Raw genomic sequence first — 72,089 nt, forward strand, 5'->3', positions numbered from 1 at the left:
CCTTCCATGCGGAGGTAAAACAAAAGAATTACTAAAAAGAAAATAAACTAAGAAAACCTTATGAAGCTCTCTCTCTTCTCCTTGATGCTTGTGTCCTTTTTTTATAGGCTTTTCTGCTCCAAGGATCTTGAGAGAATATTGTAGTTTATATTTTGTTAACCGTTTCCAAGTTTCCATCCTTTCAGAATTCTTGTATTTTGTAGAAGATTTGATTCCAATTCTGTTTTTGAGATATTGTAGATTTTATTTTCTCTTTCTTCTCCTCAGAATTTGTTTCCTGTTTTGGTTCAAGAAGCAACTTGGACTTTTGCATATTTGGCCCATTCACAAAGGTAGATGCTTCCTCTGGATAATTTACTCTAAAAACACAAAATTAGCAATAATAATAGTTAAGGCCCAAATAAACCCAATTATAAGAATATTAATTAAAACAATGGATTTATTTATTATTATAGTCCAATAATCTATGAATAAGACTAGTGAGTGTGAATAAATATATGCTCATTGATCCTCCCGGTTGACCAGAACGCAAGATCCTCGCCTCGGCAAAGGTATTCTTCCTCTGGATCGGCTTTGCACCACGCTAGCTTCCGTCCTTCGCACCTCGATTCACCTCAAGAACCTGCAAAAGACAGAGTGGCGCCGCTGCGGCCGATCGCGCTCCGACGCTCAACAGAACCACCAAAACTCTAAGAGAGAAAACTAAGAACTCAAGGAACCGTGCAAAAAATCTCTCTGTCACTCAAGTATTCTCCAGGCGTAAAGAAGTGTTCTAAACGTGCGTACCTCAGAAGTTCGTTAGAATCTCTTATATACCTGTGCACTTTCTCTCTCCTGACGGTTACACATCTGAACACGTGGCTCGCATCCAACTGTACACGTGTCACCATCAGGAGCGTCCTCTGCTTGAGCGTCACTTCTTACTCTTCAGGCTGTTCGACTAAGTTACCCGTGCAAGGAGTAACTCGGTGTATAACTGCCTTGGAGCGCGATCTCTTCTGTATGGCGAGTATGGGGTGTCACCATGCACACCTTCCCTGTGGTCTCGCCGGCCGCCATCATGATCTGCTTCACTTGCTTCACCGTGCATGTCCTGGTAAGCTGTTCCCTGGCCTCAACCTCTAGCTAGCTAGGGAATGATCATCTGATAACTTCATCCTTCGCACTCGTGCCCTTTGAAAGCCTTGAACAAGCTTTCCTGATCTTTCGGCGATGTCCTCCTCTCGGCGATCTCTGATCACTTGGTCGCCTGGGTTCGCATCCGGCAACTACGACACAAACCTGGTGACCGCCGGTTTAGATATGCTAGAGATCGGAGCACGCCAACTTAACGATTGGCGACTACACGAGCTCCCCGACTTCCTTCCCTTCTGTCAGCTAGGTGTTCCGTTCAACACGCCTATATTATCGCTTGCTGCCACGTCATCACTTCCGACTACTTGGGCGGTACACAAGCCCCCCAGTCTTAAGCGAAGACTTGTCCAGCGAAAAGACTAAGAGGTCACATCATTGTCGATCTACGTGGCGTTGGCACGGAATTCCAAACGTTCGTACCCTCTGCTTTTCTGACGCTCCACCAAACCCCTTTTTCCAATTGCTCGACATGTGGCTTCATCAACGGTCATCTTCAGCTGTCGTTTGTGCTTCCGAAAACGTTTCGAAAAACCCCTAAAACCCTCTGCACTTCCTACTGTTCCATCATCTTTCTGCATTCTCAAAAGTTCTAAGTATTTTCTCTACATCCCACGACGCTCCTCAACTCTCTCAATCTCCAACTCTCTTCAACGCTCAACCGATCATCAAAAGGTACCCCTTTTACTTCTTCTGTTGATGTTTGCTGCATTTTAACCGATTCGCATCATCCATTATCTGTCTGGTGCATACGTTGTGGGTTGTTTTCTCCTTTTCTCCCCTCTCGTAACTTAGGGCTTCGTCTTCCATTACGTTCGTCCCAACGAACTCCTGTTCGTTCGTTCTCCTTTCTTCGTCCTCAATCGAGTCGTTCTCTGTAACCTTTGTTCATCCCTTTCATTTTCCTTTGCAGTTTTTGCGATGGCTCATACAAAATCCACCGCGAACCCTCCTTCTTCGTCGCGAAACCCTCCACCCCAACCGCGTAGAGTTGCTCTTGGGGCAAATCCTCCACCAGCGCGTAACCCACCACGAGCATCTGACGCTCCTTCTTCCCAGGCTGAGAGGCCTGCAACTTCTCATGCCAACCCCGCTCAGGCAACTCCACCAGTCACCGGAGGAGCCTCTATTCCTACACAAGACTATAAGAAGCTCTACCCGTGGGCTACCTCAGCTTTGTTGAAAGAAACTTCTTCAATAAACACGGAGTTGGGCGTGCACCGACTAAGGAAAGGGGACCAATCCGAGCTCACATTCCATAAGGAGCACGACAACAAAATGGTTGTGCTGCCCTGCTTCCCGGGTGAATCGATCTGCGCGGACGATAAAGCGAACAACGACGAGCTGTTTTGCTTCATCTACGCGACGTTCTTCAAGAAGGTGAAGCTCAGACTTCCCTTCACTCGCTTCGAGAGAGAGCATTTAACCGATCTCGATATCGCCCCCGCCCAGCTTCATCCCAACAGCTGGGCGTTCGTAAGGGCGTTCCAAATTATGTGCACACATTTGGGACTACCAGCTTCAGTTGACGTTTTCCTCTTCCTGTACGAAGCTAAGAATCCATGAGATCGCCTCTGGATTAGCCTGAATGGGATTTCCGGGAGGTCAATCCTCTCAATCTTCCAGCAATCTTACAAAGATTGGAAAGGGAAATTCGTGAAGGTGTGCGCCAACGACTAAGATCCCTCCCTGCTCGACGGCTTCCCCTTGTACTGGGTACACAGGGGGAACAAAGACGCCAAAGAAAGCTTTAGAAGGCCCAAAAGTCCCGACACCATGGGTGAGCTAGACAAAGATCTCTGCCTTTTCTGGAAGAGTGTAGCAGCCGCCAACATCACCTTCCCCACCTCCTCAATAATCTCCTTCGAGTTCCTCGAGGACCAACTTGAAGCTCATATAGGTTAGCCTTTACCTCGACACCTAGGTTTTCGTTTTGTGTTGGGACTGACTTCGCATTTCTATCATCTATCATTGGGCGTCCTGTTTGTTGCGTACTGGTCTTGGTTTTTAATTCATGTGCCACTTGTTTACGTCATTCGTGCATATACTCGTATATTTTGCCTTTGCTTTTGTGCTTACTCATCTATTTTTTACCCTGTGCAGACCTCATGTTGGGCAAAGGCAAACTAGCTGAATTGAGGGTGATCGTCCGAACCCACAAGTTGGCGACGGGTTCCCAAACCGTGCCCAACTCGGTGATGGAGATCGCCGCTGCTCAGGGCAGATCTCCTCCCCAAGGTCCAATTCCTCCGGAGACACTGCCCGCCCCCCAGTGAAAAAAGCTTGTCTTGAGGAAGCCAAAGAGGAAAACTCCTCAAGTGGTACAAGAGGATGAGGATGACGAGGCGGCTGAGGATGGCCTCGTCACCAAAAGAACAACGGTGGCACCCTCTTCACCACCCGCTCTCCCAACACCAACACCGCCCTCTCCTCCAGCTCCAACACCGCCAGTCCAAGCAACACCCTTGGCGGTCGCGCTCCCTATGGTTGAAGGCAGCGAGCCTAATTTCATAGAGAACCCTCCAAGCGCTTCCACACCGTTCGTATCTGCTGGAGAGGGTCCTCCTTCAACCACCTCTATTGCTGGGGCCGCACCAGGTGGAGATGAAGGTGCCCACAACTCGCCAATACTCATAACCGAATCTCCCCCTTCACCACCACGCCAAGAAGCCCCCCTTGCTCTACAAACTCAAGAGGGTGGTGGTGAAAGTCAGCACCAGGCTCCTCCAGCACCTCCACCAGCAACAACTGCAAGCCTTCCCCCTTCCATCGAAGAGATCTGGGGGCCCTTCACAGCCAAACTGAAAATGATGGCAGAGGATCTCCCCTCAATCATAAAGAAGGCTGTGAAGAACTCGAGCAAGAAGCTTCGAGATGAGAACTCAGCGCTCCAAGAGGAGAACCGCCTGATAAGGATTGAGGCAGAAAAACTGTCTTGCAATCTGATGATGGCAGAAATCGACCACTCAAGGCTGGAGGATGCCATGAGCGCTGAGCTAAGGGGCGCACGCAAGGAGGCCTCCGATCTGCGCCAGAAACTGCACCTCCTAGCTCAAGAGAAAATTGAGCTGGAGAGTAAGCTGGTACCTTACAGGCTCAAGGTGGCCAACTTGGAGGCATCAATAAAAGCAGATGCGGCCAAGGTGGAGAACCTTCAAAAAAGGTCAGCTGATCTGGAGGTCCTCCTCCTCGGGAAGGTCGAGAAGGAGAGGGACGACGCCATAGCTGAGCTCGCCAAAGCTCAAGAGGAAAACAAGAAAACTGCTGCAGAGCTGGCCCAGGCGCGGGACGAAGGCAAAAAGGTTGCTGAAGACCTTGCTCAAGCTCGCGGGGAAACTGAAGAGCTAAAGAAACGAGCTGACGAGCTGAAGCAACAAACCGAAGAGCTCGAGCAAAGCTCCGCCCAAGTCCTTGCCGCCGGGTTCGACGTCGCCCTGGAGCAAGTCGCTTGCCAATACCCCGAGCTTGATCTGACCATGGTGTCCATCTGCAACGAAGTGGTGGATGGGAAGATCGTGCCCTCTGAAGATTAGTTGTCTCCCTCCATCACTTTGCTCTTTGAAAACTTGTTGCTTATTTCTGTTTGTACGAGCTTTACTTGTACTTTTTCTCCTTATGTATTTGAACACTGCTTTTATATAACTTCTTCTGCTTTTTGCACCTCGTCTTTCTGTTTACTTCGCGTTCTTTAACCTTCATCTGCTTTCTTACTCGTGCTTTGAACTTGAGCAAACCATTAATCTCATAACAATTTATCGAACTGTTAACTCGAAGTAAAACTTGAGCGACTCATTAACCTTCAAGCGATGACACTTAACGCAACTTGCAAACTTAAGGCAATTAGTTACTTACTAAGCAGCAGGTTTTAACTTAAACTGGTATCACAATACAGTTTACCTGATCTGCCCGGCAAGGTTAGCCTTTACTCTTGTCATCGCCTGGAATTCTTCTGATCGCCATAGGGTTCTGGCGATATAGGCTTTCTTTGCCTTCATATCTTGGCTATTGTTCCCTCATCTGGGGGTAGAGGCGCCTTTCGGATCCTTCTCTACCTCCCTGAGTTTCAGAACAATAAGCCGGATAACGAGGTGTTCTCTCTGAACCTACCTTAGCTATCCTTTAACTTCTTTCACCCTTCACGCCATACCTGAACTCGTTCAAGACGATAAGGATTTTATTTGCCTTCACACCGCCTACAAGCGTGGAAGTCAATATTGATGTTTCACTTAAGGGGGGAAAGGCGTTTTCCTTCCTTCCCCGCCGTTTAAGGTCACGAACACCCCTGACTTTTCAGTTCATCTTGCCTGAACTCACTCTGAAGTGAGAAGGACTTTTTCTCGCCTGAACTCGCTCGACGGCGAGAAGGACTTTATCTGGCCTGAACTCGCTCGAAGGCGAGAAGGACTTTATCTGGTGCCTCAACTTGCCCAGGGTGTACATCTCCTCCCCCTTGGATGCACTGAGGACTTTTTCTCTTTTCTCGCCTGCACTTGCTCGAGGGCGAGGAGGTCTTTTCTTTTCTCGCCTGCACTCGCTCGAGAGCGCTGAGGTCTTTAGTCGACGCTGGTGCCTCCGATCGCCGAAAGACGATGAGGACTTTAATACTTTAACTGATGCCGCCAGTCGCCGAAAGACGATGGGGACTTTAAAACTTTAACTGATGCCGCCAGTCGCCGAAAGACGATGGTGACTTTAAAACTTTTACTTAGAAAGCATGCAGCATAACTGTAAACTTGCCATGAATCACGTACGAGTGATAAGGTCTTTTTCTAAAACTTTCGAAACAACCAGCATGCAATCTTAGAAACTTTAAACTCTTTGAAAACTCTTCTTTATTGGGTGACCTCATTAAAAACCCTCCTTAGGGAAAAAAGAGTGGCCCCTTCAAATTGTTTTAACAGAAAACTTGCAAATCTCTTCATGTTCGTTTTTACTTACAAAGCTTTAACTGTAATATAACTTGAGGTGTGTGGCGTTCCAAGTGTGAGGAATCACCCCTCCTACCAATGTCTCTAAGCGGTAGGCGCCGTTCCCGAGCGCCTCAGTTATTCTGAACGGTCCTGTCCACTTAGGCGATAACTTGTTTTCCATCTCGTACTGGTGGGCCTTCCTCATCACCAGGTCACCCTCTCTAAACTGCCTTGGAATCACCTTCGAGTTATACCTTCGTTCAATCCTCCTTTTTACTGCCTCAGCCTTTACCCTTGCCTCCTCCCTGACCTCATCCAGTAAATCCAGATTCAACCTTCTTTCTTCGTTCGAGTCTTCCGTCACAAAGTTCTGGAATCTCGGCAAGCTCTCATGGATTTCAACTGGAACCATTGCATCACATCCATAGACCAAACTGAACGGGGTCTCGTGGGTTCCTGACTGCTCGGTGGTGTGGTACGCCCAAACTATGTGGGGTACCTCCTCAGCCCACGATACCTTAGCTTTCTCTAGCCTTCTCTTCAAGCCTCTTAGCAACACCCGATTGGCGGACTCTACTTGGCCATTTGTCTAGGGGTGCTCAACGGATGCAAACACCTGCTGAATTCCCACCTCTTTGCACAGCTTCTTCAGTAGGTGACTTGCAAACTGAGTCCCATTGTCTGACACCAGGCGCTTAGGCACACCAAACTGGCACACGATGTTCTTGCATACAAAACTCTCGATCTTGTGTGCGGTGATCTGGGTTACTGGTTCTGCTTCGATCCACTTGGTGAAGTATTCAATCGCCACCACCAAGTACTTCATCTGCCTGATCGCCAATGGGAAAGGTCCCAGAATGTCAATTCCCCACGTATGAAACGACCAAGGGCTGTAAATCGACTTTAACTCTTCTGGAGGCGCTTTGTGCCAATCGGCGTGCTGTTGACATTGCTTGCAACACTGTGCATACTTCTTGCAGTCCTCCCTCATTGTTGGCCAGTAGTAACCTGCACGGAGAGTTCTTGCAGCCAGAGCTCGACCCCCGACGTGACTTCCACATATCCCTTCATGGAGCTCGGCCATGATTCTTATACATTTTTCTCCGTGCACACATTCCAGGAGTGGGTGTGTGAATCCAAATCTGTACAACTCGCCATCAATCATTGTGAACTTGCTGGAGTTCTTCTTTATCTTCCTAGCCTCTGTCGGATCCAGTGGGAGAAGGCCATCTGCCAGGCAACGCTGGTACTGGGTTATCCACGTGTCTGGCTCATGCGTGGCACAGACTTGCGTCATGTTCACCCTCTCCCCCCGACATGCTCTTATTCGCGGCGACCTCAAGGTCTCCTGAGTCAAGGATCTGTGACTCCTCGCCGTTTTCTCCGTCGACTTGCTTATCTGAAGAACCAGGTGGTCTGCCACAAATGCTCTAGGCGTCTTCAGAGTTTCTTGGATCACTGTTCTCTGCCTACCCCCCTTGCCCGAACTGGCGAGCTTAGCTAGCAAGTCTGCTCGGGCATTCTGCTCTCTGGGCACATGCACCACTTCAAACGAGACAAAGGAACTCTTCAACTCCTGCACATACTCCAAGTAAGCCGCCATTTGTGGATCTTTGGCCTGGAACTCGCCTGTTACTTGTCCCGTGACTAATAACGAGTCACTCTTAGCCATCAACACCCTAGCTCCCATCTCCTTGGCCAGCAAGATTCCGGCGATCAGCGCCTCATACCCTGCTTGATTGTTGCTGGCTTTGAAGGCAAACCTCAGGGACTGTTCTATCAGCACGCCATTGGGCCCTTCTAGAATGACTCCAGCACCGCTACCCTGCTGGTTTGACGATCTGTCTACCGAGAGCACCCAACGAAAATCATCCCCTTCAACTCGTGCTGCTTCTGACGAGAGCTCGACCACAAAATCGGCGAAAATCTGCCCCTTGATCGGACCTCGGGGCTCATACTTGATGTCGAACTCTGACAGCTCCACCGCCCACTTCACCATTCTCCCAGCTACATCAGGCTTCTTCAGGACTTTCTGGATGGGCAAGTCGGTCATCACCAGCACTGTAAAACTGTGAAAATAGTGGCGCAACCTCCTCGCCGAAAATACTATAGCCAGTGCAGCTTTCTCCAAGGCCTGATACCTCACCTCCGGGCCTTGCAACACCTTGCTGACGAAATAAATAGGCTTCTGAGCCTGGTCTTGATCTTGGGCGAGCACCGCGCTCACCGCCCTCTCAGTCACAGCAAAATACAACCTGAGATGGGTTCCTACTAAGGGTTTACACAAAACCGGCGGGCTCGCCAAGTACTCTTTAAGCTTCACGAAGGCTTCTTCACACTCCTTCGACCAGACAAACTTGTTGTTTCGCCTCAAACATTGGAAATACGGATGGCATTTCTCTCCGCTAGCAGATACAAAACGAGATAGGGCGGCCATCCGACCTGTAAGTTGCTGCACCTCCTTCACGGTAGCCGGGCTCCTCATTGCCAATATGGCAACACACTTATCAGGATTTGCCTCTATTCCTCTTTCAGTTAAGAGGAATCCCAAGAACTTCCCCGCCTCCACGCCAAAAATGCACTTCTCGGGGTTCAGCTTTAATCTGAACTTGGCGATTCTGGTGAACAATTCCTCCAGATCCGCAACGTGCTTGCTCTTTTCTGGCGAGGTCACGACCATATCATCCACGTACGCTTGCACATTCCTTCCCAGCATTGGTGCAAGTACCTTATCCATCAATCTTTGGTATGTGGCCCCCGCATTCTTCAGCCCAAAGGGCATCACCTTGTAACAGTAGCACGACCTCTCAGTCATGAAGGCAGTTTTCTCTTCATCCATAGGATGCATCTTTATCTTATTATACCCCGAGAAGGCGTCTAGAAAGCTCAGCAACTTGCACCCTGCTGCACTGTTGACCAGGGCATCTATGCTTGGCAAAGGGTACAAATCCTTTGGGCAAGCCTTGTTCAGGTCAGTGAAGTCGACGCACATGCGCCACTTCCCATTGCTTTTCTTCACCAGCACGACATTAGCCAACCACTCAGGGTACCGGACCTCCCTGATATGGCCTGCGGCGAGGAGCTTCTGGGTTTCGTCCCTGATCGCCTGCCTCCTCTCATCGTTAAACTTCCTTCTTCTCTGCCGCACTGGTCTGACTTGTGTGTCCATTGCCAAATGGTGACACAAGAAATCGGGGTCAATTCCCGGCATGTCTGAAGCAGACCATGCAAAAGCATCCAGATGTCGTTTTATCACCCTGGCGATCTGGTCTTGGAGTTCAGCCTCCAAAGATCTTCCTAGCTTGAAGACCTTTCCCCCGATCTCCCTTTCGAGCCACTCCTCGACGGGTTTGGGTCTGGCTTTCCTAGCGATCACCGCCCTGGCGATTCCTAATTCCCTCGCTTCCTCTGGGTGGTTCCTCGCTTCTTCTTCCCGTCCGGCGCTCTCCCCCTCGACCTCAGCATCCACCATGGTGACGTCGCCTCCGGCGGCCACCTCCATCGCCGCATCAAAAACTCGCCATTCTGTTGGCTTGGGCTTCACACCAGGAGGCAGCGTCGTGGTGATGTAACTTACTGACCTCCTATTCTTAAGGCTATTCTCATAGCATTTTTTCGCCTCCTTCTGGTCAGATCTGATGGTGATCACCACCCCCTCCATCGATGGTAACTTAACCTTCATGTGCCTAGTTGAGGGCACAACGCCTATTCTGTTGAGGGTTGGTCTCCCCAACAGAATGTTATATGCTGAGGGGGCATTCATAACAAGGTATTTGATTTTCTCCGTCCTCGAGGCCACCTCATTCGTGAACGTCGTTCTTAGCTCAATAAACCCCCTGACCTCCACCTGATCGCCAGCGAACCCATACAAGCACCCTCCATAGGGTCTTAGCTGGTCAAGGGGTAGTTGCAACTGTGTGAAAGTCGGCCAGAACATTACATCCGCCGAGCTTCCTTGGTCCACTAGTACCCAGTGGACCTTCCTTCCCGCTGTGACGAGCGAGATAACTATGGGATCGTTGTCGTGAGGCACAACGTCCCTGATATCTTCCTTTGTGAACGTGATTTCCACATCCGGCGAGTGGTCCTCGAACATGTCCACCGACATCACAGACCTTGCATATTTCTTCCTCTGTGATGCAGTGCATCCACCACCCGAGAAACCTCCAGCGATGGTGTGGATCTCACCATGGGTTTGCATCTCATGCTGCTGACCCTCACCATTCGCCGGCTGGGAGCTCGACGCGCCCCCCGTCCTCCTGTCTAGCAGGTAATCATTCTAGAAACCACTCTCGACCAGGTCGTCGAGCTGGTATCCCAGGGCCAAACACGAATCAACGGTGTGACCAAAACTCTGGTGGAACTCGCACCAGGCGTCTGGTTTTGGTCCTAACACCTTGTCGCCCACTTTCTCAGGTGCCTTAAGCCTGGCTGCTATGTTGGGAATGGCGATCAGATCCGCCAACCCCATGACAAACTTGTGCTTTGGTGATCGATTGTACTCCCTGGGGCGTCCTGGCCCCTTCCCTTATTCCTCCTGGGATCATAAGGATGGCGAGTCCTCTGATCCTTCTTGGCCGCCATTGTCTCCAGCACCCTTTGCGGCTGGATTCTAGTCTGGGCACAAACCATTCCAGCGCTGTTCCCTGGAGCGTGCTCACAAACATCTTGCAATATACAACATCCGAGCCTCCTGACAGCATCATCTGCGTGTGGAACGTGGTGAGATGTGCCTCAGGGTCCTCCACGCCGGTGAAAGAAGCTTTCACAGGTACTACGCTCGTAGGGAAAGGCGTGTCTGTGATCGCCTGAGCAAACGGCATAGGGAAAACGCGCGGTGGCGACGATGGCGCGACCTCTTCAACGACTGGGCGTTCTCTCTGCTCTTGAAGAGCTTGACGCAACTCCTCAGTCACTTTGCTGAGCTCTTCATTCCTGGCTTGAGAGGCGACCAGGTCCTCATGCATCTTCGCTTGCTCTATGCGCGAGGCCTCCACATTCGCCTGCAGCGCACGCATGATCTCCATCATCTGCGTCATGGTCATGGCGCCTTCTGTAGCAACTGGCACAACGGGACTTGAACGGTTGCTTCTCATCTTTCTCATGAAAACTCAGCGAACCAAACTCCAGCGAGCGAAACCTTTTCCAGTAAACAATTGATCCAGCAATCAATCGGTCAGAAACTCCCAAACTCCTAAAAACACAGCCACAACAGCACGCAGATAGATTCGGACGTCAAAACCTTCTCAGAAACTTGCACTTTCACCACGAAACTACTGCTCCTCCAGCAAGCTCCCGATTCACCGAATAGAAACGCGAACGAACGGTGAAACTTCGAACCAACCGATTGGAAACCGCGCAAACAGCAAGAAACTTCGGAAAAACCGATCGAAAGCTCGAACGAACGGTGGAAAACTTCAAACGGCCGATTAAAACCCAAACAAACGGCGGAAAACTCGAATTCACCGAACAAAGCTCGAACGAACGGTGGAAAACTTGAAATCACCGAACAAAAGCTTGAATGAACGGTGGAAAATGGTTGCACCAGCACACAACCACACAGAAACTACAGAAGCTTCAAGAACTCACGCTGTGGATGGGGACAGGTTTTACACGGCCCCACGGTGGGCGCCTGATGATCCTGCCGGTTGACCAGAACGCAAGAGCCTCCACTCGTCAAAGGTATTCTTCCTCTGGATCGGCTTTGCACCACGCTAGCTTCCGTCCTTCGCACCTCGATTCACCTCAAGAACCTGCAAAAGACAGAGTGGCGCCGCTGCGGCCGATCGCGCTCCGACGCTCAAGTTAGTGACGGAACCACCAAAACTCTAAGAGAGAAAACTAAGAACTCAAGGAACCGTGCAAAAACTCTCTCTGTCACTCAAGTATTCTCCAGGCGTAAAGAAGTGTTCTAAACGCGCGTACCTCAAAAGTTCGTTAGAATCTCTTATATACATGTGCACTTTCTCTCTCCTGACGGTTACACATCTGAACACGTGGCTCGCATCCAGTTGTACACGTGTCACCATCAGGAGCGTCCTCTGCTTGAGCGTCACTTCTTACTCTTCAAGATGTTCGACTAAGTTACCCGTGCAAGGAGTAACTCAATGTATAGCTATCTTGGAGCGCGTTCTCTTCTGTATGGCGAGTACGGGGTGTCACCATGCACACCTTCCCTGTGGTCTCGCCGGCCGCCATCATGATCTGCTTCACTTGCTTCACCGTGCATGTCCTGGTAAGCTGTTCCCTGGCCTCAACCTCTGGCTAGCTAGGGAATGATCATCTGATAACTTCATCCTTCGCACTCGTGCCCTTTGAAAGCCTTGAACAAGCTTTCCTGATCTTTCGGCGATGTCCTCCTCTCGGCGATCTCTGATCACTTGGTCGCCTGGGTTCGCATCCGGCGACTACGACACAAACCTGGTGACCGCCGGTTTAGATATGCTAGAGATCGGAGCACGCCAACTTAACGATTGGCGACTACACGAGCTCCTCGACTTCCTTCCCTTCTGTCAGCCAGGTGTTCCGTTCAACATGCCTATATTATCGTTTGCTGTCACGTCATCACTTCTGACTACCTGGGCGGTACACTAAGAATTACTAAGAAGAAAATAAACTAAGAAAACCCTATGAAGCTCTCTCTCTTCTCCTTGATGCTTGTGTCCTTTTTTTTTATAGGCTTTTCTGCTCCAAGGATCTTGAGAGAATATTGTAGTTTATATTTTGTTAACCGTTTCCAAGTTTCCATCTTTCCAGAATTCTTGTATTTTGCAGAAGATTTGCTTCCAATTATGTTTTTGAGATATTATAGATTTTATTTTCTCTTTCTTCTCCTCAGAATTTGTTTCCTGTTTTGGTTCAAGAAGCAACTTGGACTTTTGCATATTTGGCCCATTCACAAAGGTAGATGCTTCCTCTGGATAATTTACTCTAAAAACACAAAATTAGCAATAATAATAGTTAAGGCCCAAATAAACCCAATTATAAGAATATTAATTAAAACAATGGTTTTATTTATTATTATAGTCCAATAATCTATGAATAAGACTAGTGAGTGTGAATAAATATATGCTCATCAACGATATCCCCTTAGCTCAGTCTTATCTTACCAAGGTCTCTCTAGAAAACAACTGAAATATACCTTGTCTATTTCTTCACAAAATGAACCAAAAATACTATGAAGAAGCAAAACTCTTTCCTAAGCGGACGAAGGTTATGAAGGAAGAAATAAGAGCACTTGAGACCAACAAGACATGGGAAGTCACAGACCTACCTCCAAACAAAACTGCTATTGACTGCAAGTGGGTGTTTAAGATTAAACGAAGGGCAAATGGAGAGATCGAGAGATACAAAGCGAGGCTTGTGGTAAAGGGGTATAATTACATGGAGACATATTCACCCATGGCAAGGCTCACTACTGTTAGAGTCATTCTTGTTGTTGGTGTTGTTTTTTATTGTCACCTAGAACAACTTGATGTAAACAATGCATTCCTGGATGGAGATTTATAAGAAGAAGTATACATGGAATTGCAACCCGGAATAAACACTGAGAAGCCTCATCAAGTTTGTCGCTTAACCAAATCTTTGTATGGGTTAAAGCAGGCAAGTAAACAATGGTATGACAAACTCACTACCTTTTTCTACACCATTAACTTTACTCAATCAAAGGTTGATAACTCTCTTTTCATTAGAAAAAACAGAAGCATCTTTTATAGCCCTTTTTATATATACATATATGATATTTTGATTGCTGGAAATGACATAAACAATATTAACAAAGTTAAGAGTTCTTTAAACTCAATTTTCAAAATAAAATATCTTTGTCAATTGAAGTTTTTCTTAGGCTTAGAAATTGCTAGGATAAAAAATGGTATCCACATTTCTCAAAGAAAGTATGCTCTCGAGATTTTGTTTGATGTAGGTATGTAGAGCACCAAACTTGCTAGCACACCCATGACCAATAACAATGAGAATCTTTTTATTCAGAACACACCGGTGCATGATAAAACTGCATATTGTAGAATCACTGGAAGACTGTTGTACTTAGTTAACACCATATCGGTATAAGTTTTCATGTGCAGTTCCTTAGCTAATTTTTCGAGGCACCTTCGAAACTACACCATCAAGTGGCTCAGAGAATCCTCATATACATAAAAAGGTTACCTGCACAAGGTATGTTTTATCTAAAAAATAATGATATTCAAATCAAAGCCTTTTCAACTCGCCGCTCAACCACCAAATACTGCATTTTCCTTTTAGACTCACTGATTTCATGGAAAACAAAAAAGCAAAATATTGTTTCAAGATCTTCATCTGAAGCGGAGTATAGAACGCTCGTGAATACATGTTGTGAGGTCCAATGACTCACATACTTGCTTGAAGACCTTAATACACTCATCAACATGACTGCAAGTCTCTTATGTAACCGTCAATCAGCACGCCATATCGCACTAAACCATAACTTTCACGAGAGAACTAAGCACCTTGATATTGATTGCCATGTAGTGAGAGAAAAGCTCCAACAAGGCCTTTTCCACTTGCTTCCTATCAGCACGAAAAATCAGTCGGTTGATCTCCTTACGAAGGCTCTTGACAAGGAAAAATTTCATGGTTTTATCTTCAAGCTTAGTGTTTTATGTATCCACCCACAAGCTTGAAAGAGGTTTAACGTTTGCACCGTTTTAGCTTTTGTTTTTCTCTTATTTTTCTCAAACCCATCAGGTTTGTCCATGTGTATTTAATTGGCATGTATGATACACAATAATAAACATTACAAAGTTTTATTCTTAAAGCAATTACATCTTCATCTCGTTCAACATTGGAGTCCATCATAATGGAAAAATCCATTATTTCATCTTTCATCCTTAATGTTTGCTAAGTTTCCTTCAATTATATCTACACAATTGTCTTTTATCAAAATATTTCTCATTTTCAATTTCAATAAAGATAAATTAATCATGTTAAACTTCTTTATCTCATTTTATTCTCATTATTTTACATCAAAATGTTTAACAAAACCGATTATGCAATTTTAATGAAAAAAAGTATTCACAAAATTTACATAAACACGTAGTTTCATACCACTGCATTTTATATATAGTATTAAGAAAACAAATTATGTGAAAGATCATATTAATTGTAATTACAGAGCACACTCAAAATTTTGTTTATATATTATTCTAATTTTATTTTTGTTTATATATTATTCTTATATGTATGAATAATATAATCAATGTAGGGACTGTGATAATTAATGACAAATTGTTAACTTACAATTAAAATAAGAGATAATAAATGAAAAATAAAATTAATTATAAAAAAGAATACAATTTTCTAAACGGAAGAAATTACAACACTCATAAATTAAAGGAAAAAGATGATAACACCCAAGTTAATGAAAAAAACATTTTGTTAAAAATAAGAAGACACAACTTTTAAGAAAATATTAAAAGAAAATTTAATTTTAGTTCTTAATTTTTCTTTTCTTACTAAAACAATAGAAAAAGGTGCATAAACTAAATTGTGGAAGCATAGAAGAAAGAGATATAAGACTTCCTTAACTTAAATAAGGAGCCATTTGGAGGCAAAGGAGAGAGCACTTCCCATATGTAACTTTCCCTAACATCTTAATTCTTTCTCGTGAAGTTAATGGTTAAATCAATGAATAAAGGTTATTGTTAGTATAATTTTTAATGTGATTATTATAAAATCATTAAACTTGAAATAGATAATAGTTTGTAATTGGATAATTATTATAAAATCGTTTAAGTTTACTTAATGCAATCAGTAAATAGTTTATTTCTTTTATTCCAATATATTAAATTAATATATATCTTTTAACAACCGAAAAAATTATCTAATATAATCATTTTGAAAAATCAATAATTTAATCTTATATGAAAAATTACAAATAAATAACGGTGCAATTTAATTGCACCGTTTACACCTTGACTATTTACTTTATAACGTTCGGGAAAAATCCGAAATCTGGATTTTAAGTCGAGAATTTTAGATTAAGACGTAACAGAAGCACGTCTTACCTTGCTCAGTCGTCGAGAATATGGACCCTACTACTTTTTAATGCAAATTCTTCCAAAACCTCAGTACCTTCTTTGTGACTTGGTAATTTTATATAATTTCAATAATATCCTTGTGAATTAAATAAAAAGTGTGATGTGTTTTGCTAAGTAAAAAATAATAATTATAAAATTAAAAAAAAATTATCGTTGAAGAAAGTTGAATATAATTAATTTTCTTGTAAATGCTGTCACACACATTTAAATAAAAAAACTATTTTTATAAATACTGCGGTTGAAAAAAGAAATGTAGTGTTTAAATTTTTTAAAAAATTAAAACTGATTTTTCAAAAAATATAGATATAAGGAAAAAATTTGGTTTTTTTTTTTATATAAACCAACAACACCAGTAAATGCCGATAAAAAAAAAAAAAAAAAAAAAAAAAAAAAACAACAACAACACCAGTAAAAAAATGAGTAAAAAACATGTTTTTTATGTGCGTTAAGAAACCAATATTGTAGCTGGGCGCATGCTGACTAAAGAATATGATTTTCTTGTTCTCGAAGTAAAAGATGAAGAGAACTGAGAATTCATTCTATAAATATAGTCCTTCAAAGTATTGAGGTCGTCCACGCTTATTCTGGTGTGTTTTGTTCTGTTCTCATTCTGTGATTGTGCTTTTGCTAAGTAAGATGGCAGCATCTGCAGATAATACCCACGATGTTGTGTCCCTCCTCTCTTCACCCCAAAGGGACTTTCTTCTAAGGAACAACGGCGATCAGGTAACACCTTCCAAACTCTTGTTAAAAAATTTCCCTTTTCTGATTGCTCTGGAAAGCACCAGATAGACTTAAGGGGTCCCTCAATTTACTGTTTTTTTAACTTTAATTGTTTCTGCTTTTATTATGGTTTGTTTTGGGGAACCCATTTTTGTCAAGGGATTATTCATGGATTTCATATGAGATTTTGGTGGTGGCATGGCTAACGGATTATATATATATATGATATTGACTTGACTGTGCATATGTTGTTTCTGTTGATGTGAAATGTAATTAAGAGTGAGAGTGATATATGCTGCTGAATCAAACGAAAATGTGATTTGTGTTAAATTAAATTCTGTCTGTTGGGGGAGGGTGTGGGGGCTGAAAGATGGGTTAATTTGATTTGAAAAACGAAGACTGATTTGTTTGGAAGGGTAGTTGCTCATTCCATCCTGATCAAAGGAAATATGATTAAATGAATGGTGATTCCATTTGTTTGAATTTTCTGTCATTTCAACGAACTAAGTGTGACTGGGTTTACCTGTGGTTGGATGCAGTGTTTTATTGTAGAATGCAGCTCATGTCATTTTGAAGTGATAGCTTTATTGAATGAAGAGAAATCATGTTTATTTCGTATTGACTGAAAATTGTGGTTTGATATGCTCTATTTTGGAATTCACAGGTGAAAATTGAGAGCCTGAAGGGAAAGAAACTTGGTGTTTATTTTTCGGCATCCTGGTGTGGTCCGTGTCGAAAATTCACGCCAACTTTGGTGGAGGCATACAATGAGGTTGTGTCAAAAGGTGACTTTGAGGTCGTTTTTGCCTCGGCTGATGAAGATGAAGAGTCTTTTAAAGGTTACTTTTCCGAGATGCCATGGCTTGCAATCCCATTTTCTGATTCGGAGACACGCAGTCGCCTTGATGAATTGTTTCATGTGAGGGGGATTCCCCATCTCGTGATACTTGAGGAAACTGGCAAAGTTGTGACTGAAGATGGAGTTGATATTGTACGTGAATATGGTGTTGAAGCATACCCCTTTACGTCAGCAAGGATCCAAGAGTTGAGAGCTCAGGAAGAGGAAGCTAGGAGGAACCAGTCCGTGAGATCTCTCTTGATCTCTCCATCTCGTGACTTTGTTATATCATCCGATGGAAACAAAGTAAGCTAGCAACTTCACTCTGTTTGTATGAGATAGCAGTTTCCATTAGTTAATGTTTGGTAGTTTGTTTACCTCTAAAGACATTGTTCATTTCCGAATTTGACTTTCCTTTCATGTGCACACACATAGATACTTGTCTCTGAGCTTGAGGGCAAGACAGTTGGTCTGTATTTCTCTCTGAATTCATTCCAACGAAGCAGTGAGTTTACTCCAAAGCTAGTGGATGTTTATGAGAAGCTGAAGGCCAAGGGGGAGAACTTTGAGGTTGTTTTGATACCCTTAGATGAAGATGAAGAATCATTCAAGAAAGTATTAGGAAGTGTCCCTTGGTTATCCTTGCCTTTCAAGGACAAATTCTGCGGGAAGCTGGCTCAGTACTTTGAGCTTTCAACCCTCCCCACTTTGGTTATCATTGGGCCTGATGGGAAAACTCTTAATCCGAATGTTGCTGAGGCTATTGAAGATCATGGGGTTGATGCATACCCATTCACTCCTGAAAAGTTTGTGGAGCTTGATGAAATTTTGAAGGCCAGGGAGGCAGCTCAAACCCTTGAGTCAGTTTTGGTGTCCGAGGATCGTGGTTTTGTCATTGGCAAAGATGGGGTGCAGGTAAAACTTTTTATGACAAAAATTATGTTAAGTTCATACTCTCTTTCCCTTCTTCATTTGTAGCATACTAGCATTTATTATTTCCTTTCATTTCAGATTCCTGTGTCAGAATTAAAGGGGAAGGTTGTCCTGCTATACTTCTCAGCCCACTGGTGTCCTCCATGCCGCGCATTCCTTCCAAAACTTGTTGATGCATATCAAGAGATTAAGGAAAAGGGAAATGCATTAGAAGTTGTTTTCATCTCAAGTGACAAAGATCAAGCCTCCTTTGATGAATTCTTTGGAGGAATGCCATGGTTGGCACTTCCCTTTGGCGACTCTAGGAAGAAATTCTTGAGTCGCAAGTTCAAGGTAACTGGCATCCCCAAGCTTGTGGCCATTGGGTCAAGTGGCCAGACTTCGACAACTGAGGCTCGAGATCTGGTTTTGCAATATGGGGCTCGTGCATACCCTTTCACTGAGGAGAAAATACAGGACATAGAGGCAGAAGAAGAAGAGACTGCAAAGGGGTGGCCAGAGAAGGTGACACATGAAACACATGAGCATGAGCTTGTGTTGACACGCCGCAAGGTGTATTACTGTGATGGTTGCAATGAACAGGGTTACGCATGGTCGTATTACTGTGGAGAGTGTGACTTTGATCTGCATCCAAAATGTGTATTGGAGGAGGATAAAGGAAGCAAAGATGATACTGATGTTAAGGAAGAAGACAAGTCCAAAGATGGATGGGTATGTGAGGGAGAAGTCTGCAAAAAAGTCTGAAATCTGCTTGTCAAGCTTTGGGTGATGATTACTTGTTAAGGTCTTTCCAATATAATATTCATATCTGGTTGTGATGGCAGTGGCTTTTCATGTGAGTTATGCAGAATAATCTGAATAAATTTGGATGTTGTTGTTGTATTGTGTTCTTAGATTATGGTCTTTAATGTATAAGGTATGATAGTTTACTCTAATTCTTCTTTTAAATAATTAGAGTGTTCTAAACTTGGCACTTGCTTCCACATGATTAAAATCTTCAATATTCTAAACATATCATATAAACGCATTATGGGATACATCTGATTACTACAAAATTTACGATGGAGACAGTAGCCTAAATTGTGATTTTATTCATATAAGTGAACACACCCTGATTTGAAGAAATCAAAGCCTTTTCAGTGCAAGGGATCACTTTATTGTTACTTTGATGGTCATCTTTATGCGTTTGTTTGTCATTATTGGGGAAAAGTCATTAGTATGTCATAAATTATACCCATTTATTTTAATCTAGTTTGATGCATATGGGGACAAGTTGCTAATGTTACGTAACTTCCGTAAAAGAATGTTCATACGTTTACAATTCTCCACTAGATTATAATTTGAAAAAAATAATATTTTATTAAAATGAAATAATTCTAAAATTATTAATTAAGTCATCTTTATAAACTCTTATTTTATTAATGTGAGTGCAATTTGGTAAGGACTCCGCGTTACTTGAAGAGTCTTTTTGAAGGTGGACCTCCCTCTCTCATCGGATATCAATTAAAAGCTCGTTCCACGAGGAACACGCAGCTAGAGAGAATCCTTCCTTTAAACTCTTCTAACCTGTAGACAACACTACTCTTCCAACCTCAAGTTCAGGAGATAGCATCATTAGGGTCAATTCTGATAAAGACTTTGAAAGTATATTTTTATCTAGACCATTATTTCATGTAAAAAAAAATTCACGTAAGAAAAATATTTTTTAAAAATAATTAAAATTTTATTAATTATAAAAAAAACTTATTTTCACTATTTGAAAAAAATAAAATTTCACCTTTATTTCAATTAATTCCATTAAAATAAAATTATAAAAAAATTTAAGTATAAAGGTTGTAAAAAGACTTGATTAAAAATAATTAAAGTTTTGTTTTACATTTATTTTTTTCTCTATATGTATGTGAATGTATCCAGGTATCTTACCAAAATTTTTTGTTACAAAGTATTTTAATGAAGATGACTAATTTTTTTGTTACAAAATGTTTTAATGAAGATGACTAATTTTTTGTTACAAAGTGTTTTAATGAAGATGACTAATTTTTTAATAAATCCCTTATTGAAATATTTCTTTTACATTATTTTTTTATTAACAAATTTTAAATATAAAATTTTACTTTAATTTAATCCATTGTCATTTTTAATATTAACTTTATTAGATTATTAAAATAAAATATTTTTTTTAGTATATTAAATTTAAACTTAAAAATAACTTTTTTTTTATTTACGTGGACCAATATACTGTCCCATTCCATTATTGGTCCGTGCAGATTACGGGATTTGCGAACTAGATTACTAAGCTCACCCTCATACATTTTGGTACCTTATACCAGCCATCCCTATTATTTTTTTCCCTCATTGGGTTCTATTTATATAAATAACAGTTTATGGTGTTAACTGAGAATTTCGTTACTGACAAACCAAATTTTGAACGTGAAGGAGGTATTCGTTGGTTGGAAAATCAGCAAGAATTTGATTTCGGAACCGAATTTCGACCTGGTATTTTTTTTTTCTTTTAAAAATAAAAGAGGGAGGAAAAAAAAGTAAAAATAATAGTTTGTAACTTAAATAATTTGAGAAATGAATATTTTGAGTAAAAGAGTAGAAGTATAAATATCTTTTAAATTAAAATTGAGAAAGGTAAAAAATAATTGAGAATTTTTTTTAAAATAATAATATATAAAAGTAATTATTTTAAGAAGTAATTAATAGGAAGTATAAAATGTTGAAGAAATAATTTTTCATAAAAATTGAATATATTTATAAGTAATTATGCAGTGTTATATAGAATTAAAAATGTAATATTAGTACGTGTTTATTTATAAATAAATTTCTGACTAAAACATGTAAAAAGTATAAAATATAACTAATTTAAAAAAAAAATAAGTTAAAAATTTTTCAAACTACGGATGAATGAAATAACTGATTAAATAAATTAAGTAATTGTTTATATTGTGTAATTTTTTTTTCAGATATGGAAATGTGATTAAATAAGATTTTTGTGTAATAAATACGATGGAAGCCATTAGAAGATTATAATATATTTTTTCAAAAAAATTGAAAATATAAAATATTTAAGAATGAAGTTATGATGATTTGAATTTAATTAAAAAAAGTAATATCTATAACAAGTTAAATAGAATTAAATTAAATAACAAATAGAAATTCAATAAAAGTAAATAGATAGATTTTGAATTTAATTAAAGGAAATTGCATAAGCAAATGATATATTGTTTCGTTCATGATAACGACATATTATAGAAATACAACATAATTAACTATATGAAGTTGAGTCTCGAAAAGAAACATAATTAACATAAAGATAAAGATAAAGATCAAGAAGAAAGATGAAGCAAAAAGAGTTTTTCTGAGGGATCAGACTTTCTTTATAAGGATATGTGCTTGAGAGACGAGGCTTGTGGAATGTGAAAGGAAAATTTTTCATAAGAAACGAAGGAGCAAATTAAATGATGGTTAAAGTTTTCCAATTTGAAATATGTCATTTAATCATTAAAGCTCTTAAATTTGTGAGAAAAACTAAATAAAAATTAATTCTTTGCTCTAATTCAGAAGGGTTATACTAAGGCACAATTATCATTTTATTTTTGAGTTTTTCTTATGGTGGATCTTTTCCTTTTGGACACTTTTTAGGTGCTCAACTCTTTAGATGATGATTCTAATATCAACAATGAGAATCACAAGGGATGGTTAACTTGTGGTTTAAATAATTAAAACTTTTTGAAAAAGTACTTTAATTAGAGGAACATAGTTAAAAGCTCATTTTAAGTTTAATTCATTTAACTTAGTAGGACCTAGTCAAACGAAGATTTTACAACTTAGCTAAACCACTTGACTAATAAATATTCATGTTTAACCAATAATTAAAAACATAGTTCAGCTTCTTCTAATTAAAAATCAATATATTTATATCAAGATCTTATCAAAAGGAAAGTTCAATAAAACATTTGAATAGACTCTGACGGATGAACATAATTTTATTCAAACTCAAAAACTTTAATCATATGTTATTGAACTATAATAATAAGTAAATTCATTGTTTTAATTAAGATTCATATAATTGGATTTATTTGGGCCTTAACTACTATTTTTGTTAATTTTGTATTCTTAGAGTAAATGGTCTAAAGGAATTTGTCAATGGGTCAAATATGCAAAAGTCCAAGTTGCTTCTTTAAATCAAAACAGAAGAAAATATTTGAAAGGATTTTATGCAAAGTATGAGAGATTTTCTTCGCCTAAGGAGGAGTTGGATCTTCTCCACCAAAAGTGGTGCCTCTAGCATGGAATGCGGAGGAGGTTGCATGGAGCATGCCTATTTAAAGAGAGCCAAAAAAACACACAGCAGAGACCAATATCTCTAAGTGCAAAGTTGCTTCCTTTGTTTATTTTTCTGCATCTTTTTATCTTTGATTTTTGCCTCCACATGGAAGGCTAAACCTTTTTTTATTGATTCCTTTGTAATACCCCATTAAGTTATGAGGTTTTCATCAATAAAAGTTTCATTTTTCAATTCTTTATAGCAATTGTTTTAATATCCTAATCCCCTGGAAAACTAATTTTTGTGAGAGGTTGTACTTGAATGCATGATTGGAGTCTTCCTTATCTTAAACTCTGGTTTCTTAGTTAGTTCATATTGTTCTAATTAATTTCTTGGGCGCATGATTCAAGAGAGAGGAGATAAGCACTCCTATAGAGTACACATAGAACAAAGTAGACACTGATTAAACCAGTAGACACATGCTTTACTGGTGAACTTCAATTGAATCAGATTGATGCATGTTCAATCTGGTTTAGCTATGGTTGATGATTGGGAAAGGACTAATCTTTAGAGAACTTGTGAAGAATTCAATGGGGGAAGAACTTGGGGATCAACCGTTTTTTATTTGTTGTTTTAATCTCTTTTATATATTATGTTAAGAAAGCTAAACCCTTTTTATCTTTATTGTTATTGCTAACATTTTTTGCTTGCAGATAGATTTTAAACACTGATTTATTGATTTCACTATTGAATTCGTTGAAAGACGAGTTTAGGTCATCTGATCACAATTATATTATCATCTTTCTAGTATTAGTTAGGTCTACGCTGAAATCATTTTATTTTGACAGGAAAACGACAACTATCACTCATACATCAACTTTTTGTCTTGGGTTAGTTTAGACAAGTATAACATGCAATATAACAAGAGATAAGGAACTTAAAAGCCATAAACATTAATTTTTACCCGTTCATTTGTCATAATAGAGTACATCTAGTTCTTGACTAACTCATTCCAGTTTAACTAAGCCGATTGATGTTATGAAGTACAAATAAAGTATTTTTTGGGCTAGTATGGCTAACCCCTTGAGTATTCTTGACACCAACCACTCCTGGCTAAAGTGAGTATTCTTTGATCAAACCACTCTTGGCTAACCTTGAGTATTCTTTACACCTAGCCGCTCCTAGCTAACTCTGAGCATTCTTTACACCCCACCACTCCTAGCTAACCAAGTATCTTTTTTCAGAATGTAGAATTCCTGGCTGACACCGTCACAGAGTATTCTTTACTCAAGCAACTTCTAGCTGAGCTAAAGTATTATTTTCCAAACAACATTTCTTGGCTAAGATCCAAAGGAATAGTCTTTTAATGATCTAATGATCATTGGGTTTAATGACTAAGGAGGATTGTGTCTGATGATGAATACAACGATTAAGCTTTCTCTCCTAGTTCAGATCATCTTACTCTTTAGGGAAGGTATCATTTTTTTATGTATATAATGATTTGAATCACTTTCCTAGGAAGTTGGATGAACATTGTAAGTGTTTTCGGTTAGGTTTCTCAAGAACCTATCACATTAATCTTCTTTCAACTTGAGGATCCTTCTAGTAAGCTATGAGGTTGTGTTATCACCTTATCAAAATATATGTGTGGTGCAACTTATGCTCTATTGGGTTTGAGGAGTCCTCTTCTTGTGAATATCATGTTTGGCATTCCATATCCTCTCCTCTATGTATCTCCCCATCATCGCATATTTCTTCTTGGCAAATTTTCTTTTTATAGGCTTGTTGAAGAATGTAGTCGTTAGATGATCATTTATAGTCATTGAGAATTTTTAGATTCTATATATTGTTCGTTCTGCATTTGAAAAACTTTATCATGATTGGTGCATTTAATGCAACCTTGATCTTCACTCCTTTTTCTTCAAAACTCCTTAGGTAGTGTAACTTTGATTTTCCCCGACAAGTATATTGAATCAATTGTAATATAGTACTATTTAAAGTATGAATGTCGAACCCACAAGGAACAATTTTAATTAAAATGTTCTGATATAAAACTCATTAAGTATAGAAAATAACTGTGAGAACTTGTTCATAATCAAATTAACGATTTTACCAGAAATAACTCAAAGTTTAAGATTCGATTCAACAAGTGATGAAATTAACTTATCAAATATAGATAAAAAGAAATACTTGGGATTGAATTGCTTCTATCTCAGTCATCTATATTTTGGAATAATACAATATATAATACTCAAAACTACTTATTCTTGGTGTTGTAATTTGAAGTCATTCACCTTGATTCCTCACAGATGAAATTCATAAGATAATTTCTCAAACACTGATTCCTTAGATATCTAACAAATCATCTAACTTTATGAACAGAACTATGATGCAATTAATAACCTGAAATTTATTCCTAGCATTACAAGTTATCAAATATTTCCGTCTATCTTAGATCCATAGAAATACTTTCTAGTTAAATTTAAGGATCAAAATTAAGACTCCATTGATCATATAGAATCCAGAAATAAGCATGAAACGAAAATAAAATATTATATATATATATATATATATATCACCAAGAATACATTTGATCAGAGTATATTACATTCAATCCCAAGTTTGAAAGCACTTAGCTGCTCATGATAGCTTCTCAAATCTTCATTCCTTATCTGAATTTCATAAGAAGGGTTAATCTAAGCAAGTTCTTCTCCTAAGAACAAAATTTTCTTCTTTTTCTCTCACTAACTTCTTCTTCTCTCCCCTTCATTGATTTTGTTTTAACTCTGTTCCAAAATTTATTTAATGAAATCTAGCTCAAGCGAGTTAACCTAGCTTAGGCTAGATATTTAGGTGTTGTTTTAGCTTGGGCGAGCGATTCTAGCCTGAGCTAGTTTAGTACTACACCATTAACTTAATCTAAATAATTTTAGCCTGGGTTAAATGTTCTAGTTTGAGTGAGATGCTTCCTTTAAATTTCCTTCTTTACTTCTTCTTGTGATCCAATCTATAAGTCTTTGCTTTCTTTCTTTTAATCCTTCACATTCATCTGAAATTTACACAAATTTACACACATTTGTTTCCTGATTCAAAATATATAATCGAATTCAATAATTCTCATATTAGATAGTCAGGTTAGAGTTGAGAATCTCTTTATGTGAGAAAATTGATGAAGAAAACAACTTTAGCTCGTATCTCGAGAGATCTTTAATATCTAAATTCAAATTATCTCTTTAAAAGACAAACATTACCTACACACATAACATAAGCACATCGATGTTTAATTTAAGTACGAGGTTTGCTTAGCCCATGTGTCATTTGATGCCTGTTTCATCTATTCTTATTTGCACCTTACTAGACGTAGTGAAAAGACTGCACAATGTTGTATTATTTGTCATGATTTGTTGTTTTTTATCGTCTTACAAACAAATTGTGGTAATGTTTTACACTAGTTTCTTTGAAGCACAAATTAAAACCTTGGGATGTTGGACTTTTTCCTTAACAGTCCTTGACCACATCTTTGTAAGACCTATTGTTTGAATGTTTCGAACGACATTCCTCTACGAATGCCCATCATGATGACATTTGTACTTTGGAAACAACACCTGTGTGGGGAAATTAAAAATCTCCTCATCATCATACATGATTGTTCAAATGGAAGAAGCCATTTCAATAGAAAAGGAATGGAACTTAGCTAAATCTTGAAGGATACAGAGATGTAGATCAGATACCTATATTGTTCAACAAGATAGAACTTATTTGTATTAAATTCATTGAGATTACTTGCTTCATTTCCAATATTGTCTTTGTATTGCTAATACTAACTCAAACCATGTGTGGAATGACATGGTAGACAGACCACATATCGCTTGTCAAGATCTGGCTATTGTAATACACTAACACAGTAAAAACTGCAGAAGTCATGTCTATAGGTTCAACTGTTGAGTCAATTGATTGGATATTCCCTAGCACGTGTAAGTTGCAACATTTATAGATCGTGAAGGTCAACATGTGTTATGGTGAATGAGTGGTCTACAATAGATATAAAAAAAAGCAATTCTTATTATGGCTTGCATGGTCACGATGCAATTTTAGTGGTTCAATAGGTAAAAATAAGAATGTGAAGCTTGACATTCCTCCTTAGAAGCTCTTCTCAAACTTTCTCCACTAGAGAAACATTAAAGTTAAGTAAATGGTTAGAATAATAAAAAAAAACTCATTTTACTCTCTCTTTTTCACTCTTTCTTTCTTTCCCTTCTTTTCTCTTTTTTTATTTATTTTCATTATGAACTTAATTTGTTCCTCAATTGTATTTTTTTTGAAAGTAGAGCAAGTTCAACCTTATGACCTTCATATACAACATAAATATTATTATTGTCATCATATCATTTTAAATTTCTTTCAATTTACCAAGATATACCGAACAATTATAATACGATGAGTTACATCACACAACATGACATTTTTATGTTTTCAAATAATAAATTTCCCTAACTATTAAATGATACGGATGCCAGAGTTATAGAAGGATCCTAATATTAATTGGGTGTCTTTTCTAATTATCCGTTGTTTCTCTTTATAGAAGAGAATAATTTGGTGTCTTTTCTAATTATCAGTTGTTTCTCTTTATAGAGATGAATAACTTTTATTTTGTCTTTGTGTGTTATGATTCTAGTATTTAATTATTTATCCTTTCCCTCTTTAGTTAAACCTAGAATGAGTGTACTACTTGTATATATTCAGACCATTTGATTTGATTTGATTTGAATAACAATAAAAAAGAGATATTCATTCTCATATCTTTTACATTCCTTTTACTCTTTTGTTAATCTTTTGTTCTCTTTTATTCATCTCTGTTCTATTTCATAATATGGTATCAGAGCTCTGATTATAGCTCTGGTTACTACATTTATCCATGGGTGAAGTTGTTGATCCCTCACAAGATCTTTGTTCACCCTACCATGTTAGTTCATCAGATAATTCATCCTTGAATAGAGTTTACTCTCTCATTACACAAAGGTTATAAAAACAATGCTACGACCTATGGCATGGCATGGGTGGTGGATATGGAAAAGAATTTACTTCCAAAATTTGCAATTATTGTGGAAAGACAGGCATACCATTGATACATGCTATAAAAAGCGTGGTTTTCCACCTCATTTCAAATTTAAAAATCAGGACCATCATCAGATTCATGCAGCCTTTCACAATACAAATTTTAACAATAATGAGCAGAATCATGAAGATTCAAAGTCAGAAGTGAAGTCTCAACAAATTGGTTTTACTCCTGAGCAGTATCAAACATTGTTAGCTCTTTTACAACAGGTCAAATTCAGTGACAATGTTTCTAGTCAAGTCTCTTTTATTCCTTCCAACATGACAACACAAGATGGTAATAACTTTATTTCTTCTTTTAATTCTTGGATTATTGATAGTGGTGCTACTGATCACATTTGTTCATCCTTAACTTACTTCACTTCATATCATCAAATTAATCCTATTTATGTCAAATTACCAAATGGAAATCAAGTCATTGCCAATTATTCTGGAAGTGTTTTTCTCAATTAAAATCATGTCATAAACAATGTTTTGCATATTCCTTGTTTCACTTTTAATCTTCTTTCAGTAACAAAATTGTTTAATAGACTAACTTGTGTTCTTACCTTTGATTCTAATGGTTGTCACATTCAAGACAAAAACTCATTGAAAATAATTGGTTCTGCTAAGATGCAAGATAGACTTTATATACTTAGGATCCCATCTTACCAGAAATTTCAAATTAAACCCCTTAAATCTACACACACCATCAATACTGTTAATGTCAGTGCTAGTGATCTAGAAACCCTTTGGCATTTTCGATTAGCTCATATTTCAAATAAATGTATTGATGTTATCAAGAATAAATTTCCTTTTGTTAAATATAACAAATCTTTTGTTTGTGATGTTTGTCATTTTGCAAAGCAAAAAAGACTTTCTTTTCCTATTAGTACATCTAAATCAAAAAAATGTTTTGATTTGATTCATGTAGATGTTTAAGGATCATACTCAATACCATCAATTCATGGTCATAAATAGTTTTTGACCATAGTTGATGACTATTCGAGGTACACATGGATTTTTCTTTTGAAACAAAAATCTGAAGTTGTTAAGGTTTTGGAAAATTTTGTTATTTTTGTTCAAACACAGTTTGAGACAACAATAAAAATAATAAGAAGTAATAATGGAACTGGATTTTTCATGACTAATTTTTTTGTCAGTAAAGGAATAATACATCAAACATCATGTGTCAATACTCCACAACAAAATAGTATAGTTGAAAGGAAACATGGTCATTTATTAGATGTAGCAAGAGCTCTTATGATACAATCTCATTTACCCAAAATTTATTGGTCATATTCTGTGATACATCCTACGTATATTATAAACATGCTTCCCACACCTGTTTTAAAATATTATTCTCCTCATGAAATGCTTTTCAAAACTGATGCAGATTTTAATGGATTAAAGGTGTTTGGTTCTTTATGTTATGCTAGCACTTTGTCAACAAATAGAAGAAAATTTGATCCAAGAGCATCAAAATGTGTTTTTATTGGTTTTCCAAGGGGGACAAAAGGATATATTTTGTTGAATATTCAATCAAGAGAAATTTTTGTGTCTAGGGATGTTGTCTTTTATGAACATGTTTTTCCATACCAAAGGGTTCAAGATACTAGTAATGAAACTAATAGTCCTTACATTGATGATCAAATTTTGTTTGCTGAAGATCAATTGTCTTAAGTCAGCCATCACAAGCCATTCTTGCACCTTGAGATAATACACCTTGTGATAATGTTGAAAATAACAGTGATAATGATTGTGAGTAACAAATTGAGGTTTCAAAAGTAGATTGTTCCCATATAGACCAAAACCTCAATGAAAATCATGATATAGAACAAAGTTCTGAATCAGATCCATCTGTCCAAATGAGCACAAGAATAAAAAGACCACCTCTGAGTATTTAAAGGATTATCATTGTAATCTTAATGTTTCTGGTACATCTTCAAGAGTTAAATATCCTTTGAATTATGTTTTGTCTTATAGCAATTTATCACCTTCTTACAAATCTTTTGGTATGTCTCTTTCTTCATATGTTGAGCCAAACACTTATTCTGAAGCTGTGAAACATGACTGTTGGAGAAAAGCTATACAATGTGAGATATCTGCTTTAGAGTCAAATCAAACTTGGGAGACTGCTCTTCTTCCTAAGAACAAAGCTGCCATAGGTTGCAAATGGGTATTCAAAATAAAATATAAGGCTGATGGGACAATTGAAAGGTATAAAGCAAGGTTAGTGGCAAAGGGATATACACAAACAGAAGACATTGACTACCTTGATACTTTCTCTCCAATAGCAAAGATGACCACCATAAGGTTGCTTCTTTCTTTAGCTTCTATTTATAATTGGAATTGAAACAATTATTCATAAACAATGCCTTTTTACATGGAGATTTGAAAGAAGATGTATACATGGTTGCTCCTCCTGGATTGACTTCTATTCCACCAGAAAAAGTTTGTAAACTAAAAAAGGCTTTATATGGCCTTAAGCAAGCTAACAGAGAATGGTTTGCCAAACTGTCATCATTTTTGCTTTCTATGGGATATACTCAATCTATGAATGATCATTCCTTGTTCATTAATTCTTCTGAAGGATCTTTTACAACATTATTGGTATATGTGGATGATATAATATTGGCAGGAAATGATAAAGAAGAGATTGCTCGAATCAAACAAGCCTTGAATCAGACATTCAAGATTAAAGATCTTGGGAATTTAAGATATTTTCTTGGTTTAGAAATAGCAAGAAGTAAGACAGGAATAATGGTAAATCAAAGGAAATATGCATTGGAATTATTAACAGATGTAGGTCTTTTAGCCTGCAAACCTGCACCCACTCCTATTGATAATCATGAGAAATTCTCTTCTAGTGGAACTGTTCCTTTCACAGATATTCAAGCCTACAGAAGATTGATTGGAAGGCTTATGTATCTCACTACTACCCGACCTGACATAACACTTTCTGTGCAACAACTTTCTCAGTTTCTTGCTAAGCCTACAATTGCTCACTATAATGCAGCGATTAGAATTCTCAGATATATCAAAAGGGCTCCAAGTCTTGGTCTATTTTTCTCTTCCACTACCTATGTTCATCTCAAAGCCTTTTGTGATAATGATTGGGGCACCTACAGTGATTCAAGACAATCAATAACTGGTTTTAGTGTGTTTCTTAGGAATTCTCTTATATCTTGGAAATAGAAGCAAGGAACAATATCAAAGAGTTATTGTGAAGCTGAATACAGGACAATGGGTCACTGTTACATGTGAAATTCAATGGCTAACTTATCTTCTTCAAGATTTCAAAGTTCCTTTTGAGCAACCATCTCTTTTATACTGTGACAATGACTCAGCAAGATACATTGCAGCAGCAAATCCAGTGTTTTATGAGCGTATAAAAACATATAGAAATAGATTGTCACGTGGTCCGGGAAAAATTAAAAAAGAGTCTCATCCATTTGCTTTCCATTTCCACCACAGAGCAACTGGCTGATATTTATACCAAAGTTTTAAGTCCTCAATCTTTTCTAAAATTTGTTCCAAGCTGGGTCTCATCAATATTTGTTCCCCAGCTTGTAGTGGGGTATTAAAGGATACGGATACCAGAGTTATAGAATGATCTTAATATTAATTTGGTGTCTTTTCTAATTATCCAGTTGTTTCTCTTTATAAAGATGAATAATTTATCTAATCATTCTAAAATTAATCATATTAATATTAATATTTAAATAAGGCATATTTCCCTAGAACAAGAACTTATTTTTTATTTTCATTTATTGCTTTTAATAATATAGTCTTAAAAAAATTGTACAATAATTAATATAAAAAAATATATTTTCCAAAAAGTTATAGTCACATCATCATAGGTTTACAAATCAATTAAATAAGATGCAAATTATTATTACTAATGAAAATACATGTATCCAACTATTTATGGTAACAAAAAATATTTGTAACTAAAGAGTTAATTATTATAATAATAATCAAAATGAAAAAAATTATTTGATAAAATTAATATTAAAATTTTAAAAAACATTTACATAAAATATAATAATAAAAATATTTTTTTTTAATTTTTATAATATTATAATTACAAGAATCTCTTTAATTTTCTATAATCCATATAGTTATATTCATAAAGGTAAAAAACGATTAAAAATATATATATACAATAAAAACGGTTAAAAAAGCAATCACATTATTAATTGTTATACACACATACATCCATATTTTATATATATATATATATATATATATATATATATATATATATATTTGATATTAAAATTATCAAAACATATAAAGAAAGATATATCAATTTTTATAATGTTATAATTATATAATAGGAGTATTTATAATTTTCTATCACATTAACTACTCCTTGTTTTAGGTAATTTGTTATAAATAGATTGTATCTATAAGAATAAAAACAGTAAAAAAATATAGAAAACAGATCAAAAAAGAAATTCATATTATTAATTAGTACAACAACGTTTGAGAACGCAATGGAAGTATATAAGAATCAAAAGATTCAAGAAGATAATTTTACTCTATTATGAATTAGGTTATTTCTTTATACATTTCACAAAACTAATCTAATGAGTTTTGTGGGATTAGTAAAGTTAAATCCTATGAATCTGTGATTAATCATTCCAATTAGCAGTTTATGACTGCTTCAAACTCTCTTTTCTCAACATAAATTCAGTTCTCATGAACTTTCTTTACGAAAATGCACCGATTTTATCTCAATGTCAAAACAAACTTATTATTAATCAGTTTATGAAAATATCTGTCAATGATATTAGAGAACCATATATAATATCAATTTTTGATTTTTTTTTTCAGTTACCTCTTTTTTTCGAAGAATTATACGAAAAATCCGTAATAATAGAAAATTAACAGAAACTTATTAAAAGAAGTATTTTAAAAAATATATATCAAAATGAAAACGTTGCCATAAAAAATTGGCCAAATTTTAAATAAATAAACTCAATATAGTCAAATTGTCTCTGTTTACTATAAGGGAATGGGAATTAAAATTTATTATACTCTATTAAAAAGAAGAAATATGACATTTTCAATAAAATCCAATTATTATTTCATAATAAATGTTTAATAGGTTAAAAATATGTTAAATGGTATTATAAAAAAAGTTATTAAAAAGTTGAAAGAGTTTCTTTTATTGAAATACAAAAGAACATGCTATCTTATAATTTTAAATATGTTTGGTATAATTTGCAGTAAAACATTTTTAATACATTTTTCAAGTCCTTACCCAAAACCAAAAAATCATATTCCTTTGAGTGGGTCAAATGTATGCAGTTTGAACTCCTGTTTGATGGGTCAACTACTGAAGTTGAACATGAGGTGCACGTGTTTCTCTTATCCTCTTTCTCCATCGTCTGTGCCATACTTTTCAACAAAAAAACAGAACATATAAAAGGAAAAAAAATAAAGCACTGTCCATTTCCAATTTCCAAGCGAAGATCTGAGCTTCGATTAAAGGAATATACCGTGAGGGTGATCATAATTTTTACCCTGTGAGTTCACTTTGAGTTTCTCCTCCAAAAAAATAGTTTTTTTTCCCAATTCATTACTTCCCTTATCATCATTATTACAGTTTCAGGAGCCAATGGATTTCCTTTCTACTTCCTATTTCTGTATTCTGATTTTGTTGTGTTTTGCCTTCATTGTGTTTTCTGATGGATCATGCTTGTTATGAATTTGGGTTGAGTTTAATTCCTCGCTTGAGTATTCTGCAAAACTTTATGCATCAAGCATTGGTGCTTAGTTTGTTTGGTTTTTTTTTTGTATGGTCGATAACATCTTTCTAGATTTTGTATTTTATTAATTTTTCAATTTGGATTCTTATGCTGATCACTATTAGTGACTGTTGCCTCAAGATTTTTGTATCAAAGTTGCCACACGTGGAAAAATTTCACCTTTTTCTACTGGAACGTGTTTTTTTTGTATGTTTATTTGCATTTAAAACTCGTGAATCAACATGTTATCGATCCTGAGAAAGATTCTGTAAAGGTCATTAGTATAACCTCCATCAAGTTAAGAACATAATGATAGAATGAAACCTTGAATATCTGAAGAGGCTTCAAAGTTCAAATGGCCTTAAAGATATAGTAATTTGGAATGTATAACGTGAATTGTCTTAACTGGTTTTGAAAAATTCCAGGTTCTTATGATGGGTGAATCAGGGATGTCAAAATTCGGCTTAAATGTCAGGAAGAATGAGAAAAATGGTTTCCCAAGGGGACTGGACCCTGCAATATCTAAGTTTTTTGTGCAGCTCCAAAGTGTTGTAAAGGTCAGTAACTTATCTTGTGGCTTAAAAATTTATTAGGAACCTGTTATAATTCTTTTTTTTCTTCTGACTGCAGGCTCGGCTGAGTAGATTAGCTAAACAGGATGGAATGAATTTGGTGAGATCTGCCCAAAAAAATGACCATAAGCCTTTCAGTTACTCTGAAGCTGAACTGAATGAGCAACTACAAGCATGGAGAGAAAATCCAGCTTGGGTTGATAGGTCACCGTTAATAAAGGTGAGGAGAAACTAATTGGGAAAGTTTGATTTCCTTTAAAAAATGCTGGTTTCTTAATAAAACAAATGATAAAGGGACTTTAGTTGCCTCAGACTGTATGTAAACTAGCTTACCTTAGAGATGTATTTCTAACCTGTTGGTCTAAAATTTGTGGAGATACTTCTAAAATTTTAGAAATTAAGTATCTAGTAGTTTTTTTTATTCTTTTCTATTCAGATTTTAAAATACTTTGCAGTTAACTTCTCCACACCTTCAACATGGATGCTTTGTTTGTTGATGAGATCTAGTAAAGTATAGCAGATGCTGCTTTGACCAAACAGGAATTGGGTTACTCATTTAGGCCTGCTGGATCCTAGTGGATGTAAAATCTACACTGTCAAACTTTAAGTGATTAAGGAAATATCTATATCTGTCTACCTTCAGTGTATATTAATGTAATATTCCTTTTGGCAGGTCACTGTTCCCAAAGGTTCTCTTTGCAACCTCAATGTTGAAGTTGATGTTGGATTGCCCCCTGATGCAGTATATAATATAGTGACAGATCCTGATAATAGAAGAGTTTTCAAAAATATCAAAGTAAGTGACTTCATCATCCTTACTTCTGCTCAATGCTTTTGGTTACAGCCTTTCTCAAAATAATGCTTCATAAAACATTGAAGATTACCATTGATACAACTTTCTATTTCTTCGTGGGCCTAGATGTTTTTTATTGAACTTCAAGCTTAAGTAACCTGTGTGCTCCACTATTTTAGAAGTGTCTCAACTTTCTGCAATTCAACTTAGTGATATCTTTCTTTGTCAGGAAGTGATATCCAGAAAAGTTTTGGTTGATGAGGGTCATAGGCAAGTCGTTGATCTTGACCAAGCAGCCATTTGGAAATTTCTTTGGTGGTCCGGGACCATTTCGATTAATGTTTTGGTAGACCAAAACAGGAAAGACCACTCTGTAAGGATCTATCCCACTTTTAAATAATTGATGGATTTTCTATATGTTGAACGTAGTTTATTCAAGGCACACAAACTCACCCTAGTTATACACTTCTCCATTCCAAGACTCCTTTCTTAAATGCATATTTTATATATTTATTATGAGTTGGTCTTTAGTTGAATCAGTTGAAAGTTGAACATTAGGTAGAAGATACACTGGGCTTTCTGAAAATGTTCCACCCCGAAAGCATTTTAGCCCCTTGCTCCCTTCTATTTTAGATGCAAGCAATTAAAATTTACTCACAAATATTTTTCAAGTTCAACAATCTAAAGTTGGAGAAGATTTATCTGGAATTTTATTATATATCATTGGTAGACATAAAGATTGCTAAGCATTTTATGTGAATGAACTCTGACAAGCTGCTGATTTTCATCCTACGAAGGGTGTGTCTTACATACTGCTAAATAATTTTGTCAGATGAAATTCACGCAAACTAAGACTGGATTTATGAAAAAATTTGAGGGCTGTTGGAGGGTAGAGCCTTTATTTGTTGATGAAGCAATCTGCCATCCCTTTAAGCCTATGACAAAGGAAGACTATAATGTTTGTACAAGAGGCAAAGGAAGAATTGGATCTAAAGTTAGCCTGGAACAAATACTCCAGCCAGCAATTGTCCCTCCCCCTCCCATATCATGGTATTTGAGAGGAATTACTGCCCGGACAACTGAGATGCTTATAAATGATATGCTTGCAGAAACTGCTAGAATCAGAGGAGGGTATGAGGCTGAAAAGTCCAAGACACAAGAGCTGCAAGGAAATCCTGCTGAAAATGTGGACCTGGTTGCTAATTCAAATGACATTAAAGAAAGATGGATTTTGCGAAGAAAAAATGCAAAGCAGAGTCATAGAAAACAGATGGCTGCAAAGTGATTTTCCTATGTTTATTTAATTTTTTAAGCACTATATCTAGATTTTACATGTAGTTCAGTTTAAAGAATTCTAATGCATGCAGTTTATCACGCAATGTTAAAGTCACTAATTTTGTCTCATTGCATGGCATTTCAGTCGGATGAATTTATGTATCCGATAGCATAGCAAAACATCAACATTGTTTTTCTTTTCATTATTTCCTTGTTTTTTGTTTTTCTGAAGTTGCTCAACTCATTTGAGTATATAGTTCTCAAGAGACGACTTAATAGTTATGAAATGCGAGACCTGATTTTAGATTCCAGAGCAGCAAATGTACAATTTTTTATCGTCACCATTCAGTGGACTGGTAGATGGTAGAGTCAAACTTATACAAAATCACAAAAAGAAAAAAGTTTCTCATTAAATGAGTAACATTGCTTCGCCTTATGTATTCACACAAATCATTGTTTGTTATACAACACAATTCATTGATTGAAACTGAAAATGAACACTCCTTGTCATTCTAATTTTCCATCCTGCTTTAATTCTAGGCCAATAATCACTAGTTATAATCCTTACTTCCGACCATTATACAGAATAAAAAACTACAGAAGTTACAACTACAAGTCGTGGAAGCAACGAGGAATTGCTTCATCTAAGCTGCGTATACACTGCACTCTATACTCTCATCTCCATTGCACTCTCCATCTGATAGACTACGCAATATTTTATCCACGGCAAAAGATAACTTGCTGGGGCTTTTTTGCACCGCATCCTTGGCCAATAATTCCTTCAGGCCATGTTTATCAGAACTCATGAAGGAACCTACAGCACCTAGAAACCCTTCATGCCGCAAAAACATGGCCTTAGCTTCACCTTTTGACCTGAACAAAATTAAATATCAGGTTAAATGTTTGTTTTTATGATCGTACCCAAAGCAAGTATGCTCATAAGTCTAATCAAACCTTCCTGCATTATAGCCAGGGTGAGAATTACAATGACCGAATTTTATCTCCAACTCTAAATAACTATATCATCATGCACATGCAAACCCACACTTCTACACACCCAAAAGGAATCAGGACATGGTAATAATGCAAAGTTAGGCATCCACTGCGGCATTTGCAGAAAACTGATCAACGAAAATTAACACTTGCTTTTGTTGATGCAACAAACAACAACATAGAAAATACTCATGTTTTTGGACACCCTTTGATCATTTTGAATATAATGTTTGAGACTAGTATATCTTTGGTACCACAGCTTCAAAACTATAATGGTTGGTTTAAGAGATGGACTTCAGACTAAGACAGTAGCAATGTCATGAGTTTTGTTAGAGGTGAACATGTCGTGCATTGACAGGTTAGAAGCAAATAAAAGGAACACACACACATATATATATATAACCCTCACAGTCTTGGACATGGTCAGCACATAAATTCTAAAAGTAAGAACTAGTCCATGTCCCTCAACGTAGACCATGGTTTGCAGTAGGGTGGAGGAACGTCCTTCTCACTTACCAGAAATTAACAGCAACAGATAATGTGTCCATGGTAAAAGGATGCTTCCGAATAAAAAATCCACCAAAAAAAATCCTCTTCAGCCCAAAGCGAAGGGCATTTAAGTAAGAGATCTGAAAGCAAACAACAGAAGATACAAATCATCCTAAATACATTTCACTATTTAGGATGAGATAAATACTATCATGATCTTATGTTTAAGATTGGGAACAATGAAAGCAAAGGCAAAACATAATAACTCATATAAACATACATGTACATGCTGGTAAATGCTACGTCATTGAATAACTTATAAAATGAATATTCCACCTTAACCACATTTGTAAATGAAACTTTGCATCATGCAGATATTAAGGTAGTTCATTGAATGGAGAGAGATTATTGCCAAATTGTGTTACAATACAAGAAGTGACACCTATTTCTACTACTAATATAGGTCAAGAACACATGCCCAAACGAATAAGACTCCTAATTCTATTATCTAACCATCCTTTCCTTCTGTATAAATCAATGTAAAATATGTTTTTCAAACAAAAAACGATCAGCCAGCGAAGAAGATTTACAGTGTAGATGACATGACAATTATTTTTACATAAGTAAGAGGGATTTCTTAACCGATCTAAGTCTTCACATACTTATCTTCACTATCGATGCTTTACAATGGGTTTTAACTTCTAACCAACCATTGAAAATATATATCTTCGTAGATCTTGGGTGGGAAACAATGGAATGTACAAAATTATTCAGCATATTTAAGCATTCACATGGTAAAAGGGTACTAGAAGCGTGGAGATTCCATGAAGTCCATGAAAGTTCCATAAGAACAAAAGTGGAAGATTTGGAGGAATATTTTCCAGTTTTTTACATCAGAGATAAGTCTTCCTGCCGAATTGTAATATTTCGCTTCTAGTTGAATCCATAAAACTTTAAGCACTTCATCAAAAGCATCACCAGCAAAAATGGGAGGGAAAAAATAAAGAATATAACGAGCATTAATTTATTACACATATATTCAATGAGATGCATCTAGACCGCCCCACTGATCACTTCTTTTTTGGAAAAAAAATGCTATTATAGTGAATAAAGGAAATAACACCAAGGTGAAAGATATCCTCCACTAACCAACTATTATAAAGATAGCAAGAGGCAAAGTGAACATTGAAAATCGTTGCAGAAAACGAAGACAAATTGCAGGTTTGGAGTTTTGCCATGAAGTTTACACTAGATATGCATTATACACAGATATACAAATATCACGTATCATGATGACTTAGTTAATATTATCATGTAGTACACAACTGACCTGTCCAATATTATTTGAGATCATTCTTAGAAGGGATCGAGCAATATCTTCAGGTTTGTAATCTTCACGCTCCCTATTGTCAGAAATTGCCTTTCCAAAGCTAGATGCTATTGTAGTGGATGAAAGACCTATCTGTTATCAATCAAGGAAAAAATATATTCCAGCAAATAATCACTAGAATAATTAGATAATGTTATTCTCCATTTGAAACAATCACTTTTAAAGTCATCAACTGGTAACAGAAGAATGATTGTAATTTTAAACAGAAAAGGGGCATAAACTTTCACCAGTCATACCTTAGAATAGTCCATTCCACCATAAATATCTCCAACAAGCATATCTACCTGTCTGTTGTTCCCCCGATAACTTAATTCCAGCAGCTCATCGAAACTGAATCATTAAGTACACTAATGGTAATCCTATGTGGTCTATGTAGAAATCAATAATAGTGCATATGCTTCAGGAAAAGAAATACCCACCTCTTGCACTTGGTCAAAAGCTTGCCTAAACCCCAGAAAGTGCCTCCACCTATACTTGTTCCACTAACTCGCTCAAATTTTCCCTCTCCTTCCACCTTTACGGAAATATTACAATATTACTTTTAGTGTCTAAAAAAGAGTGCCAATTTGGAAACAAATTGAAGTAATGCAACTTTAATGATAACTACCTTAATCATACCAACACCAGACCCAATATTAACAAGAAGATAGGGATACAAATCATTTTTGTCAATCTGCACAAATTGCTTTTGATCGCCCATATAGGTAAATGCTTCCTGGTGGACCACCTATTGAAAGTACATCAAGACATAGACAAGGAAATTTTCAAGGTGTTTGAGTATGAAGACTAGAATTATTTTACAGAAAACTGAAGGAGCACTGCATGAGCAAAAGCCAAAATCAAAAGGAAAACAAAAAAGGAATTGTTTCCTTACTAGTACGTGATAGTGAAAGGTATATTTATATGCCATGTGCCTTAAAGGCTTCTCATATACCAGCAGTGACATGAAGAAAAGATAAATTTAACTACACAGAGAAAAGTATACTAAAATATAGTTTTGGTACAACAGTCCTAAACTGAAGATTTTGGCTTCATTTCCTGGAGGGGAATAGACATTCAAAGCAAACAATTATTTTACCCCATATTTTCTTATTCCAATACAATTTTTTAGAATCCTATAAAAGCTAGTCTTATTTGTCAATAACAAATAATGATTGTTGTTATATACTAATAGCTCCAAATTTACATAACAATCCCATATGCGTTTTGGATTGTATACTCATAGCCAACTAAGAAATGGTATTCTCAAAATCTCAATAAAAGTACATAATGGTGTAGTCTACTTTACAAAGACAGCCTACAAGATAACCACATTTAAAGTTCATTAGTTTGATTTGATATTATCTACTGCGCAGTTGGAAAAATAAGAACAAGGCGTTTTCCAAACAACAGCCTTGTACCTAGTTAACTTCTTACTTGACCAATGACAAAGAGCTAAATATAAACACTTCATACTAATTCTTGAAAAAAAAAATCCAAATATTTATGAAATTATGAATCCATAAACATTGATACTACCACTACCACTGGTAACATATTTCTTGAAAATAGATATTTAAAATTTATGAAAAGAAAAACTACTTATACAACTTAAGGCATTCATTGAATACCAAGGTACACATTTTCTTTTGGTGAATTGAAAGAGTATTTGTCCTTATTAAAGAAAGAAATGTCCTCTGACACAACCAGATTGAATACACGAAAGCCTTAATTTTTAATCATCATTCAGATGACCATTTCATCAATTATCTGAAATTATTACTTCATCAACAAACATAAAATATCTTCCAACACATTTTTCTCAATCTAACAGGAAAAGTTTTATTTTTTAAGACAACATTATACCATTTACTAAACCTAATTGTGCATAACAAGCATCTTGTGAACATACACGTAAATAGGATCAGGGCTAAAACTTACAACACCCTAAGTCCCTAATCATTATGTATATACTGTCAAAGCTTCACAGTCAGATACACATGCTGATCCGAATAAAAAATGAATCCAAATCTCAATAATTGAATTTGAAATTTAAAAATGAGACAATATGGAAACTAGTTTATGTTAAATCCTACCTCGAGAAGAAAATTCGCTCCTGCAACAAGGCAATCCATTTCATCTTCCTTGTCAAGAATGATTCCTAGTCTTTCCTTGAAGAGGTCTGCATATTTATATGCACCACCACCTGTGGCCTTCTCGCCAGTAGTTTTTCATTATTAATAAGTACATAACATAAATCCAAGTACCTTAGAACTAAGTAAACATTTTTTTGTATGGAATAGAGTATTTTTCATTATAAATATCTATTAAAGCTGGAACATGTGCATGCGTTACCTTTCGGGAACTACTAATATTCTTTCAATTTTAAATCAGCTTCTAGGAATTACATAGCTTCCAACCAAGGCAAAACAGAAGACAAGAAATAGAAACTGTTTCAAATCGTGGCATAGCCAATATTGAATTGGTTACTACTAACTTAGAATCTAAAGATTCTTTTCAAAACATCTATATGTACACTTAAGACAGAAATAGAAACAAAATCTTCATAATACATGCTTAAACATTTTAGTTTGATTACCTTAATAGCTATTGGCTGACTTCCAGGATTTTCTTGTGACTGACTACCTGAATTCATTATCAGATGCAAAAATTTCAGAACGACCTCAAAAACGGATTGAACACCATGATGAAATATAAGATGGGTATATATGTTTTTAGGGATTATATCAGTAAGAATAATATATATTTTTAAAGGATATTCATTATTTTGAAATTTTGAGTACTTTGGCCTGGGATTCTATGTCACCTAATAAGTAAATAAGATCCAGCTCAGCTTTCAAAGTCACAGGATAACAAATATAAAGGACAACAACAGTCTCACCAACAAGTACCCGAGACTTTTATGACCAATTATATATAGAACAAGTACAGCAAATTTTAGAGAAAGGAACAAAAGAATTTAGAAAAAAGAGGAATGAGATTCTCTTCAGTCAGCTTGGCAAATTAAACAGATATGGGATCCATATAAAGGTGGTTGAAGGAACCAAAATTGTCAGCAAGTTAGGTTCAGTTCAGTATGCAAGCAAACAAATACTGCTAACCATAAACAAGGTTGCATGCCTCAGAAAATTCAGTTACTCTGTGACAAACTTTGTTAACCATAAACACCATATCATTATGTACACACCTCCAATATGAAGTTTCATGGACTTGATAAATTCTAAGCAATCATTTATCTTGCTTGTTTCAAACGTCTTAAAACTGAGCCTCCCATTAAGAACAGGGTGTTGCTTACTGTCTTTGCATTTCTGCAAAGTCTTTCTATGAGATACCCCCTCCTCACCATCAACCAAATGATTGTCATCTTTTGTGAAGTAGACTAGCTTGGCAAGAGATCCTGTCAACAGATGGACAATATTATTTTAGGCAAGATCCAGCGATGTGGAAGCAAAACTTCTCTTTATAATTCACCATAACTGGCAGAAATCTGATAGTATTAATGATAGTTGCACAATAATAATCATGATTCCTTATTTTATAAAATTGCAATATGTTATCAACTGTCAATGTATCTGCAATCTTAATATGCCTGTTAGTTCAAGAAAAATGATGTCAATATCAAAAGTAATCATGTTTGACACCGATATTTCAGTTTAAAAAGTCTATGATTCCCACAATCAAAATAATACTCAAATTTTAGAACCTCTGCTATTTAATCACAGTGCATGGTGCTAAAATGCAGATTAGCAGTCCTCCAATTAAGAAAATTTTCATTTTCAAAGCTCAATCTGTGTATGAGAAAGATCATGATCTCCAGAATTCTGACATGGTTTGATCTCGGGGAATTGAATCAAGAAGATCTCCAATATTTCTCAACAGTAAACAAATTCCAACTTCTACTCCAATCTCAGCAAGCAAGTTAAATCAATCAAAGTGATAGCAAAATGCATCAAATTAAGAATTAAGAGTCCAGCCCAAAGACAGGTGTCAGAAATTTAACTCTACGCAATCGGATTTGAACAGCAAGATGAATTACCAAGAAAAACACCAAACTACTCGCAAAGCACAGGTTTTCAATAAACAACCATAGACATATAAATAAAACCAAAAACAATGCCAAAAACATCATTATCAACTGCCCAAAACCAGAAACTAAACACCCTATCAAAATTGAAATGTTTAACCAAAAGGCGTATATCCCACAAAATTTCACAAAGCAAAGATGTTAAATTTGACTGAAAACCACTAAAGGGGCAACTCTGAAATCTAAAACAAAAAAGAAACAGAATATAAAAAAGCTACAAGATAAAAGATGAAACCCACCTCCAATATCCAAAGCTAGATGATATACATGAGTTGGTTGGTTAGGATCCAAAATTGGTTGAGTTTGACCATCTCTGAGATCCATTGCTTTTGTTATTTCAGTCTCTAATATCCTTTTTAGGATTAATAAATGGTAAAATAGAGTTATATATGTGATTTTCCAAACCCCTTCATCTCGGATACGCAATTTACACATTCATTGTTACATTTTAAAGAGAACAAAATGATTAATAAATAAATTAATTAAAGAACTTCAAAACAAGAGGATTCATTAGAATTTGAAGTGATTATTTGATTTGTAGAGTTAATTAGAGACGGAAAATGGAGACAGAGATGGAAAGAGAAGTAGGTAGGAGATAGATGTTATAGGATAGGCTGCTTTCAAGAATAACCCTACCAAATAAGATCACATCGTTTAGCTCGCTTGTTCACGTGTCAATTCAATGCATGGAACACACTTCCTTGTAAGACAACATCACCATTCATTATTTTAAGGAAACAAAATAAAAATTGATAACAAATAAGTACTTTTAAATATAGAAAGTATATTATAATTAAAATATGTAATAAATAAATAATTTAATATATTTATATATATAAATTATATTTTATTTTATGATAAATAATTTATGCTATAGTATATTATTATTTTTAATTATTAATAAATTTAAAATTAAAGTTAAAACTAAACATTTAATAATCGAAAAAATTTATAAATTAAATTAATTCATCTCATCACTATCCTTTATACTATTTTTCCTTTTCATTTATTTCTATTTTAAGTCAAAGATACTTTTAGCCTTTATTTGAATCATATAATGAAAAGTGAGAAGTAAAAAACAAATAAAAAAACTGTTAGAGAAGAAGAAGAAAATAAATAAAAAGTTTAATCCTCTTGTTTGTTAATAATAATTTTATTTATTATTTTTTTATAAATTTTTATTATTATGAAATAAAATAAACGTATCACCATTTATTACTTTATTCTTTTTGTACGCCTAATTGTGCAACATAATTATAAATCTTAAAGAAATTCTTATTTTATTTTAGTCAAATGCTCAATTGCCTATTTTGAAAAATAAAATAAATAAACCCATAAGCACATAATATAACATGATAAACATAATATGATTTATAAAGTTCTACAAAATGATATTGTATTCTTAGTTAAGTTAAATTGTAAACGTGTAAAATATGACATGCATGAATCTTCATAACAATACAAAAGATGAGAAGATCTTGTGGGGTTGGGGAAAGAAAGCAAGCCAATTTGTTGGGTTAGTTGGAAAGATGTGTGCAAACCTAAAGAGGAGGGAGGATTGAATTTAAGAGAAATACGAAAGTTAAACCATGCTCTCCTAGCTAAATGGAGCTGGCACTGTATCTCTCAAGAGGAGGGAAGGTGGAAGGAGTTATTGGACTCAAAGTATGGGTTGGAGCCTGAAAGCGTCCAAACAATAGTCAAACTCCAATCTTGGTGGTGGAAAGATCTCTATAAAGTGTGCAAGGAGGGAGGAGGAAAATGATAGTTTCAAGAAGAACTAAGCTGGAAACTAGGGTGTGGAGACAAAGTAAAGTTCTGGGAGGAGGTGTGGGTTGGGAGCTCTGATCTCAAATCCTTGTTTCCTAGACTGTTCTCCCTGTCCTTAAACCAGGGGCAAACAGTGGGTGAAGTTGGTGTGTGGATTAATTCGGATTGGAGATGGAGGCTGACATGGAGGCGTGCCAGATTTGAGTGGGAATCATCATTGGAAGCAGACCTCTTTACACTGCTATCAGGGGCACTAATGAGAAGGAATTACGTGAATGTGCAGGTGTGGGGGAAGGAAGAACCAGGCCTTTTTTCTGTGAATTCTGCTTATGAGTGTCTTGCCAAGTAGTCTCGTGGAACCCAATCCGATGTGTTTAATCTCCTTTGGAAGACTAAGGCATTCCCAAATGTGATCGTGACAGCTTGGAGAGTCTACTGGATAGAATCCCAACAAGGGTGAGTTTGAGTAGGAGAGGGGTGATGATGGAATCTATGCTATGTGCAATGTGTCAGATTAAGGAGGAGTCTTGTCAACATATCTTCTTGGAGTGTAAATACGCACAAAGGGTATGGTCCTTGTGCTTCAAATGGATAGGTATCTCTTATGTTCAACAAAATGATATAAATCTGCACTTTATGAGTTTTTATCTGAGCAATGCTAGCAAGAAGCAAAACCTAGTATGGAAAGGTGTTTGGGCATCTGTTATTAGGTGTATCTGAGACCAAAGGAACCTGATTGTATTCAAAAAAAGGCTAGTAGATGCGGAGGAGGTGTTTCAAAAGGCTCAACTCAAATCCTGACTTTGGATGAAGCACAAGGTGCATTCCTTTACTTATTCTTTCGTAGATTGGATTCTTAATCCAATGCTTTGCATTAGAAGTTATAATTAGGACTCCCAGATGCCAAGAGTTTTAAGACTACGGCCTATACTAGATTTATAGTTGGTTGGAGGTGTTGGTGGGTTTGTCACGGCCTGTAGCTGGTGCAAGATGGAAAGGACATATGTGCTTGTATGCAAGAGAGTCAAATGGAAAGTGATATAATGGAAAGTGAGAAATAAAAAACAAATAAAAGGTTGTTAGAGAAGAATTAAAAAATAAATAAAAAATTTAATGGTCTTATTTGTTATTAATAATTTTATTTATTGTTTTTAATAATCTTTTTTATAAATTTATAATTATTATAAAATCAAATAAATGTAGCACCATTTAAGTAAAGGAAAGTTACACCAAAACACATATTACTTTATTACTTTTGTACCCATAATTGCAACATAATTTTATCAATCTTAAAGATTACTCTTATTTTATTTTAGTCAAATGCTCATTTCCGTATTTTGAAAAATAAAATAAATTAATCCCAAAACACAACATATATCCCCCTACTTATGATAAGCATGGTATGATTTATAAACTTCTACATAATCATGTCTTATTCTTAGTTAAGTTAAATTGTAAACGTTGCAAGTAAAATATGACATGCATGATCTTCATAGCAATAAAAAATAAAACGAAAACATTATAAAACATTATATTTTGATTCACAAATTTTAAATTTTTTTTATATCAAATTATACTTTTAAAATTTGGATTTGACTTCTAAATTTAACTATTTATATATATATATATATATATATATATATATATATATATATATTTGTAAAAATTATGAATAATTATTGATATGATTATAAGTGAATAATATAAATACCTTTAAGGACATAAACTATTACTACTTATAAAATATCGTTTTTTAAAAATGTTAAATGAATAAAAATAATAATTTAAATGTAATTAATTTTAGAAAATAGTGATTTAGATGGATCTTCATTTAATTCACTAATCATTGAACACAAATCTATTAACAACTTTTACATAGATACATATCTATTATTTCAAAAAAAAACATGCATTAAATGATATTAACAAATAAATTAAAAAACTAATTATGTGATAACAAACATTTCAAATAATTTATTATTATAACTTTATAAATATGACAATCAAAGTTTGTCATAATAATGCATAATAAAGTTTGTTATTTAATAATATTTACTATACGCATTATTATTATTATTATTATTATTATTATTATTATTATTATTATTATTATTATTATTATTATTATTATTATTATTATTATTATTATTATTATATATATATATATATATAAAGAGATGTCTATAATCATAGTCTCTCAAATATAACCATTTATTTATATATCAAGTAGCCTAATAATACAACATAGTAAAGTAAATATAAGAAGAATAAGTTATTAAAAAATTATAATTCATATATAAATACAAGTTACTAATTATTTAAATATATCAATCAAAATCAAGTGACTTTATTTGATCTATTTGAAAGAATAATAAACATGCATATCATTTATTGTTATATGAATGTTTTATAAAACTTATTCTAGAAAAAAATAATAGCATAAAATTAAAAAATAAAATTAAAAAAATAAATATGGGAGACTTGACCAAACACATGAAAAACAAAAACCAAAAAAACTCTCAAGAGTAACCTAAAATACTACATTAGGAGTTTAAACCAAAATTGGAAAAAAAAAACAAACAAAAGAATATTCTCTAAAGTGAAGCTCCCAAATATGAATGAATGAATGCAAATAATCTAATCAGATTGACCCTCATTTGCATATAACATCCACAATAAACTCAGTGATAATCACACATCATTACTCTTTCTTAGGTTAACCTGCTTTGGAGATTTTCTTATTGACTTTTACTCCAGCTTTAAGAGAACATCTTGGTCTCTAGGAGGTTTGTACTTGTTCCTCTTTTTCACTTAATGATTCATCTTTATCCATTTTTTCAGATCAGAACTTAGAGACCAATTTGACTTCTTTTAAGAAAATATCAGTCAGGTAGATTTAACTATATTTGTTGCCAAGATGGTCGAACATGACTCATAAGTCTCTTGATCATCACCTGGAAGAGATTCAAAACAATTTTGTAAGGCTAAATCATGAGAAACAATTGTAGAAGTAACCTGTTTGATTGCAAAAAATTTAAAAGGTGTACTTGTATAGACTTATAGGGCCTAGATAGTACATACTACCGACTTGAACAATTGCCTCTTTTCCCTCAATCACTCCTCCTTCTTCTTTCGTCTCGTATTCGCTCCTTGGTGCTCGGTCGCTCCTCCTTCCTCTTCTCGTATTCGCTCTCTAATAGCCGATTGAGAGTTAACCTACAAAAGATTCTCTGACGATCAAGTAAGTGCTCTATATAAGAGTTAGTGATATATTGACAAAAGCGTACCTTACTCCTTTGTAGAAAGTTTATTTATAGTGTTTGGTAATGGTCTATTTGATTCATGGATCATATATGGCGCATATCTTTAATAAATCGGTGTTAGCTGATTTCTCAGAATGTCACCCGAATTTAGTGGGGTGTGTTCGAATTTATAGGGAGGTTACTGTGATTTATAGGATGTTTCCTTATTTGTCATTTATTGTCAATTTGTTCTTTAATGTAGTTGATCATCCGATCGGTCGGTCAATTATGTCGAGTGACGTGGCTCATTCGACCCCAACCAATAGCTACAGATTTGAGTTGAGAAGATCCTTCAAGAGGTCACAAATTATCATTAGTCCTTTTTTTTTGTAGCAAATCATCTTATTCATGAAAGCTCTCCAACAAGGGCGTGTCAACAAAATTATCAACCTGAGATCCTGACCCAGCCTCTATATCATCAACTGCAACAATAGAGTTATCAACAGTGAATAAATCTTCGACAAACTTCTTTAAATTTTGACCTATAAGAGATCCAACTTCCACTTGGCCAGCAACAACTTCAACAGAAGCATCCTGGTCAATAATAGATCCCTCCATCCCAACAATAGAGGAGAAAAATTTGTATGAAACAACTAATTTATTTGATTTTTAACCCGCAATAGCAACAACATACAAATCTGCATTAGAAAACTATATTTATTCCAGCAACAACAAGAGCCGAAACAACAAAATTATTGGTTTCATTCTCAACACATTGTAAAATTTCTTAGTAAACCTGTCTACCATCTCCACCTTTTGAGAAATTTCTTTCTGACTATTAGAGATGCTAGCTTCCTTCCACTGAGCAACAACAGGTTTAGGCAAAATAGTACACATTTTACATATGTTATAATTGGTCTTCGGCTTTCTCATACATTTACTTAAATCATGACCAATCCTTTTGCATGGGGAAACAAAATGGAGGCAACTTATCATATTCAAACTAATCAATGAAAGAAAATCAATTCCTTTCCACCAAAACTTGATTAGGAAAATTTGATAACATCTCAATATCCACTAGAACCCTAGCAAAAAATCTTCTAAATTTATTGATTGTGCAATCATTAATCCCTCACTAGAAATAAATAAAAAAATAGCTTTTGGCTACCAATATTCCAAAGGGAGACTATGAATCCTAACCCAACATTGGTTTTTGGTAAACTTCATGGAAATGGGAACAAAATCTATAGTCCAAGCAAAAACTCTCAAAATCCCCAAATTGAGATTCTAAGACCCCACATCAAACACTCTTCTCATATCCTCAAGACAAACAAAGGCAAACTCATAAAACCCTTTACCAAGGGGAATAACCTTCTAAGAGCCCAACAAATGCCAAGCAAGATTAAAGTCCATATGAATTAGAGGTTTGCACCTTCAGTGAGAATAGTTCTACCATGAATATAATTTTTGCAATCTTCAAAACCAACAAGATAAACACCTTCTTCAATTTGAACTAAAATTAATTCACCTTTAAGAGATTATTCTAAACTTTTTGTATCTATATTCTTGACTCCATAAGTTAGGATAAATTCATTACACAAATAATTATACAATCAAAGATTAATAGTCGTACAAGAACTATCACTCAGTTTCAATAATGGGTTTATATATTCAATATTACAAATCACACTTAACATAAGTAATCCAATTCAATGTTACATACATTAATTTAATAAAATTACTAGACCTCATGTGCATGCACATGTCAAATTCATATGCATAAACACTTATAAGCATATACATATCATATCTCTCAACAAAGCATATCATTTTAAAATAAAGCAATTTGATAAGTGAGATATAATTCATATTAAAAATTAAATAAAAAATTATCTTATTATTTTCAAGTTAAAATTCAACAAAAAAAACTCTGATTTGACAATTTGATATCATTATTCCCTAAGAAAAGTAAGTCTAGAAGAAATATTAGCTCATTGGATACGATTCATTAACAAGAAATTTTACAAAATTCTCCAAACATATTTTAACTAAAATTATGTTCAAAATCAATGAAAACTTAATATTCACTCATTCAATCAAAACACACCAAGACAAATAATGTTTCAATCATATCAACTCATATATCAACTCATACATGTAAAACACACTTACAAAACAAAAAGTCAAACTAAATTCTAGAATATAAGAAAACATGAGTAAAAATATACTAAAAAATAATATTAGACGATCTCCACTATAATTATTTTAATTTGACTGCTAAACAATAACTATCAAAATAATTACTTTAAAAAATTAAGAAATTGTGAAAATCTAATAAAAATATCATATGGATATTTGAGATATTTATATTAAAATAGTATTGTTTTACTGACACAATTGTTGATAAAAACATTTTCACATAATATTATCACACCATTTAGTATTTTTAATAAAAAATGATTTTTTATTTTTAATTAAAATTACACCAATACCGTATAAAAGGTGTGTATATATATTATGATTTCATTAATTATACAGTATTACTTAATTATTAACCCTTGAGTCTCATATCATACTCGTTCAATTTTATTTATTTTCTTTTGAATAATTAAAAAATGCAAATGGCAAGGCAATATTCAAAGTGTTATTTGTAAATATAACTTGGAATGTAATATGACAAGCTGTAGTGTTGGGTTGAATGGTTTCATTCGTGGTATCAGGCTCTGATACCATGATGCTTATTCCCAACCCAACTTTTTTTATTTAATTTAATTTAGGCTCTCTAATGCACGATAATTCAATACAAAAGTAACAGATTAATAATAGCAAAAAGTACTTCCTTTCTAGTAAACATGTTTGTTATGGTTTACAAGACAACGTCTCAATGAAAGCTACTAATTGTAGTTCCTTTTTTTGTAGACAATACGACCATGGTTAGAACCTCTTAATACTACATACATGAAGAAATCATTCAACCAATGATTTATTAGAGAAAAATAGTATTGTATAATGATTTTATTACGAGTACAGATAGAGGCTTTTATGACATTTTTAATTAAAATGAAAACGTTTTAAGACAATAGGAGATATACAGTGCCCAGACAACTTTCTTTTGAAAACAATTGCTTTCAAATTCTAGTTTTTCTAATTAAAAAAAGGCCAAACATTACTTGGTTTAAAGCAAAGTTCCATCCTAAAACAATTATTTTTAAATCAATTATGCAAATTAAATTAAATTAAATACACATAATAAATGAATATTTACATATCAGCACAAAAGTAGACCAGATTTAAGAGGATTACACAAACACAACTTCGTGTAAAGAAATCATACTTTTAAAAGACTTCTTTTGGAAGTAGTGTTGTAATTCACAACTTTAAATTAAAATTATAAACTAAAATGTGATCTTGATGTCATGGTTTATATTTTTTTGAAAAAAAAAATGAGAAAAAATATATTTTAAAAATGTGTTGTATTCGACCATATTTTTATTATTTTAAAAAATAAATTGATTTTTTAAAAAATAAATATTGAAAAGAAATATAAGATTGAGAAGTCGAAATTTCAATCACGTTTTGTTAAACGCAAAATTAAAGAGGAAAACAAAAAGAAAACACGTTCGAGGGAAATCGTGATTTTATTATTAGCAAGTTAGTAAAACAACAAATTCAAATAGACCAAATTGTTTTAGTAAACACGAGTTAAATAAAAATTAAAAAATCGAGTTATTAAACGTGATTTTAACAAATGTATTAAATTTAAAAAATCGTGATTAAAAGATGGTTTTAACAAAAAAAAAGAATTTAAATTAAACAGTACATATATAACAAGTGCTGATTTAAAACATGACAATTTGTCCTATTCATAATTTTTTTGAAATCCATCCACTTTTGACAATTCTAAAAGAATACCCTCTAAAAACAAAATAAACGCAGTCAGATAACGAGGCAAAAAAGAACTGTACCTTTGTCCAAACACTGATCTCAGATATAGAAGAACGTGACACGTTAAATACGCCCCACGTTATTAATACATTGCACATTTTGAAATAACTGTCTCAACTCTCCGTAGTCTCATTTTAAGACCACGCAAAAATCTTTCAATTCTAAAATTCAAGTTTCTGTTCAAAGTTTTAAAATATTAAGCTTTTATGCTTTCAAAGAAAAAAAAAATAAACCCATTAAATACTTGATATGTGATGAAAAGGAACTTGAGTGTGAAGACCTTGTTAAGAAGTTATTGCACACATGAAAGCTAATAAGTATCCGCCAGTTTGAAATCCTACGAGGCTGCAATATTCACTAGTGGAGCAACACAGGGACATGCACTGTAGTCATTGTCTAAAAAATTAAAAATGGCTTGGCTATGGCAAGCAAAACCAAAATATTTTTGTCGAGTGATGGGTAGTTTTCTCCTTTTTTTCAGTGTCACCCAACAATAATTTGGAGGAATATTATCAAAATTAAGATGTAAAAACTCAAAATGGGATGGCGCCTAGATTGGTATCAATTACAGTTATAAACATTGAATCCAAACCCAATAAAAAAGCTCAAAGTATTAGACATCCCACGAAACAAATTCCTACTATAATTTTAGCCATCAAGATGTGTCCCTAATAAACCAGAAAACATAAAAACATAAAGCCAATTTGTCTCAGAAGAGGACCAAAAAACAAACTAGATAATATTCACCCCTGCATCCAGAATTACGAATCCACAAGACTCCCAAAAAGCACTAAGCCTGCGAAGATATACATTCATAAGGAAAAAAATCAGATAAATTCCATAAAACATACATCATTTCCCGATTGAAAAAAATCAGAAAGCCAACAAATAGGTATATTATGATGATATATAAACGAATTTTTAATTTAGGATTAAGCGGTTAACGAGATAAATGCATGAATTCAAGCAGCTTGTATAACGCACAGTGAATCTCAACACCCTCCATATAAAAGCATTTTTAATCAATATTCCCAATGCTCATAAAATAATGCAAAAAAGAAATCAGTACGTACCTTGTTGGCTATGTTGTTGGAAAGCCAGTCCAAACCCTCATAAAGACCCTCCCCAGAGGTTGCACAGGTGCTCTGGATGTACCTGAAAGTAAAACAGAAGTATGTTAAATTTCACAAAGATTGCTTTCAGTTCTAGTCAAGGGTGTTGTTGTGATCAAAATATTTACCAGTGGCGTTGTCTGAGAGAGTGAAGACCCAGCTTGTCAGTAATTTCAGCAGCATTCATTGCATTGGGAAGATCTTGTTTGTTAGCAAATACAAGCAATACTGCATCTCTCAGTTCATCCTGAAAAGATAATTGAAATTAACTTTTGAAAAATCATACCATTTCATCACAAGATAATAGAAGGCAAAAGTAAAGGCGTCAATGAATCAGGTCATAATGTCATTATTTACATTAAGGTAAAGCTAAACAGGCCAAACAATAAGAAGCTATCTTCCAAGGGAGCTTAAGTAGTATGAACTGACAACTAAACTTAGAAATATACCACAAGACATTAATTACAGACATTACAATCCCATAAAAACAGGTCAAATAAACTAAGTAATTATAAATAAAAATGCTCTGTTGTGAACACCTCTTAGAAATAGGAAAACACCCATTTTTTTTATTCAAAAAAACATCATTTGGAAAACTAATATAGCATCACTAAAAGCGTAGTATCTGCAGCAGCATAGTCATATCAATAGAAGAAACAGAAAAAATGCACACTGCATCAGTTTGAACAGTTCTTTGTTTCCAAAATATCAAATAAGCAATGATATATACATATTTACATCAACAAACAGAAAAACTCCTTTTAGATTTAATATGATAATTAAAACTCAATCTTCAATAGTTTATAACTTTACCGAATTCGGTGATCTTACATCTCATCTACAAGTGAAGGAAATTATTGTTCAGGTGAGTACAAAGAAAACGAGTGAGGATAGAGAAATTTTGAAATTGGAACTAGCAAGAAAAATTTAGAAATTGTTTCCTAAAGTTGACTTTTCCCTGTTCTTTTACTTCACTGTCTAAACCCAAACAAGAAAATATTTCTAATTTAAAATATTTTCCCTACTTTTTTCTCTTGCATCCAAACATAGGGCAAATGTCAGATGAATCTATAAGCAGAAAAAAAGTGGCCTTTGAGTGGCTTCGACTACCCAACAATCTGTAAAAAAAATTGTGTAATGAAACTAAAAACAGATTAGGGCTGGACATAATTTACAAAAGAAGTCGCCCTTCTTCCTTTTGTTAGTGCATCTTTCTCTTTCTCCCATGCTTCTATTTCCATTGGTCAACAACCAACCACAGCTCATTTTTTACTAAGAAAGTCTCTCCATCATCATAGAGCAGAGTGACGAAGTCAACCCTATGCTATGATGACTTTGGTATATTTCCCATGTCTTTCTTGGTTGATAAATCCAACCGTAGATTTTCAACAAACAAAAGTCTTTCTTCACTTTTCAGAGAACAAGAAAGTTTTCTTTATATAGATAACCAATCCATTTTCAAATATAGTTGGAGACTTTACCCAAGAATGGGTTAAAATAAATGGAAAGATAGGAACATGGAAATAGATCTGATACCAAAACAGACAACCTATTTTAATTGTTGTGCTTTCTAACAGGAACAGACACGAAAACATAGATATGAAATAATTTGACCCGAAGAGCCAACCTAAATTGACTAGTACCTCATTCAACATCCTATGCAACTCATCTCTGGCCTCAACAACTCTGTCCCTGTCATTGCTGTCTACAACAAATATCAGACCCTGTGTGTTTTGGAAGTAGTGCCTCCACAAGGGACGAATCTGCAAAAGAAAACATGTGTATTAAGCTACTGACCTCTAAGACACATATAACTCAGCACCTTGAAGGCTTTATCAAGACATTGTCAAGAATGTATAAAGATCAAACTTTACACCTTGTCTTGGCCACCAACATCCCAAACAGTGAAGCTAATATTCTTGTATTCCACAGTCTCCACATTGAACCCTTAAACAATTAAGAGAAATAAAAATAAGAAAAAATACAATTGAGAACAAAAGCACAGATGAGCTTACAATTTCACCTAATTACTTTTGTAACAAAAATAAGTATAGGAACTCTGTAGATTGTATTTAGTATGCTTGAGGTTCCAGATATGAACAGTTAATAGTTCGTTATAGTAGTATCAAAAGTTAATTAGAATAACTATGCAGTTAATTAGAGATCATGGAAGGACTGAGGATCTGGTTAGGGGTAGAAAAGGAGTGACATTCTGTCCTGTATCAATTGGGAGCTGAGAATGATCTCTGTTGTAGAAAGAGGAAACCTTGGAGGAGAGACTTTTTACCTTGCTCTTTTCATTTTCAATTAAGAAATACAACATTACTACTTTTCTATTTTCTTCTCAGGGTTCCTATAAGACTAACATGAGGTAGTGAGCGATAATTGTTATAAAACATTACCCCGATTTCATATAGCGCATCACAAACTGACGAATCTCTGAAATAACCAACATCATTTCATATCATATCTCAGTCTTCAGTTTTTCAAGGTTTCATTACAGATTCAATAATTTATTATTCATCTTAAAAGTGTAATAAGCTCTGAAATCAGTTATTTAACTAATTTAGTCCTACTACAAGTTGTTACTAGATCAATATTGAAAATGTAAGCAGATTAAAATTCTATTGGGGATATATTACACACACATATATTATATGATATAATACAACCAAAATCAAAATCAAAATCGGAAAACTTACCAATAGTAGGAATTGTTGTAACGATCTCTCCAAGTTTGAGCTTGTACAGGATGGTGGTCTTACCAGCGGCATCAAGACCAACCATCAGAATTCGCATTTCCTTCTTGGCAAAAAGCCGACTGAAAAGCTTGGTGAATGTCAACCCCATTTCTCCTTCAGCTAGCGGATCCCTACATTAACAAATTGCACGGAACATAAACAGAACCGAACTTTTTTCCGCAGCAAAATCTTAACCAAATCATTTCATTCACGCAATAAACAAATCCCAAAAATAATAGTACAAAATCAAATTAATTCAACATTAATTAATTCGTCGACAGACAACCAAATCAGCGACACTGGACTCGGTCAGATCTCAAGCCAGGCAACAAAAACAGCAACAAGCATTTTGATCCGCCCCACCGCAAAATCATCACACGGAAACCGAAACGGATCGCAAAACGAAAAACGAAACCAGGAACTTTACACGACGCGGATTGAGAAAAGAAGAACGATCTGAACATCCAGGTCCCGAAACCCTCAGATCGAACGATTCGCATATATTTCAAACAGCGGCAAAAGCCAAAAGCATCGAAGTAAACGATAAAAGCAAATCCCAAATTGAACAGCGAAAAAGATGAAAACATGCAAGCGATACAAAGCATCGAAAAGAGAAATGATATTAAGGAAGGAGGAAGAGAAGAGATTGGAGAATTTGAAATTACCTTGAGGGATCTCGAACCAGAGAGCGTAGAGAGAGAAAAAAAGAAGAAGAGAGAGAAGCGAAGAATGCTTTACAAAAACGCAAAATGGAATGAAAGGGGGTTTTATAGCAGAGACAAGAACGGGGGTACCCGAATTATATGCGCGTTTTGTATCAAATAACCATTGCACCCTGCAAATTGCAATGCATCTCACGCTTAATTCTTTCGAACATTCCAAAAACGTAATGCCCCTTTTAAATAATTCAAATTCAAATACCCTAAACTAACATCTCTAATTTCAATTTAATCCAATTTTTTCATATCATAAATTATTATAATGTGTTAAATTAAAACCATTTTTATAATTATTTATGTTTAATACGTTTATATAAATATGTGCTGTGTTATCACTTAATTAGAAATTAATTGAATAAAATTATTTTACTATTATAATTGTTTATATATTATACATAAAAATATTTTTAATTGATTCCAAATTAATTTAGGTAAATTTAGTATTGAGGTTGTTTTTTTCTTTAAAGTTGGTCTAAGGGCGATAGTAATATAGGTAATGATTTACAATTTTTGAAAACTGTGTATTTTCTTTTATATGAGAGTTCTTAAATATTTATCCTTAAGTAATTAGAATCTAATTACTAGAATAGTAACGTATTAACTTGATTATGTCAATAACATATTATAATAATTCAAATATTAATGGTAATTGTTTTATATAAATAAGTTTGGAATTATCTTGGGAAGGATAAACACACTTGAATGTTTTAATTAAGTTTTTAAAAGATTTTGACTATAACATAGGTTTATTATGAGATAGTTAAAAGTTTTTTCAACTATCATCATACACTCATTCCAAAACACAAGAGAAAGAATGAGAAACCAGAGAAACTTTGCTTACAATGAAGATGACAACGAGTAACCCGCATTGAAACAAATTATAAATGTCATAAACAACATATGACAATGAAACAAGAAAGTAAGTCAAAGAGAGGATTTTCGTTTATGAGTTGAAGAGGCCTTAAGATTTCACAACCAACTCCAACTTAAGAAATAAGAACTACAATTAAATTAAAAGATTCAAATAACCCATTAGAGGAGACTTGAGATTGACATTAGTACCTCGTGATGAGATTTCAAACCTATCTCTTGGAAAATTATGGACAAACTTATTCCCTCTTTACATGGTTCTAAAGATCGACATGTTTATAAGAGTGGGAGACCCTTGAAATCAACTCAAGGTCTTCTAAGCACAGATGTTGATATAAAGAGGATTGGACATTATGAGATGCAAAATATTCATGGGTGCATTGTCCAATACAACAATAGATTGGTTCAACGATTTACTTTACACCTGCATATCTTACTTAACAAAAATTTCTAGTTTATTCATCACTCAATTCGATGCAATAAGGTAAAGCCTCCCAATATAGAAAAATTGTTCAATGTCAAAAAACAAAGTGGTGAACCATTGAAGGATTATATGACTAGATTATATATGTCACATTACAATTAAGATTTTCCAGCCTAAGAAGTGGATGTTTATGTACAATTTTATGAAGGGACTCCGAACAAATTCGTTCAGTGAGTCCTTTATACAACAAAAGGTAGAGATTTTTTTTATTAGCACAAAAGGTAGAAATAATGATAGAGGTTCGCTCTTGATCTTCCTCAAATATCAAAGCTAAGAAAGTTATGACTCACAAAAAATTCGACAAATGACTTAAACATACACCCAGCAGATAATGCTCGAAGAAATGATTAAGATTATCAAAATTGGAAAACCCATTACTAGGCACCACTTGAGGAAAGGTATCAACCTTACACATTAAAATGATCGATGTCAAATTTATTACATTTTTTTATTTTTTATATTTATAAATTAGTTTCTATTAGATGAATTTATTTTATTTTTATGTTTAAGTAATTTTTTATTTTTATTATAGGAAACTAAGATGAATATACCTAATCAAACTACTGAACAAGATGATAATATATTTTATAATAATCATATTAAAATTAAAAATATAAAATAACCTTAAATAACATAATAATTGAATATTACTTTTAAATATATAATATATTATACAATAATTATTTTTTAATTTGTTACGTGATTTATATTTTATATTCTTAAATTAATTTTTTATTAGATGAATTTATTTGATTGTTATATGTAAGTAAACTTTTTATATTTAATTTATTTTTATTATAGGAAATTAGGATGGATATACCTAATAAAGTTACCAAACAAGAAGATGAAACAAAACCTCTTTGGACATATGTTTCAAAGTTAAGAAAACTCCGAGTGGAGAAAATAATATGATTAAATGTAGTGTGTGTAATTTCTCATTCAATGGATCTTACACTTGAGTAAGAGCTCATTTGTTAAAAATTACACGAGAAGGAATTAGAATTTTTCCAGACGTGACCTCATCCAAACTTATTCAGTTTAAAAAATTATACAATGAAATAACATTGAAAATAAAAAATTCAAAGAAAAAAAGGGTCCATCTACCACGTGTATACGATGAAGGAAATAAAAAAAATAATGGTGTTAATCCAAAACTCAAAGGTTCTTTACAAACTTCTTTCAATATTCAGAGAGAGATACTCTTAATTGTGAAATTGCGAGAATGTTTTATTCTTTAAAACTACCATTTCATTTAGCAAGAAGTCCTTATTATAGAAATGCATTTTCTTATGCAACTAATACTTCTAATCTTATTGGATATGTACCACCAACATTTAATAAATTGGGAGGTCCTTACTTTCAAAATAAAGAAGTCATGTAGAAAATCTTTTGCAACCTATATGAAACTCATGGACTCAGAAAGGTATAACAATTGTTAGTGATGGGTGGAGTGACCCAAAAAAAGACCACTTATAAATTTATGGCTATCACTGAGAGTGGACCAATGTTTTTTAAGTCAATAGATGGAATGGTGATATAAAGGACAAATATTTTATTGCTAAACACATGAGAGATGCAATTATGGAGATTCGGTCAAAATATGTGGTATAAATTATGTCTGATAATGAAGTATGTAAGGTACAGGGTATGCTCATAGAATTAGTAATTCCTTCAATGTATTTGACTTCTTGTGTAGTGCACACCTTGAATCTTGCATTAAAAAATATTTGTGCAGGAAAAAAATACTAAAAGAAATAGTGATATTTATCAACAATATTAAAAGCATTATCGCAAATTGTTGATGATGCTACCTTTATTAAAAACTTTATTATGAGACACTCTATGAGATTATCAATATTCAATAACTTTAACATATTGAAGTTGTTTTTTATTGCTCAACAAGATTTGCATCAACCAAGTCATGTTAAAAAGGTTTAGAAGTTTGAAAAAAGGACTACAAGAGATTATTATTAGTGATTAATGGTTTTTTCGCAAAGAGGATAAGGTGGATAATGCACAATTTGTGAAATAAAATTTATTGATTGATAATTGGTGGATGAAGGTTGATTACACACTTGTTTTTACTGCTCCTATTTTTTATGTCCTCATAAAAATAGATATAGATATGGTTACTTTTCACTTAGTATACGAAATATGGGATTCAATGATTGAAAATATGAAAAATGTCATATACCACCATGAAAGAAAGACAAAAGTTGATCATTCATCATTTGATGAGATAGTAAACTCTATTAATTTATCGTTGGACTAAAAGTAACGCATATCTTCGTTTGCTCGTTCTTTAAATCTAAGGTAATATATTATATAGTTAAATTATTTTATGATTATATTTTGTTATGTACATATTTACTTATAATATCATAAATTAATATATATATATATATATATATATTTATATATTTTAATGCTATAAATATTATAGTCATGAATGGTTGAATGAAGATTCACAAAAAGTTGTCCCACATTAAGATGTGGAACTTAGTCATGAAAGGAAGAAATGTTTTAAGAGGTACTTTGTTGATGTAGATGTAAGAAGATAGATAAATATAGAGTTTACAAACTTTTTAGATGAAAGAGAAATTTTTTTTGATGTTGACTCTTTAAGGAATAAAGATAAAATGGGTGCAAAATCATGATGGATTGTCATGAAGCTCGTGCACCAACACTTCAAAAGATAACTCTTAAACTACTTGAACTACCATGTTCTTGTTGTTGTGAAAGGAATAGAAGTATCTATTATTTTATACATTCTTTGAAAAGAAATAAGATGACACATAAAAAGGCGAATGATCTAGTATTTGTCCATGGTAATCATCGACTTCTCTCAAGAAACTCTTCAAAATATAAAGAAGGGGAAACTAAATTGTGGGATATCGCATGAGATGACTTTTCATTGGATGATAATGAAATTCTTGATATTGTTAGCTTATCTTTTAATGAACCACATTTAGAAGTTGTATTTTTCAATGAGGATGAACAAATGTAAAAGTCAAATATTATGGTTTACATAAGTTTATCTTTTGTTAGAATTTTTTTTATAAATGTTTCTCTTAATTTTTTCAGATTACAAAGTATATTAATATATTTTAATATATATATATATATATATGTTGTGTCTCGTGTCCAAGTTAACTGTATCATTATGTCCCTATCTATATCGTATTTGTTTATATATTCGTGTTTATGCTTCCCAATGTTGTATCCTCTCCCCCTTATTCTCACACTTTCTTCTCTCTCCGACGTCAATCCCGGAAGCGATTCCCAACGAAGCTCGAAGACTTTAACATTGCAAGAAAAAATTGTTTTAATGGAGGTTATTTAGCGGAGGTTAATATAATCCTAGGAATTGATTTAATTAACATAGATTTTTAACTTTCGTTAAGTTTCAAAGGTTATTCTAAAACCTCAACAAAATAACCAAGATTTTTTTAACCTTCATTAAATTCCAAAGGCTTATTATAAAATGTTAGCAAAATAATGGATGTTTTTTTAACCTTCGCTAAATTTCAAAGGTTTATTTTAAAACCTCAGCAAAATAAGGGAGGTTTTTTAAACTTTTGTTAAATTCCAAAGATTTATTGTAGAACCTTAATAAAACACTCAAGATTTTCAAACTTCAATAAATAGATATAATTAAATCTATTTATAAATAAATAATTAAAAACTATATAGTTTTAATATTTTATATATTTTATAACTAATTTCTCTAAAATTATGAAATTGTAACTTGACATTACAAATAAGTTTTCTAAAATTTCTAAAATTTATTTTAAAAACTTGCCAAAATAACCTTGGATAATAAAAATTCCAAGAACTAATCTTGGATAATAACTATTTCAACACTATTTACATATTTCTTATGATCGATGGTAGTTGGTTTATATAATTTCTATTTTTTTTGTTACGAGCTCATACTTAAAAAAAACTTACTTATTTTGTTTTAGCTTTTGATTTAGGTATATTTTGCAATTTTAGTTTTATAATTGTTAATATTTAATTCTCATCATTTTGAAATATTTTAAATTAAGGTCTTTATTTTAAAATGCATCTAATAATTAATTCACTGTGAAAGTGAGAAGTGATAAAGTTAATTTCTCTTCGCAATATGTTCTTGCAATCTTTGAAGTCCTCGTTGCCAAGAACACACATGGATTTGAAGTTCACATCTGACAGATAATGTAATTATTTTGGATATATAAAGCAATGATAAACACTATTTGTTGTCGAGCTAGGTAAGAGTGGTTTGTGACTCGAGTTGGGGCAGTAAGGTGATGGAAGAAGCAAAGATAGTGCCTTATTAGGTGTTTCTTCTCCTTAGATATAATAGATATAAGTGTGAATGAATTGTGATTCCTTGCTAGGACTATCGTCGACAGTCATTGAGCCTGTGTTGGAAAGCAATGTGTCTATGGTGGAAGAGAAAAGTTAAGAGGATTGTTAGAGATGGTAGAAAATGGGGTTGAAGGTTATTTCAGAAGGCAAGTCATTTTACGAAAATTTTGAAACTCATGATATTTTACGGAGGTTCTTAAACCCATGGTATTTAACAGAGGTTTTGAAACCAATGGTATTTAATGAAGGTTTTGAAACCCATGGTATTTTTAAACTCATGGTATTTAACAGAGGTTTTTAAACCCATGGTATTTTTACATAGATTCTTAAACCCATGGTATTTAACATGTGACCTTTGTAACTTGTTAAACAAGCTTCATAATCCTATCCATTTACACAGTGATGTGTGGCATTAGTAACTTGTGGCACAAGCTTCATAATCCCCTCCATTTCTATAGTAACATGTGGCAAGGATAGCTTGCAACCCAAGATTCAAAATGCTCTCCAATGAGAAGTGGACAAGTGGCAAAGAGACTTGGAGAGCAAGGCATAAGTGGCACCCCCTTGGAGCCTCTCATGTGGCATCCAATGTGGCTCCCATTTTGTAGTCTTCTAAGATTTTTATGAGGCCCTCCGACATGCCTATGTTACTTGACCCAAAATACAAGATCCAAAATCCTATTTTACTTGGTCCAAAATAAATTCTAAATTACTCTATACAATTATTTACAAGGCTAAGAAGAAGAAAAAGATCTCTTCAAATATGGGTGTTCCTCTCCAACAATAAGGTTTCATATTCTCCCGTCTTCTCAGCTCAATATGTCTTGTCTAGATGGTCTTCCATCACAACATTTATGACATAATGTTATCAAGTCCCACCTTTAGATTTAAAGAATGTTAGAACGACATACCAACAATTGATGAATAAGATTTTGAAGACAATACTAGAATGAAATGTGAACACTTCCGCATATGACATAGTAATCAATAATTTTTATTTTTATTTTTGCAAAAAATATTCATACTTGAATTCACTTTATCTCGAATTCAGTTATCATTTTAAGAAAACCAATATAATTTTTTTTTATGTAAAAACAGAGTTTTAAATATAACATAATTTCTTGCTTTCCATATCATATCATGAAAGCACACATCACACTCTTCTTTCATTAAGATCTAAAACTACATTCAATACTTTCACTTGCGAAAAGATTTTAAAGTATTTAAAAACCAACCCCATTATGTTTCTGTGTGATTCATGCAACCTAATTAAAAAAATAGTATTCTTTGCAAAGTTGTCATTGCCAATGAACCTTTCAAAACCTGGGTCTTGCCATCCATTTCGTCACCACATGTTGCTTTCTTACTCGAGAAGTCTTCTTTTATAAATGAGAAAAGGATGAACATATGTGAATATATAAATAAGTTTCCCCACAAATCCCACAGTCTGCAAAAGATATTTCGTCGCCAAGCCCCATTTTAAGCTGGTTTACTTTTACCAACACCCCTTTACAAAGTTCATTGCATTTTGTATATTGATGTCGCAAATATATTTTTAAATTTAAAAATACATTTTGATACATACATTTTAGAATGTGTTAATACATTTTAAATTATACACTTTATAATAAATTAATACATTTTGAATTATATACTATATGATACATTTTTAAATTTAGGAATTCATTTAAAATATGCATTTTGAAATGTATTAATTCCATTGGTATTCGAATATATATAACTTCAAAATAGATTTGAGATTTTTCGATCTAAAACCTTACCAGATTATCACACGATCCAAAATAGATTTATAAATCCAAAATATATTTGTTCTATAAATCTAAACGAAGGTATTTTTGACATTTCATCCCCCATTAGAGAGCAGCTTTTCAAACCATAAAAGTGCAGAATGCAATGGCACTACACAAAGCTAGCGTGCTTAGCTCGCATTTGATAAAATTTATGTATTTTAGAAAGGCAAAAATACTATTAAAAAAATTATTATTGAATTTGTGAAGATGTTATAAATTAGAGATTGAAGAAAGTTTCTTCCTACACCTATATGCCTTTTTTTTTCACCCATACTTTAAAAAAATACTCAAATTACCCTTTGACATTTTTCATTAAACTTTTTTTTTCTATAATTCCGAAATGTGGAATTCATAGACTTCCAGGATTATAGAATCTAGAAGTTAAAATTTATATTTTGGATTGTACAATATTCTAGATTTTACAGTCCAAAATACAAATTTATGTTTCGAATTGTAGAATTTGGAATGGATAATTTTAGAATTTTTGAAAATATAAGATTGCAAAAAGAAATTATGGGATGCAGAAAGAAATTTTTAGATTTTTAAGATATGTGATCAGCCTACTCTGACCCGCACGCAATTGGCCTGTGCGGACTACAAGTTATATGGGACGAGTCTAAGTGGGTTAGTGAATTGAAATAAGCAAACCGTCTCACATTTTTTTTTTCCTAACTCTCACCTATCTCAAATTGCCATCTCTACTCTAAGCCACAACGAGAAGTGACATATTTATTGGATTACCTCTATTCAATTCAGAATGGATCTTTTGAGAAGTTTACACTTCGAAGTTGATTGTAAAATAATGAGGTGATTCAAAGAAATATGTTAGGAACAAGAAGTTGTACCCAAAATGTTACTTTACATTCAGTTCAATGATGTTCTTTTGTAATATAAACATGCCTCATTAAGAAAGTCAAATGAATATTAGTAGGGGGCGTATGGCACAGCTCATGCAACACATCATCTTTACTCCGAATATACACGCTGTGTTTCACCATATCATATCATATCATATCATATCATATCCAAGTTTGTTGACTACACACCGAATATTTCGCAGAAATGTTACACGACTGTAAAACTATTCCCAAACTTCTGGAGATTAAACCGGTACAAGTTCCCTTTAGCATCATGCATAAATGAGCTTCACTCAAACTTGCGACAGCTTTCAATAATCCATGACTTCTGGGGCACCAAACTGAATTTCAGAAGGCGAAGTTCTGAGAAAATAAGCGGAAATCTATATTCTACGGTCTTGTTTACTTAAGTTGATAATCATTTTAAGAAACAAGACCCAATAGTTAAATCTGAGAAATCTGTTACATTTAAATTGAATAAATCAAGGACAAGAATAAACAAGTGGCAAATCAAGCTTCTGCTCTATAGACTAGAGGTCCACGCCTCAAATTGATAGCTACAATTGACAAACATTTAAGGTCGCCGTTTGAACTTGGAAAAATCAGGGCGCCTACGTTGCAAATATGCAGTCTTCCCCTCTTTAGATTCCTCTGTGCCATAGTATATCAGTGTTGCATTTCCACCAAGTTCCTATAATTTAGATCACCAATTACAAATTAAGTATGCATCTATATGAATCAAGACAAGGGTGAAAAATGTCAACATGTAGACTGAAGGAAAAAAAAAAAATCAGTATAAATTCATCATTGGAAGCACTGGTATAAAAAAAATTCATCATTGAATATACCTGAAGTCCAGAATGTCCATCATCCACTGCATTAAGAGCTGACTTGAGCACCCGAATAGCAGTTGGACTGTTCCTCAGTATCTCCCGACACCATTTTATCGTTTCTTTCTCCAAATTATCAAGCTAGACCAAACCAAAACATAGCATTCACTGTAAGTGCGAGGTTGATGTTGGAGCATCTGTTTCTGCTATTGCTTTAAGTAGCTCCCTATTCCGTAACTGTTCCTCGACAGTTTAATTACTTTTCCAATTGGTATACGATAATGTAATACTAAAACAGTGACGTGAGATTTCGGAATACTTTCAGCAAAAGGAGAAATTAAAATTAGAGTCAAATTATTCAGACGAAAAGAACTCACTGGTACAACAGTGTTAATAAGGCCCATTTTCTCTGCTTCAACAGCGTCATAGAACCTTGTGAGAAACCACATTTCACGCGCTTTTTTTGGACCTACCTGTATAAACAAGGCGATTTTTTATCTTTGGACTGAAAATATCAAAACCATGCAGCAAACAAAATCCACCACCATCTAGAATAGCATAAACGTGGAGTGAATTACCAGCAAAATAAATAGTATTTGATTCTTACCAAACGAGACATGATAGAACTTCCATAACCAGCATCAAAGCTTCCTACCTTCCATAGGTACAAAGAAAGAATTGCAAATCCATTATTATGTATCATTACAGAAGAGGGAGAGTGAGGGCAATATAACACTGCCTTCATAGATTAAGAATATCTTCTTGTATGTTTAATTATTATGCATCTTGTATAAAAGGGAAAAGGGTTCAAGAACCTTAGGACCAGTTTGGCCAAAGATAGCATTATCTGCTGCAATAGTTAGATCACAGACCATATGTAATATATGCCCTCCACCAATAGCATAACCTGCTACCTGTTTTAACGTTAGAAAAATAGGTTGCATATAACAAGAATATAAAGAACCAAAAAAGAACATGGTATCATATCATTATTCATAAACTGAAAATTTGAGGCCTATAGTTGTAGACGTTGAAATAACAGGTAGAGGGGCACATTAGATTTTCCAATTTTCCAAAACCTAAAATGCGTTATATTAACCTTGAGTGACATTTTAAAGAATAACAAAGTCTGAAATATCACAATACACACAAAACATATTACAAGTAGTTGACTCGCAGGAAATTTTGTGTTGTTAGTTGTTTGATGATCAGTCAGACCATCACATGACTAAAAGTTGTGTTATCTTCCAATTAATACTTAGTAAAATATACTGCAACACTATTTGTGTTGCAAATTATTTGTTTTGCATGCAAAAGTATTAGAAGAATGGAAAGGACAAGGGTTGTCGGTCTTTTTCCTTTTCTTTTTTCCTGCAGTGGATTTAATGGGTAACAGAAAGTCATAGTTTTGTGGTGTCCCTTAAGTTGGTTTTGGTCCAATACTTGTACTACATAAAAAATCAAACGGAATATATATTTTTAATGCTGTCATGTCCCTCATTTTTTTGGATATCATATCGACCCTAAGAACAAAGCTAAAAAAAGGTGCAGCTGAGTACCATTGCAATCACTGGCTTAGGGAGGCGGCGTATCTGCACCTGCAATAGGAGGAAAAAAATGATAAAAAGCAGAATAAGAAAGGAACATTTTATTTTTCAATAACAAGCATTAACATTTGTGTCATTACAAATAATGGAAACCACACAATAGAACTTGAAGACTCATGGTTCACTGAGTTGAATGGCTCAAAACAGACAAGGGATTAACTCGTCTAATGGGGATCACTTCTATTCACCCAACTAGAAAAATTTGAAATCAATCAATATACCTGCAAGTCTAGCACATTAAGGTTGCTAAAACTTCCATCATCAGAATAGCCATCGTCAGTCCTCAAAGCCTGGTCACCACCACTACAAAATGCCTTGGTTCCCTAAAACATGTCATCATCTCAGTTAACTGACTGATCTTAACATTTGAATTTGCTTCACCTATCAGTATTCAATACTTATCCAATAACTTTAATTTATAAAACCTTGAATATGTTTTTATAATTATTATCTGATAATAAATTTCATATTATTTAAATACTTTTATAAATTTGTTATTGATCTCAATGTAATAAACTTCTTAATCGTTCTGAAAAAGGTATAAAATTTAGCATATAACAATTTAAATCCATGGATTGATTGAATATACATTCCTATCACTGTACGAATTTCCAAGAAACAATAATTAATAAATAAATAAAATTTAGAAAAGGGAGAAGGAGGTACCTTGCCAGTGAGAATGACGACCCCAATAGAGGAATCATCCCTGGCGTCAGTGAAAGCACGCATGAGCTCCTTCACCGTTTGGGGACGGAACGCGTTCCTTCTCTCGGGCCTATTAATACTTATCTGCAACTCAACACTTACCAGTTGCGGTGCGATAACAGCAGAGTAAGAAAAAGCAAAGAGGAATTGAGAAAGTGAACCTTGGCAATTCCTTCTCCAACGGCCTTCTCGTACACAATGTCCGTGAAGTCATCGGAAGTGGTGCTCCAAACGACGTCGTGTGAGGGGACGTGGCCGTGAACGCGGGCGAAGCTGTTGTTGGTAGTGGAAGTGCGGGACAAGGCGAGTTCAGGGGATGCGGCGTGAGAGGAAAGGAGGTGGTTCTTCACAGAGGCGAGCCTTCTGGTGGCGATTTCGAGGTCCTTGTTCTCTGCCATTCGATATCTGAGACAGATTCTGAAGGTCATGTTTTGCTTTATATTCAATCACATTCAACATTGGTAGCGCTTGTCGTGACAATTGGGGATAAGAATAAGATAAGGTAAAGTCAGTGAAATTAATGAAGCTTTCTTAAGGGGGAAATGTTCATTTCAAATTTATTTATAATTAAATTTCATTAAACCTTTTTTTGTTTCACGGATTTTACTACATTTGTTATAATCATCTTATAGTTATGGGCTGCCATTTTTGTTATAGTTATGTTATGTTAACTACTATTTTGATTGTTGAATATAATTTTTTGTCTTACTATTTGTCGTAATTACACAATATAGTTTTAGTTGTTTGTCTTAGTGTAGTTTTCAATTTTATTGGAATAACTTAATTTTAATTATTTAGATTGGGGTTAAAATCCTTAAGAAAATAATAATTTGGTATATATATAAAGTGTTGAACAAGGTATTTTAATGTCTCCAAATTCATGAGGTAAACTTGAAAAGCTTGTTGTTGGTTGTGTGTTGTCTAATAGTCTTTGAAATGTTAATTCACTCCTTAAGATGATTCAAGTTCATTTGAATCTTAATCTTTTTGAAAATATGAGTTTTCTAAAAGGGTGTGAAATTTCAACTTGTTGAAATGTCGATTCAACCTGTTGATTTTTAAAATGGCATGGAAAAGCTTAGCTTTGTTTTGACTTTGCTGTCAAACAGATTCAATTGGTTGTTTCGATAAATCAAATGATTGTTTTTTCTGAAAACCTTAACAAAATTTTGTTAAGTGGTTTTAATCTGTTTTAAATGATTCTAACAACTTTTTATTTTTTATTTAACTGCTTTGACCATTTGATTGGAGTATAAAAATGTTGTTTTACGCTCCTATCCATTAACTAAGAAAGAGAGACTAATCAAAAATACTTTTCAAGATTTCAAAAGTTTTGGATCATCTCAAGTGTGTGGAATATGATTGAGTTTTGTACTTATGAACTTTAAGCTTTGATTTACCCAGGTGTATTTTATTCCCTTCTTTCTTGAACATTGTATTTTTGTGTGTTCTAGTGTGGTGTAGTTTATAGTCAGAAGGTGTTTCTGGAAACTGTGTGGTTTGCCATAGAGTGGTGTGTTCTTGAAGGGTTCAAGATCAACACTCTTGGTGTGTGTTTTGTAATCTTGGTGTGTGTTTTGTAATCTTGGTTTGATTACATAGTGAATTCTCAGTGGTTAGTTAAAGACTGGATGTAGCTCTTGGTTAAGAGTGAATCAGTATAAACATCTTGTGTGAATTTCTCTATCTCTACACTCAATAAATTGTTTTAAATTATTTTTCAAATTTGCTGGTATAAACAACCAGTTAAGGTTGATTTTCTGGAATCAAATTTAAAAACACTTGATTGATGTTCTTTTGGTTGAACAAAATTTTCAATTGATTGATTCTTTATAGTTTTTCACCCTACCTTCAATACTTGCAAAAATCTTTCAAAAACAATTCACTCCCCTTTTGTTTAAGGCCTCTAATTCTAAAAAAAAGCACGTGTTAAATGATTTAATATGGTTGTAAAGTGACATCACGTTGCTTTAAAATTCATCATGTTGCTTTTAGCATCTTTCTTGCTCATTTTAGCTTTTTCCTCATTCAAGATATTCTCTGAAATTTTCAATCTTCCTAGATTGTTTTCGAGCATATGTGGTATAGACAAGAGCCTCGGGTCAGTTCTGTTGAATCAAGTGGTGTTCAAGTTTTGAAGAATCCAAATCCTTTGAAGGATGTAGAAGCCTTGGTAGTGCTTGATGTTGTTGTGCTGGTTTAGCTTAGTTTTGGGGTAGTTTATATGTTGTAATCCACCCTTTGATTAAATCTAAAGTATTAGCATTCTCAATCTTTGTGAAAGTAAAGTGTTTTTCAAAGTAAGTTAAAACAACCGATTGTTTTATCGAAACAACCGATTGTTTGTACTTAGGTGTTTTGAGGAAAAGATTGAAAACTGTTTTTAAATGGTTGAACTGTTAAGTACCAAAACAACCGATTGATTCGAGGAAACAACCGATTGTTTGTTTTGGGACCATAACAGAAAAACTGTTTTCTGTTTGACTAAGCTTTAAATGATTTAACTGCTTACGCTCTAGTCATTAAATGCTTTGACCAATCTTTTAATGCAATTTAAGAGTTTGTTAAGATTTGATAACAAACTACATCTTTGAATATATTCAGAAAAACAGATTTGAGATTTAAGAATCTTTGAAAGAGTTTTGTTTTTGAGTTTTTCAAAGAGCTGAGATTGCTAAGAGTTTGTGATTGATCAAAGTGTATGGAATATGATTCTGCTTGTATTGATTTCAGATTATCTTCTGTAACAAGTGTAATCATTGTACTATGTTGAACAAGTATTCGTTTCTGTGTTTGCTGAGATTGGCTGTGTGTTCTTGAGGGGATCAAGATCAGCAATCTTAGTGTTGGTGTGTTGACCAAGGAGAGTGTGTTTCTTGAGGTGTTCAAGGTCATTCTCTTGGTTGTTGTGTAAGTGATCAAGGTGTGATTGCTTAGTGGATTTCCTCAGGGTTTCTGAGAAGACTGGATGTAGCTCTGGTTTGGAGGGAACCAGTATAAACAACTGTGTACAATTTCTCTATCCCTATCTCTTTAAATTCAATTTTGTCAATTAATAACTGGTATAAACAACCGATTGTTTTGGTAAAACAACCGATTGTTTTTCCAGTATTGTGCTTTTGCTTTATGTTTTGAAAAATTGAATTCTTAATCAAGGTTTTCTTGAAGTATTTTCATTCTAGGCTTAAAATTTTACGAAAATATTTCTTAAACAATTCACCCCCCTCTCGTTTAAGGCCATATATTCTAACAAGTTCTTGTTAACCTCCATTCAATCTAGAGAAGTGTCGCAGATTGGTATTTCATTGTGAACATGAATTTTGTCTTTAGACTAGTTTGGACCCTAGAAAGCAATAAGAACTCGTTGGAATCAATGCCCTATGCCATTGTTTAAACTTATTTGCAGCAAAAAAAAAAAAACACAATAATACCTACAAATTATGGAAGATCCTTGAAATTGCGATGAATTGCACATGTGAATGATGAGTTTGAACAAGAGGATTGGGGTGAAAGGGAAAGTCAGGGTTTGGAGAAAAAATGGATAATAATGAATAATTTAGGATTTGAAGGTCAAGGAAAAGATGCATAAGAGATCTTAATTTCTTTATATTTTGATTTTCCTTGTTACTTAAACTTTGCCCCAACACCTCCCATTTCTAGAAAGGTACCAAATTTCTAGAAATAAAAGGAGCCAAAATTCGGCATTCAAACTT

The 72,089-nt window shown here is 34.5% G+C and overlaps 5 protein-coding genes and 1 pseudogene across 10 annotated transcripts; 3 read left to right on the plus strand and 3 right to left on the minus strand.

Moving 5' to 3' along the window:
- Positions 1-16,575: 16,575 nt before the first annotated feature.
- LOC137806551 (DC1 domain-containing protein) lies at positions 16,576-19,543 on the plus strand. The gene is made up of 4 exons (XM_068606746.1): positions 16,576-16,840; positions 17,502-17,981; positions 18,111-18,590; positions 18,687-19,543. Exons 1-4 carry the CDS (start codon positions 16,751-16,753, stop codon positions 19,350-19,352), a joined length of 1,716 nt encoding a protein of 571 aa, XP_068462847.1. The 5' UTR covers positions 16,576-16,750; the 3' UTR covers positions 19,353-19,543.
- Positions 19,544-33,272: 13,729 nt separating this feature from the next.
- Positions 33,273-36,695, plus strand: LOC137806550 (uncharacterized). The gene is made up of 6 exons (XM_068606745.2): positions 33,273-33,512; positions 34,160-34,291; positions 34,365-34,526; positions 34,980-35,102; positions 35,329-35,472; positions 35,932-36,695. Exons 2-6 carry the CDS (start codon positions 34,166-34,168, stop codon positions 36,382-36,384), a joined length of 1,008 nt encoding a protein of 335 aa, XP_068462846.1. The 5' UTR covers positions 33,273-33,512; positions 34,160-34,165; the 3' UTR covers positions 36,385-36,695.
- Positions 36,696-36,759: 64 nt separating this feature from the next.
- On the minus strand, positions 36,760-44,033 carry PANK1 (pantothenate kinase 1). 2 transcript variants are annotated; one of them, XR_016519406.1, is made up of 10 exons: positions 43,570-43,964; positions 42,434-42,643; positions 41,825-41,871; positions 41,322-41,438; positions 39,854-39,973; positions 39,666-39,760; positions 39,483-39,576; positions 39,187-39,360; positions 37,884-37,996; positions 36,760-37,247 (listed from the first exon to the last, which is right to left on the minus strand). XR_016519406.1 is itself a non-coding variant. In XM_068606744.2 (10 exons), the coding sequence occupies exons 1-10, from the start codon at positions 43,763-43,765 to the stop codon at positions 37,019-37,021; spliced, it is 1,353 nt and encodes a 450-aa protein (XP_068462845.1). In that variant the 5' UTR covers positions 43,766-44,033; the 3' UTR covers positions 36,760-37,018. The 2 variants fall into 2 exon arrangements, 1 of the variants encoding a protein (XP_068462845.1); XM_068606744.2 differs by having other exon boundaries at positions 39,187-39,318; positions 43,570-44,033.
- Positions 44,034-52,813: 8,780 nt separating this feature from the next.
- Positions 52,814-57,011, minus strand: LOC137806552 (ADP-ribosylation factor). Its single transcript, XM_068606748.2, is given in 8 exon segments — positions 52,814-53,083; positions 53,361-53,396; positions 53,399-53,442; positions 53,528-53,646; positions 55,043-55,162; positions 55,276-55,346; positions 56,102-56,271; positions 56,806-57,011. Coding segments are annotated over 7 exon segments (573 nt in total). The 5' UTR covers positions 56,250-56,271; positions 56,806-57,011; the 3' UTR covers positions 52,814-53,048.
- Positions 57,012-59,023: 2,012 nt separating this feature from the next.
- Positions 59,024-61,220, plus strand: LOC150028674 (uncharacterized; annotated as a pseudogene).
- A 4,105-nt stretch (positions 61,221-65,325) lies between these two features.
- Positions 65,326-68,873, minus strand: ECHID (enoyl-CoA hydratase/isomerase D). Of its 5 annotated transcripts, none has more exons than XR_011080361.2 (9): positions 68,538-68,873; positions 68,338-68,460; positions 67,893-67,994; positions 67,624-67,662; positions 66,880-66,978; positions 66,672-66,719; positions 66,442-66,537; positions 66,083-66,301; positions 65,326-65,925 (listed from the first exon to the last, which is right to left on the minus strand). XR_011080361.2 is itself a non-coding variant. In XM_068606749.2 (9 exons), the coding sequence occupies exons 1-9, from the start codon at positions 68,802-68,804 to the stop codon at positions 65,809-65,811; spliced, it is 1,014 nt and encodes a 337-aa protein (XP_068462850.1). In that variant the 5' UTR covers positions 68,805-68,873; the 3' UTR covers positions 65,326-65,808. The 5 variants fall into 5 exon arrangements, 2 of the variants coding, with proteins under 2 accessions (XP_068462850.1, XP_090156530.1); XR_016519558.1 differs by having other exon boundaries at positions 66,083-66,205; positions 66,880-66,971; positions 68,538-68,858; XR_016519557.1 differs by having other exon boundaries at positions 68,338-68,446; positions 68,538-68,788.
- Positions 68,874-72,089: the final 3,216 nt, after the last annotated feature.

Source organism: Phaseolus vulgaris, chromosome 3, assembly GCF_051622355.1.
Source record: "Phaseolus vulgaris cultivar YP4 chromosome 3, ASM5162235v1, whole genome shotgun sequence".
Classification (NCBI taxonomy): Eukaryota; Viridiplantae; Streptophyta; class Magnoliopsida; order Fabales; family Fabaceae; genus Phaseolus; species Phaseolus vulgaris.

Bases quoted from the DNA above. Each gene is read 5' to 3' on its own strand.
- ECHID (XM_068606749.2), bottom strand. From the start codon at position 68,804: ATGACCTTCAGAATCTGTCTCAGATATCGAATGGCAGAGAACAAGGAC. The intron at 66,538-66,671 runs GTAAGAATCAAA...TTGTTTATACAG, and splicing joins GTTCTATCATGTCTCGTTTG to GTAGGTCCAAAAAAAGCGCG. The intron at 65,926-66,082 runs GTATATTCAATG...TCTAAATTATAG, and splicing joins ATGGACATTCTGGACTTCAG to GAACTTGGTGGAAATGCAAC.
- LOC137806550 (XM_068606745.2), top strand. From the start codon at position 34,166: ATGATGGGTGAATCAGGGATGTCAAAATTCGGCTTAAATGTCAGGAAG. The intron at 34,527-34,979 runs GTGAGGAGAAAC...TCCTTTTGGCAG, and splicing joins ATAGGTCACCGTTAATAAAG to GTCACTGTTCCCAAAGGTTC. The intron at 35,473-35,931 runs GTAAGGATCTAT...TAATTTTGTCAG, and splicing joins AAAACAGGAAAGACCACTCT to ATGAAATTCACGCAAACTAA.
- PANK1 (XM_068606744.2), bottom strand. From the start codon at position 43,765: ATGTGTAAATTGCGTATCCGAGATGAAGGGGTTTGGAAAATCACATAT. The intron at 42,644-43,569 runs GTGGGTTTCATC...ATCTGTTGACAG, and splicing joins TCTAGCTTTGGATATTGGAG to GATCTCTTGCCAAGCTAGTC. The intron at 39,319-39,482 runs GTATGACTGGTG...GATTGATAACAG, and splicing joins GTGGAATGGACTATTCTAAG to ATAGGTCTTTCATCCACTAC.
- LOC137806551 (XM_068606746.1), top strand. From the start codon at position 16,751: ATGGCAGCATCTGCAGATAATACCCACGATGTTGTGTCCCTCCTCTCT. The intron at 17,982-18,110 runs GTAAGCTAGCAA...GCACACACATAG, and splicing joins TATCATCCGATGGAAACAAA to ATACTTGTCTCTGAGCTTGA. The intron at 18,591-18,686 runs GTAAAACTTTTT...CTTTCATTTCAG, and splicing joins TTGGCAAAGATGGGGTGCAG to ATTCCTGTGTCAGAATTAAA.